The following is a 72,089-nucleotide window of genomic DNA, read 5'->3' as shown; positions in this document are numbered from 1 at the left end:
TATATTGTAAAAAATCTTTTACTTTATCAACTTTGTCACTTAACAAACTTGAGTGGGATCCCCATTTAAACTATTAAACACCTATAATACCTTCAATTCTTTTAATCATGTACCCATTATACTGAGAGCATTATAATTATTTAATTTGTTTTAAAATATTTAAACACCTATAATACTTTCAGTTCTTTTAATCACATTCCCATCATTCTGAGGGTATTTAGGTATTTAATTGTTTTAAAATGTGGGTCACATTTCGATGTTTTTGTTAAGAAAGAAAAACATATTTCCCTATCTACTAAGGTAGCAGGAAAGTTTCCACATCAATTGTTAGGATCCAAAAACATGATCTAATGTCACAAGGTTGAAAATAATTTAAAAAAAAAAATTTAATTTTTACCATTGGATTTCAATTTTAAATATAAAAGTTTGGTAGCCATACACATCATGGATCAAACTCAAAAAATGTTGTTTTTTTTATAATAATTATAATAATAAATGTTGGTTTGAATGAGTTTTTCTATAAAATCTAGAAGGTTGTGTCATTGTATTACCAATTTGATAATCTGTATGGACCAAATAACCCTTAGAAGATTACTAGGCTAATCTGTTTTTTTAGAAAGAAAGATTTGTTGAGTAAGAAACTTGGTAAAGGGATTTTTTGTAATAGAATGCAACAGATAGGTTTGCCTGGCAAATCTCTCTAGTATTTATGTTGAATTCTGAGATGATATATGGGTGTGGGACACCATGAACTATGCAGGTCGCTAGCCCGCTAATGTCTGAATCAGAGGCAGAGCTACATAGGGCCCAGTGGGGGTTATAGCCCCTAACAACTTAAAAAAATTAATTTCATTATTTTGATTGATATTAAAATTTCAAACTGAGTGCAGAGTCGCATAGGTACAGAATGGCCATAATTAAAAGCACTTCCTTATTAATTAAGCACGGGTTGATCGCTTATTAAGGGTCTTTGAGCTTAAATAGATTATCACATTGACAATCCAACACCACAACACTCTAGATTGCATGAGAAAGATAAGATTAAAAAAAAAAAAAAAAAAAATTTCTTTTTTCGGGCTTGATCGAAGGTTAAAATGGATGGCTACTAATCTTCTGTAGAGCTCTCAAATTTAAAATTATACTTTAACGGTAAAAAATACATTTTTTTCAAATAAGCCCATATAATATTTTCCTCTACAACCTTGTGGCAACGGATCATGCTTTTGGTTGCCACAAGGTGAAATCAAAGACCCTTAGTAAGATTTTAGTTAATGTTTGTGATTTAGCTCCCGCACCCGCCCCCGCCCACTTTCTCTCTCTCTCTCTCTCTCTCTCTCTCTCTCTCTCTCTCTCTCTCTCTCTCTCTCTCTCTCTCTCTCTCTCTCAATTTTGATCGATATTAGAGATACCCTTGAGGTTTTCAAACCGACGTCTTGTATACTGGAGGTTCCATTTTGAAGCCCCTAGCCCACTTAAAATTTTTGAAGAAACCCTCTTTACGTATAAGTAGTGGTCTTTTGTTTTTAAAATAATGATATACCCCTCAAGTTTTTTTTAGTATTTGAGATACCTCTCTATTTTCTCCAAACTAATTGACATGCCTCTTGACTATGGTGTTTTCCTATAAAATAATGAAAAATGACCTCCAATGCCCTCGTCACTATCATTATATGGCCCTCATTACTATGACAACTATCGTCACTTTTACCATCACCTTTATCATCAATATCTCATAATCGCCATCATTACTTGTTGCAAATAACCAATTTTGATGTCAAAGATTCCAAAGTTTTGTTCTTTTTTCTTTGGTTGATAAGTGAAGACTGAGGTCGAGGGGCATGTCAAGAAAGTGAAAAATAAAAGGATATCTGAAAAATTCACCAAAATTTAGAGTGAACACGCTTCATTTGAGGACAAAACGTTGAAGACGTAAAATTAAAGACTATGTTGAATAGGTTAAAATAGTTTATCCTGTAATAACAACTTTATTGTTGAGGTTATTTGTCAACCATGATCTGTAGTGATAAGCCCGACATTGGCATAAAAGAAAATCAAGTTATGAGTCGATGTTGGCACTTTGCCCCCACTGACCAAAAATCCTGGCTTTGCGCCCCGTCCTAATGATACATGACTGTGATAGGGGACTAATTGAGAGTTGATAGATATAAAGTATCCATAGTAGAGGGTTAAGGGAGAGATCATGAAAGCAATGAGAATTTTTTGGTGACAAGTGTGGTTAATGGTGAATGGTGATTGTATGGTCCCAACAAATAACATAGCCATAGGGGTCATTCTCGGAAAGTAAGGATATGTAATTGCAATCATGTTATAGTTATCGAATAGGAAGGGTAATAGAAGGCTTCTTGTGTCAGTCAGTCAGCCAGTCATACTCAAAGGCAGTTGCGTGACTTAATTTCAGTCTTTTAATGGACTGATTAAATCTATTATGATATGATAGGATGCGTTATAGTTCAAAAAACTTGAAATATGAACCCCAAAAGATCGTCCAGTGGCGAAAGCCGGGTTTTGAAAACCTCCTCTGGAAGAGTAGGTCAAGAGTTCGAAAGCCCACGAAACAATGAATTCCTTGGGGCCACCCTCCAAAGTGAGTTTGACCCTCTACTCTTCTTGAGTTCGAAAGCCCACGAAGCAATGAATTCCTTTGGGCCACCCTCCAAAGTGATGTTGACCCTCGACTCAATCAGTTGCATGTAGGACTTCTCAAGGACCGGTGCATGTGACCATAGGACTAGTCTCACCCAGTGGGTGGGGATACCCACAATAACATCATGCATTATAACATGATAAGCTAAAAAAAGATGCATTATAACATTCTTGAAGGTTTAGATAGCATTAAATTAGGATTTTAATTGATTGTTGGACCTGCTTAGAGCAACTCTAACAGGCTCTTTAAAGGAAAGATGCTCTTGATTATTAAGAGCCGAACTTTAAAATAAATAAAAAACAGTCCAAGAGACTCTTTATTATTCCAAGTTAAAATACCAAACCCTACTTCACTCGTAAGATGTAGTGATGATGCTTTGACATGTCATTAATATATATATATATATATATATATATATATGGGTCCCGTTCGGCACCCTAAGTTTTACCACACACTTTAACAAACGCGTTTTGTCTTACATGGGTTAGAAGTTTCGGAATGAGCTGATTTTTGGTGAGGATGATCTCTATGGTGAGGAGATCTTCCTCACCAAAAATCAGCTCGTTCCAAAACTTCTAACCCCATCAAAATTGATTTACAAAAAATGGACGGTCCACGATTTTTCAACGTGTAAACATGGGGCTAAACATTTCAGAATGGGCTGATTTTTGGGGAGGATGATCTTCTAATCATAGAGATCATCCTCACCAAAAATCAGCTCATTCCAAAACTTCTAACCCATGTAGGACAAAAAACGTTTGTTAAAGTGTGTGGTAAAACTTAGGGTGCTGAACATTTCCCTATATATATATGGGACGGTTCAGAAGCCCTAAAGTTTGCCAAGTTTGGTGCCAAACATTTTTCAAAATATGAGTTAGAAGCTTTGGAATGAGCTGATTTTTTGTGAGGATGATCTCTATGATGAGGAGATCATCCTCATAAAAAATCAGCCTATTCCAAAACTTTTAACCCCATCAAAAGTGATTTACAAAAATTGGACGGTCCACGATTCTTCAACTTGTAAACTAAGGTTAGAAGTTTCAAAATGAGCTGATGTTTTGTGAGGATGATCTCTTCACTGTAGAGATCATCCTCACAAAAAATCAGCCTATTCCAAAACTTCTAACCCCATCAAAAGTGATTTACAAAAAATGTTTGGCACCAAACTTGGCAAACTTTAGGGCTGCCGAACCGCTCCCATATATATATATATATATATATATTATTTATTTAGTAAGATTTAAGGTAAAATTAAAACCAAGAAAAAAAACATTTTCCTTACTAATTAAGATTTCAAATCTTACTAAGTGTCATTGGGTCCACATGAACTATCACATTGGCAATCAAACACAACATGCACAACAAACTCTACAGAAAATAGTTTGTTGTGAAAAACTTAAATTTATCGGTGTTTGAGAGCAAAATAAAATAAAATAAAAGTGGAGCTCATATATGCCCCCACTTTTACGTTTAAAATTTAAACTTAATTAATTAAGATCATTTTGATCAAAAATCAATAAAATTGTAACCCACAATTGTTTGTTTTCAAACTACAAAAATATCTTTTTTATTATGTCATCTTCAAAAAAAAAAAAAACTTTAATCATTATTTTAAATTATAAATAAATTCCTTTTGACATTTTTACCACGTTCTATTTTAATGAGAGAGAGATGCTTTTCTTAGTAAGTAAGATTGCAAATCTTACTAAGGGCCATTGAGCTCAAATGATTACTAAAATGGCAATCAAACACCACAACCCTCTAGATTTGATGAAAAAACTTATATTCAAAAAAATAATTTTTTAGACTTGATTCAAGATTTTGAAAAAGGACAACTATTAAACTCCCATCGAACTCTCAAATTTAAATTTAATGGTAAAAAATAACCTTTTTAAAGTTCATGAAATTTTGTCTTTGCATCTTGTAGGCATCGAATCATGTTTTTCGATGCCACAAGGATAGTTCAACAACTCTTACTAAGATTTGAAATCTTATTAAGTTAGCATGGCTAGACTTCCCAAAAAAAAAAGATAGAAAAATAGAAAAAATAGAAAAACATATACACACAATTTAAATGATAGAATACAAAGAGATTTTCCGTGTGATTTTCCACAAGTACTCAAACAGCAGAAAAGGATTTATTTGTACATCATTTGCCTGGTAAATATTTTCCCTGCAATCAAACATGCTCTTACTTTATTTATGTATACTTGCACAATTACACTACCTTTTACTTCATAACACCCTCTTCAGAACCATATGTATTAGTCATACCCACCTCAGCAGTGTTAACAACTTTCCTTCTCAATAACCAAACCCCAAAAACCACTCCTATTAAAATAGCAAATCCAACACCCAAAGCCCAGCCTACTTTCTCCTTAAGACCCACACATCCATCATTCTCATCTTCATCATAACTAACCACCATATCTAACCCACTATTGGAATCTACTCTCCATGAGAAAAAACTGTAACTTTCAAATCTAACCATGCAATTCCCAGCATCAACCACCACCCTTCCTCCCTCTTTACCACCACAACACTCATGAAGCCTCATTATACCCTCCCCTACACAAACCTCACAATCCTTCAGTGACACCGATCGAAGACACTCAGCAACACCGTAAATTCTACTACTATTGTTTCCATAGACAATCTCCCCATGAGAAAATCCCCGATGCGAGGCCAAACTCACATCTGCTTGAAGACGTAAAAGTAAAGTGTTAAGAGCCAAGTCGAATTGGACCCGGTCCACGACATGGCTTCTGTTTGATTGGACTGACTCGGGTACTTGAATTGCGTGAGAGAATTTGTGATGATTGTAGTAATGGATGTAACAACCGTCAAACCAAGCCGATACAGCCTCAGAGTTGGGACAAAGAGTCAAGATTGTGTGTTCAGCAATTTGGACACAAATGGTGCATTGGGTTAGGGAGAGATCGAGCCGACACTGCACAAGGACGTTGATGCGGTCCGGTTCTTGACCAATAATTAAGGTTGCAAAATGGGTTCCGCTGGCTTTGACGGTTAGATAATTATCGAGGAGGATTTTGATAGATTGGAGTGGTGGTGTTGATGGTGGTGGTGGTGGGGTGCAATTGTGAGTTAGTAGAGAAGGAGAGAGCAGGGATGCTGTGATGGAGTAGATGTAGAAGAAGAGAAAAAGCAGGAGAGGTTGAAGGGAGAGAATGATTGAAGCCATTGGTAACTTTTGCGAAGAAAAGTGGTTGTTACTTATTGTTTTGTTTAATTCAAGTATATATCCCCGCCTCCCCCATGGACGTGGTTGCAACCACGTCGTAATCATCGAATGGGAAATATGGTGCGAGCTTCTTGCGTCAAGTCAGTCGTACTAAATGTAGTTGGGTGGCTAAATTTTTTTGGTCTTTTTATGGAAGATACCACACCTACGCCTCCTAATGATTTAAATAATATGCCGCTCCCCACTCACAAACACCCCCTGCCCAATGTGGAAAAGGTGCAAATTTAAGGGTCTCGGGGCTGTTAAATTTCATAAAATTCGAGGGACTAAGAGGTCGAATTTTTCATTATCAAATTTTTTTTTTTTTAAGATTCGAAACTGTCAAATTAATGAAAGATGGGAGAAATTCAATAGCTCTAAGCCATCATATCTGGGAACATTAAGAATTTCGACGATCTTAGACCATCAAAATTTAATTTTTAAAATTCGTGAGTCTTGACCCGTCAATTTTTTCTATCGAATTTTCCAATTTCAATGTAGTGCTACATCCCATCATATAACCATGGAAATTGTTGAAATGACAAAAAGTATTTACTGCGATTCTCACACATCTAACGTGTGATGTGCACATAACCATAGATGTGTTTCCTTGTTATACGAGTAAAAATCATCTACGATTATGTGTGCATGTCCACGTCAGAATTGAAAGAATCACAATAAATTTTGTGTCACCCCAGCGCAACTTTATAATCATAGATCAAATGCTTTGGGATACCCAAGAAAAAGATTTATGACTCAATGCATCCCAAGGCAAATGATCTATGATTCTATGATGGGGGCGATTGTTAGAAGAGGGTGTCATATTATCACGACTCTTTAGAAAAGATTCTTAATAATATGACACTTCCATGTGGCATATTCAATCGACTCCCTGATGTGACAAGTTTGGAATCATAGATCTATACGTCTCGGGATACACAACTGCATTTTCCCATAAAAATGTATCCCAAAGGAATCATATATCCTGAGACATACATATCTACGATTCTCGAACTTGTCACATCAAGGAGTCAATTGAGTATGCCACCTAATGGGTGTCATATTATCACAACTCTTTAAAAAACTCTCCTCCCCCCCCCCCAAAAAAAAAAAAAAACCCTTAGTTCCAAGTTTGGATTCAGTAATTTTGAAATTCATCCATATTGTATGCACCTAGGTGAAGAATTTTTATTATTATTGTGTAATGATTTTCTAACTAAACCCTGACAAAATAACCCAAAAACTCATTAATATGACATTTGCAAGAACCGTAGATTTTTCCTTTAGGATACACAACTGGACATATTTATGGGGATGTGCAGTTGTGTGTAGGGGTGTCAATGGGTCGGTTCCGGGTCAGTTCCTAAGGAACTCAGAATCATAACCATTAATATTTGTTTGGTTCGGGGTCCAGTTTCAAAAAAAATGGAATCGGAATCAAAACCGCCAAAATCCCTATTACCCATTGGTTCCGATTTTCAAGAATCGAATGAACATATTATCAAATGAGAAAAAAATATCTTAAATCATTATAACAAAAAATTTCTTTTCAAAAAATTAACATATTATCAACAAAAATTATTAACTTAGTTATAATTTGTTATACTAAAGATACAAATTAATGATTTTTTTCAAAAGTAAAATTTTTTTCTTTGTTAAAAGTAATAAATTTTTAAAAGAATAACTCATTTTAAGCTTCAATTGATAATTTATACGAAAAATTGAAGAATTGTATATGACATGCATTTATTTTGAAATATAAAAATACCTTAAATCTTCTATAGTATGGAAATAAATGACAAAATAAATCGGTTACGGGTACCAGCGGTTCGGTTCTGATTCCATTTATTTTGGAACCTAACGGTTCCGGTTTCTATCGGTTTGGTTCCATTTTAGATCCGTCTCTAATCAGTTTCAATAAAAAGGGATCCAGAACAGGGGTTATGGTTCCCGTTCCTATTCGGTTTCAGTTAAATGGGTACCCATTGATACCTCTAATTGTGTATCCTAAGGGAAAAATTACAATTCTTGCACATGCCACGTCAGTGAGTTTTTGAGTTATTCTGTTATATTGAGTTAGAAAATCAGCACTCTTTATTTTTTACGTTGACGTTTTCCTCACAAGATCCAGATCGATAAATCACATGAGCCCGCATGTATTGAATGGCATCCATAATTTACAAAACTACCCTAATTAGGCTTTAAGTGTCAAGCAGTGGAAAGCCTATGAAATCTGTGAGCAAAATCTCTCATGAGTGAAGGGATGAAATCCTCTTGCCACACCACAAACCATGACATATAATCAATGGTCAATTTGATATTTTTTTTAAATGTGGAGTGGTATGTATAAAATTACCTGGAAATTTAGATAGGTGCCTTCACAAACCCAAACCTAATGAACCAGATGAATCAATTGATATTTTGTTTTAAATGATTTTTTTCCATTCCGATCCAAATGACCAATCCAATCCGATTTTTAAAACATTGATTTATAGAGTCGATTCTTGTTCTAAGGGTTTCATATTCAAAATCTAAACCAATAAGATCCGGAATCATTTTTTTATTTAGTTTTCAGTTATGTATATTATGTAGAACCGAGACCCCTAATTTAAAAGACCAAAATATCCTCCCCAAAAGTGCAATTATATAAATTTTAGGGAAAAATACTTAAAGGAGCATGGCAGAGAAACTTTTTTCTAAATACTTCATAAGTTTTGTACGGTCTCTTAATAGTTCATTTAGTAAATTTTTCCTTTCTTAACAATCCTTGGACCTTATTTCCCACATTTCTCACAATTAATGCCTTAATCGTTTGAATTCTTCATTTTCATCCAAAAAAATTAGATTTTTGACTTCTCAATCGAGTTTTGGAGACTCCATTCCGTTGGAAAGGATTTAAGAAAAAGTAATTTTCAATGGAGGGTTTCAAACATTTAAAACATGTCTATTAAAAACCACTACAGTTTTTTCACATTTTTCTTAAATTTCATATGAAAATTGATCAAAAATGATTCTTTTGGGTTGAAATTATCTAAATAAGTCATTATCTAAAAATTTTAATAGATTTTTCTATGTATTTTAGTCGAAAAACTTGAAAATCGAAAATGGGTGGGTTTTACCAGTGGTGAACTCGACAATAAAAATAAAGCTTTGAGTTAAACAATCAATAAAAGCGGTGAGTTCGACAACAATAAATAGTGAGTTTGACAATAAATAAAAAGGCGTTGAATTCAACAATAAATACAAAGTGATGAATTTGATAATAAATAAAAAAGCGGTGAGTTCACCAATAATGAGGGACCGTTAAGAAATAAAAAATTTACTAGGTAGTGTTTGTTTGCAGCGCTTATTGTTGGAAAAAAATTCAGCAATTTTTATCAAAATAGCGCATTTGTTTACTCCATATTTTCGACACTTATTGTTGAAAATAAGTGTTGGAACGGTAAGCACTTCCCTTTTTTCGGCACAAACCAGTATGCCCTTATATTTAAAAGGATATTACCTCTTATATCCCATGGATAAGTATATAAGCACCCCACAAATTAATAAACCCACACCATGACCAAATTGTTTTGTCTTATATGGGTTAAAAGTTTTAGAATAAGTTGATTTTTTGTAAGGATGATCTCCTCATTGTAGAGATAATCCTCATCAAAAATCAACACATCCTGAAACTTCTAACCCCATCAAAACAAGTTCAAGAATCATAAATCGTCTATTTTTTTTAAAAATCATTTGTGACATGGTTATAAGTTTCGGAATGGGCTGATTTTAGGAGAAAATGATCTCTAAACCATATAGATCATCTTCACCAAAAAAATTCTCATTCCAAAACTTTAACCCATATAAGAAAAAACAATTGGCTGTGGTGTGGGTTGCCCTTATTAATTCGTGGGGTGCTTTTATAATTACTCATCCTTCATTTCCATCGAAAATTATTCATCCCAAATTAAGTTTTTTCAATGTTGATTTCAAATTCTGGTGACTTGTATAATATCATTATTTTTAATTTGAAATTTATGGGCTTTTACAAATAAAAATTATTGTTTATAAATTGAAAATTTAAGTATTATTTATAAGAAATAATATATTTTATTGTGTTTGATAAGCAATGGGTATTTTAAACATGCAAATAATGTATAATATGATTGTAAGGGTAAAAAAGATAATTTACCAATTTTAGCAATGTGGCAATGTGTAACAAACATGATTTTGCATCTAAACAAACAACTTTTTTAGCACTTAATGATATTCAACACTTATTTTTTCAATTTACCAAGCAACACTTAAATGTTCTATCAAGTTACCATCGAAGACTTAGGACTATTTAGAAATAAATCCCACCACCAAGGTCCTTTAAGTAATTTTTCCTAAATTTAATCAGGGTGGAAGAGAAGGAAATAAGATCACACTCCATAACTATAAATAGAAACATTAGTGTCCATGTCCATGGAAGGTTGAGATGGGAGAATATTCGTTAGAGGTAGGACTGGCAACAAATCGGTTCGGTGCCGGATCAATGTCACTCCGATCCAATCCAAATTTTTTTAAAGATGTACCCAATCTGACCCGAATGGATTAATAAATATGTGAATTGAATCTGATCCATTTCATTTCATCCTTAATCCGAAACCGATCTTATCCGAACACATTCCTTATTTTCAAATTATCAATGTTTAAAAATTATAAAATTTTAAAAAATCTACTACAAATATGGAGGAAAATTAAAAAGACTAAAACATTTTATCTATATGTATTTATATGAAATTATTGAAATATATTCATATCAGATTTTTTTGGATCAAATTGGGATAAATCCAATCCCAAATTATTTTAAATCTAAGATTTCAATCCAAATCCGATTCAAAAATCCAATTTTTCAATTTTTTTTTATCGAACCGATTTGACCATCAATCAGACATTGGGTATATTTGGGATGATTGGCAGCCCTGGTTAGAGGGAACTCTTCACGTGAATTCACATCTCAGTGTTCGTTGAACGCTAGAAAAGTCCAAATAATAAATATGACAGAAAACCTCAGAAAGAGATACCTCAAAATACAAATAAAGACATAAATATGGCAAGTAAGAATCCCACGCTGAGTCCTGTCCTGTCAACCTTTCTGATTTGATTTTAAAACGAATTCCAAGTCCCAACATATCCAGCCTCATAAACCGATCCTGTATATATCTATGTTAGTCACGAGAGGGCAATTTGTGTGTCACGAATATGGTTTTAAAAGCTCTTTTTCACGTCTCGTGTAGTCCACCAACGAGATCGAGTTGTCTCAGAAAAGTTTTTAAATATGTTTGTGTCTCGTTTAACAATGAGAAAAATGAATCATGATTTTAAATCTCATTCAAGACGTTTGACTTGTCTATCCTTCTCGTTCGTGAACAATACCAAGATATATCAGACAAGTTATCTTGATCTATAACGAGATTAAAAACAGCGTCACAAACCATAGAATCATAGATTTTTCTCTTGGGATATAACTGCACAAATTTATGAGGATGTGCCATTGTGTATCCTGAGGAAAAAAATCTATGATTCTATGCATATACCGTGTCAAGAGTACAGAGGCAGAGTATGTCAAGAGGGAGTTGGGTTATCATTATTCTTTACCAAACATGACCCTTCTTAGGACTTATTAAAGGGCAAGAATGCAAATGAAAATTTAGTACTGTGTGTGTGTATGTGTGCGTGTGTGTGTGTGACAGAGAGAGAGAGAGAGAGAGAAAGAGAGAAAGCGAGAGAGAGGTGGTGTTGGCAGATGCTACTCTTGGACAACTTGTTTGAAGACAAGTTCAACCCAATTGACAAATTGTGAAATGAGAGTTGTATAAAATAGAAAAACTAAAATGATTCACCTCAATCTTTGATGTTTATTTAAATCAACCTTTTTAAGCAATACTTTTTACTATTATTATTATTATTGGTAGGCTTGTTTTTATCGAGTTTGTGTTATTTAAACTAGGACATTACCCAAAGACTTTATCAACTAAGTTAGTTGGCACCAGCATTTTAAGCAATACTTGTCAAACCTAAGTTACCAATTTCATGGGTTCACAAAGTTTGAATTCTTTACTCTTTTTTTTAATTATTTGTAAAGCCTATTTTTCTTCGGGTTTGTGATTTACCAACCTTTAACAAATAAGGTTAGACGGAGATAACACATTTATTAGTTTCATTAGTTTCACTTGATGGGAATGTTAACGTCGAAGACCTCATAGAGATATTATTCTCCACAACTTTGAATTTTCAAAAATACCCTCACCATTTTTTTTCTCGTAGTACGAAAGGTAAAGGCGTTTTGATTCTAACTCAATGGTATTCTTCAAAAGGCATTTACTACACAAGAACCAAAATACCATTGAAAATCTCTATATTTACAAAAATACTATCCAACAAGCAACAAAATACCTTTACTTTTTTGTACTAAAAGACAAAAATGTCAATGACACTTTTAAAAATCAAAATTTGGAGAGAATGCTAACATTCTCATGAGGTCTTGGACGGGTAAAAAAGAATCTAGTAACATTGATAATTCTGTGACACAACCTAATGCAGTGATTCTTGAGAATTCATCATAGACTCCCTAATGGCATGGGACAACAATTTCATTAATCTAAGAAACAAGTGCATCTCGCTTGTACCGCCTGACATGTATTAGATAAAGTGCAAATAATTAGAGGAATAAAATCTTATTAAGTAGAAATCTTAGTGTAAGAATCAACGTTTAAACGTTAAGTTGGCATAACAGATATGACCATTACATAAGTATAATTATTATGGTACATGATTAAAAATTAGAAAACAATTTTAATGAAATGCACATTAAAATTGGTCGGTTTCACATGTATTGGGTCCTTCTCCGTAAGTTTTCCCCCCTGGTAGTTGAATGGGTTAGTAATGACTTCCATTCCAGAAAAAGATAACTATGGGATATGTTTCCCTCGGCTATTACTTGGGGGGTCTGGAACGACAGAAACAACAGGGTGTTCAATAGTAAGAGTAAAAACTCGCATGCAGGTTTTTTGAAGATCTTGGGCTATCTGTACCTTTGGTCAAAACAATCTAAAGAGTTTGCAGGATTTTCCTTCGATGATTTTGTCTTTAGATGGAATGATCTTTGTAATCATTGATGCTTTATTTTCCTTCTTATTATTTGTGAGGCTTCCTTAGCCTCCTTGTATTTGTTTTTTTTTTTCCTTTCTCAATATATTATACTTTTCTATAAATAAAAAAATGCACATTGTTCTTTGAATCATGGTAACATGTTCTGATCAAATATGTAGATGAATGCAACTCAAGTAACTTAGATTCTAAAATGAGATAAAATTACTAGGAGAAAAAGATGAGTGGAAGAAAACGAGGGGGGACCATGATGCATAGGAACTTAACTGCTATAAATGGCAAATAACGATCAAAGTCTGCACGTGTCACCACTAGTGTCAAGTTTTAACTACAATTGAAGCACATGATATACATATCATGTTTAGCTGAGAAAGGAATTGAATTAAATTTAGAAGAGTATGCACACCTTAGTTACCATATATTTGTTATGCTGTATGATCCACCTCTACTCCCACATGTCATGTGCTCAGGTATCATGTTCCAGTTCGACCCATGATGTCTTCTCCATCAAATCAGTCTTTTGGGGTAAATGGTTTGTCAACTTGGTATTAGAGTGCTAGGTTAGTATAGGTCATGGGTTCAAGTTTGCCCGAAGGAATTTTCCATACTTACGGATGAGGAGTGTTGAGTGTTGTGTTATCCACCTCCGCTCCCGGGTGTCACGTGTTCACGTATCGTACCCCAATTCAACCCGTGACCCTCTTAATATATTCATGGTTGCACCTTTCCCATCAGATCGAGCTTTGGGGATAAATGGTTTGTCAGCAATATTGCCTTTAATCTTTGGTGGGGTTGCAAGAGTGCAAGCCCCACACCACTCTCAAAGTCCAAGTTTGATGGAAGCTTTCTATCCAAGTAACGAAGTAGGTGTAGGCTTTATTATGGATCATTCTCTACTCCACTCTTTAAAGAACATGATAAGATCAAACGGATAGTCATTCATGAGGATTGTATTTAAACTCGGGACCTCTCTTAGGTGATATTGCATAAATAATGGGTCCAGTGATATTGCATAAATAATAGATCCAGCCATTTCACTTGGATCTCTGCGTACAACACAGTTTGGTGGACAATCAAATATCATTTTCGATAATAATAATTAGTTCGTAATTGAAATTGGATACCTACATATTTGTACTGCCCTTTGTCACAACTGTCAACTCTGGTAATGAAAAAAATGTCGATCTATTCGAGCCCTCCCTATAAAGTAAAATAATTTCATAAAGTACAACAAACATCCCCTTCAATGGATTACTAGCAAGAATATCCGAGACATGTAAAACATAGTAGTATAAAATTGACTCTTTCGCATAAAGGTTTTCGTAATTGCTCTTGAATAATCTACATAATACAAATTAAATCACCTCAGAAGAAAAAAAGGATCAAAACCTTCCCAAGAGGAATCTCCTCCTGATTTGGGGTGTAAAGGATCCATAACACCACCACCAAGCATTCTCTCATGTAATTGAATCACCAACAAGTAGAGGTTAGAAATTAAAGGGTTCCTAAGATAAGGTTTGATTATTCCTCCAAGTTCAACCAAGTCCAATAATTGGGGCATATGAACCTCTGTTTCTCTGCTGAGGCATTGTGAAAGGGTATAAAGGCCCATCAAATTTACATATAATGATCTAAACACATCCTTATGGTTACCTGCACCACCAATCCAATCAACTCCACCCTCTGTCCTGAGATGATCCTTGGCAACCGACGTCAACTGATTGTAAAATCGTGTTCTCCATTTCTGTAAGAAAATCACAATCTCTTGCTTGCCGGATAATCCAACTGCCCAAGACATTGACATTGGAAGCTTCTCCAAATGAAAGCAACAAAGTTGACAAATCAACAACTTTTCTTCGTGGTGATTATCGATCTCCTTGTCAAAGACTCGTCTAACGAGATTCCCTTGAGATACCGAGTAGGTTGCAGTGTTGAGAACATATCTTGTAAGATAATCGAAGTACGCGAGCCAATGACCGAAGATTGATGAAAGAAACTCGAAACTCATTTCTATCACTTTCTCCACTTGGGTAGGGACCACACCAGTCTGATGACTTCTACCAGAACCTTTGGAAGTAAAACACCTTTGAACATCATTAGCGAGCCTTTCTCTAAGCCCATCGTCCTCATCCTCCAATAGCTTAATACATGTGAACCAGAGGTCTAGTATTCCATGAGCATACATGTTAGCAGCTTCAGAAGGCCTGAAAGAAGAAATTTGTTCTTCAGATGGGATTTGGGTATTGGACACAAAAGAACCGATACGCTCAGCTTCTTCAAGCAATCCCGAGGCTATCATGGAATCTGCAGCCGCCTTACGCATGACCACGGTCTCGGATGAGGCACTATGTTGCTTAATTAAATTTATGAAAGAACCGATGCATCCATAGATGTGGGCCCATTTTTCTGATCGATCAAGTTCACAACAATTAACTGTTTTATTTCCTCCTGTATCAAGAAGAATGGAGTTTCTAAATAAACCTGCAAACTGCTTAACACATATACCCATGCAGCAGATGAGTGCTTCTTGAATCTTTGTATGCTTCGAGACCTCTTTCAACGAAATCAACTTAACCCAAAACTGTAACACAGAATCGTAATCCATCCCACCAACATAAATCGTCTCCGTGGATCGCTGATCGTTCGAATTCTGGAACTGCATCAAGTTCCAGGCAAAAAGAATCCTTAAGATGTAACAAATACATTTAGGGTTGTTCTCCGTGGCTAAAAGCTTCATAAGAGTTAGCTGGAGATTAGTCTTAGCCCACTGGTGAATAATCTTAATGTCACTGCTAGATCGATTGTTGGTCCCACCAGGTCCTGTTGATTTCAGAAACCGAAGAAGCCATTTTAGTGTGGCAAGTCGAACTTCATAAGATGCATCCGATATTGAGAGGATTAGCCTTTGCTGAAGTCCAAGAACTGCACCCTCAGTTTCGGGTACATTTAACAAATCCAATGCTAGTGGACTACAATGCCTCTGTGGCATCTGGAAGACTTCTTCTGCTGCTTCAGTAGATGGTTGAAACACGCAATTGAAATAGGAAACTGTGGCCAGCCTTTGGAGTTCAGCCTTAGTTGGATCATAAAATGCCAGCTTAGGAGAAACTTCTCTGCCTAAGCATTCCGAAGATGACTCAAGAAGGAGGCTCCGGATGACACCAACATACGTGCTAATCCTGCATGTTCTCACAATACCAAGAATGCAATCTAGTAATTGTACATACGAGCCATTGAGGACCGGACAAGGACATAATCTAGGGCTGCCAATCCATGAAGACGTATTAAGCACCTCGATCAAGTTACCGAGGATATGATCTTTTTTCGAGACATCGGCCAAGTTTCTGCAATTTACATCCAGAAGAGAACTTAACTGCAATAGCATCCCATGAATGGAATTGAAGGAAGGAAGGTGCATCCCATTGCTTTGGTTCCTGATACAAGGCAACCCAGAGGTAATATTGAGTAGGACACCTGGCAGCTTCTCATTGGATACCAAGCCCGTTAAAGCTCTTGATGCAAGGACACGGACACGAAAATTGCTTTGAGTTGAACACCTCATGATGAATGGCATGAATAGGAAGGGATCAAGAGCATCTTCAGTTCCACAACTGATTGTAGAAGGCTTGAGTCTGGATAAAAGAATGAGCACAGGGCACAAACTTGGATGCACTACCTTCGCTATGTTGGATTCCAAATGTTTTGAGGATCCATCCCCAAGTAACTCAGTTGCAATTTTCAATTCATTGAACAAGAATGGGTGCAATGCAGGGTACCTTCAGGCAGCAAAGTTATATGATTACTTGCAAAGTCTATCTCAGGGAAAATAATTAAATCAGAAAAGGGCATCATTGGAGATTTTCTCTTAAACAACGTGATTCTATAACATAGGCACACAATGCAGGAATATTCATGTCTCAGCCTCAAAGACACAGACAAGGTGTCAGACAGCACTGCCTTACACAGATCCAAATACAATCATATTAAGAAATATTATAGTACACATGGTGGACCATATAGTGTAAGCTATCGAATAGCAAAAAAGAACTAGACTAGAAATATATGTAAGAAAGAGAAATAAACCAAGTCAAGCGTGTTGGTGACAACACAAACTCAAGTTGAACATATGGATTAGTTTTCTTCAAACCACTAATCCAACCTTCAAACCACTAATCCAACCTGACGCACCCCATTTTTAATGTATTTTGTATGTTTTACCATGTTAGGACTGAATGTGAGTTGACTCAATTGATCCGAATTAATCATGAAGACATGTTTGGATCAGATCCTACCAGCCCTGTCAGGTCATTATCCATCCCCTCCTTGATATATAGACAACCATTTTTCATCGCATGAAGTTAAACCATATGTTGAATAGGTACATTACCAAGGTTAAAAATACTTCATGAAAGTAGTAAGAATAAAAAAGTGCATCCATTTAAACAGAAAGTACAAGAGAAACTAGAAACACAAGAAATGAAAGATATTGAGACATACAAGACTCGAATCACAGGCAAATCTATATGGTCAAATAGTTATTTTGATAGAGAGATACGACTATATTAATATTATTAGTTCAGAAAAAGAATTGAGTAACAATTATTTAAAAAAAGTGTAACTGGAGGTATACTAAGCTGTGAAACAGCAATATTTAATGAATTTTTGTTTTAGGTTGTGGTACATGGGAGCTTATAAAACTATTGAAACAGGATTACATTCTCTGAAAAGGGAAAAAATCATAGGGTAACTAGTCCTTTCTCAATTATTAGATAACCATGTATGGGAAGTTTCCTTTTTGACACAAGAATCATTTCCAAGAAATGAAGAATTCTTGTTTTAGATAGGGACACCTAGAGGAAATGCTTACAAATGTATAGCATACTCAGAAATAGGAAATAGGATTTCAGGTGGCAAGTAGTCCTTAGAAATTACAAGACATCATATAGAGGAAATTTCTTTTTCAATAGCTAATTGAGGCATTATATATATGGGGGAGGATCAAGAGCCAACATATCGTCCTTATATTGTTAGAAGTTCTGGAATGGGCAGATTTTTTGTGAGGATGATCTCATCACCATAGAGATCATCCTCACAAAAAATCAGCCCATTCCGAAACTTCTAACATATATAGGACGATACGTTGGCTCCCAATGTTGGCCTCTTGATCCTACCCCATATATATCACCATAGAGATCATCCTCACAAAAAATCAGCCCATTCTGAAACTTCTAAAGTGGTTTACAAGTTGAAGAATCATGGACCCTCCATTTTTACTGTTAACTAGTAGACTAATTTTGATGAGAAAGTTTTAGAATGGGCTGATTTTTTGTGAGGATGATCTCTATGGTGACGAAATCATCCTCACAAAAAAATCAGCCCATTCCGAAACTTCTAATCCAACATTGGCCATTTCATTGGCTCCCTTCATTGGCTCTTGATCCTGCTCATATATATTCACCCGTGCCATTTGGGTTAACAGAGGTAAAATCGGAAAAATAATAAAGTTGGAGAGGTATTATTAAAAACAAAATTGGGATTAAGGGTGTTAAAGAGAAAAAAATAATAAAGCTGGAGAAGTATTAGTAAGAAAGTGGGGAAAGGGGAACAGGCATCCTCTTTGGAGTTAAAGGGTAAAAGAGGAAAGATAAAAAAGTTAGAAAGGTGGCTACGATTGAAAAAGGGAGTAAAGGAGGAAAGATAGTAAAATTGGAGTACTATTGAAAAATGGGGAAAGGGAGGAGAGGAAAGATAGTAAAGTTGAAGGGGTGAAGGGGTGAAGAAGAAAGGAGAGTAGTGCAGACCCCTCTCCACTGTAGCTGGAGGGGATGTTTATCCCCCATAACTGTAACTGGAGTTGGGTCCACATATATATACATAAAGAGAGAGAGAGAGAGAGATACATACTTATATATATATATATATATGTAATAGAAAGATAAAGGAATTTGGCAGATTATTTTAAAGGCCTGCATTAATTTGCAATAAGTTATTCACTCTCTCTTTTTATAGGATACTTACACAAAATCTTGTTCAAAGAAGAAAAAGAATAAATGAGAATAGGGAATGGGAACGAACTGGGAACACAAGCATACCTATGGAAAAATTCGAGGGCAGTTAATGCACGCCGTGCAGATTCACGTTTCTGTACATTAAGGAATCCAATCATACGACGAACCAAGGCAGTGTAAGCAAGGCAAGCACTATTTCGCACCTCCCAGTACGATGAAGAGAACGAACGAATAGAGATGATCAAGGCCTCCGCACAGAAACCCGATGTATCTGTTGCTAAGTTGGTATCATTAAAAGCAGCTCTTAGGACATTGAATGCGTGTACAGTGGGAATGACGCCTTCATCTCGTTCTTTTGACATTTTAGTTGTATTCATCTCTGTTGGCGGAGCATACTCAAGTGCTTGCTTTGGCTTTATCGATAAATCCATGCCAGGATCAATATTCTGGTGATTAGCTTCTGTTGGATTAGGCTGAGACATATTAGCGATGTCTATTAGCCATCGTAGTGCCCGTGGAAGGAGTTTCTTTGGTGCGCCCTCTGGCTCCGACAGAAAAAGAGCAATGAATGCAGCAGGAATCCCAGCACTTCTCCGTAACAAATCATCCACTGTTTGTCCCTTGGAAACTGTTCTTTCCATAAGTTGTTCCATCCAAGACTCCGTCATTTTACAAAGTCTGAAAAGGAAGAAAATTATAGAGCACTAAAAAACAGATAATGTAATATTGCCAAACATTTTCATTAATCATGTTGCAACCCCGATATTTGGGATAAGGCGCAGGTGATGATGGTGGGGGTGACGATGATGATGTCGTAACATGTTCCATACAAAATGAGTATGATAACAACACGTGTGATTTTTTGTACAAGACACCTCACATGCAAAAAGTAGAAAAAATTTGTGAAATGTTACATTAAGTTGGCTCATTTGATTATATATGTGTGTGTGTATGTGTGTGTGTGTGTGTGTGTGTGTGTGTTTTGCTTATCGTGGGTATCCCACCCTTCGGGTGGGACTAATCCCACAGTCACAAGCACCTCCCCCTCGGAAAGTCCTACATGCAACTGGTGGAGTCGAGACACTGAACTCCATTTCCTAAAATATAGACAGACACTGAAGGATATCCCATCCAATATGTTGATAACTTGCTCTAACTTTAGTTTGTTGTAAGTTTATATTTTACTATCATGTGCTATGCACGACTAAAGTATTGTTCCATCCAGGAATGTCACAAAAAAGGCATCTCATTCTTGAGGTGACCAAAACAATACTTAGTTTCACTATTGTCTCAGTTTGAATCATATCATTCCCTAACTACTATAGTGTAGGGCTTCTTTCTATTACTAGCTTTGGACCAGAAACTGAAGATTCGATCAAGCTGAATCTGACGGATTGGGTTCTGAAAATTCATAAAAGATATTATCATAGTTCCATAATTCAGTTAGACGTGAAAACTAGAAACTCCATTTTTATGGATGTAGAAAAGGGTGTTTTTGTTAGAATCCTTTCACTTCAACAAATTGGTTAATAATCTAATACCAGTAATATTTGATGAAAGAAAAATATTCTTGAGGCAACCTTCAAAGGAGATTACAACACAGTGCAGAATGAGGGTGAATGGGCATGAATGTCAGGCATGAAGAATTTATCAAGCTCAAGTTGCTGCAGCCTATTCATGGGTTCTACACCTTAGTACCCAATAGGTACCAAAACACAATTTTTTGTTGTTGGCAGTGGTGTTTTTTTTTGTTTTTTTTTGTGTGTGTGTGCATATGTGTGCAAATACACTTGTACATCATTCAAACAGAATTTCTTCATATACCTTTAGTCTTCCTCTATGAACATACTCTCTGACTAAAATACAATAAAAGACTATCTTGAAAACATAAACCCATCTTGGGATATTAAATTAAGGCACATATATTCAGCCTTATTCTTGCTACAGACAGAATAGTTATTTCCCCGGTGCTCTCATCAATCTCCATAATTGTTTCCCTTTCAAGGCCACATGGGCTTTGGTTATGGATAAAGATGATCTTCAGGTCCAAAGAAGAACAATGCCTTTTGTCTAAAGCATAGGCAAACCCAAACAGAAACCAAAATGCCATTTTTCTAAACATAGGCAAAGTTTATCATTGTCTCCCCCCTACCTTTGAATCAGTTGCAGCAACATTACTGTGGTTCTCTTTTTTCTATATTTCTAGTTTTTCCATTGTTTTTTTTTTTTCATTTTCCCATTTCTAACAACTATATTATAATGGTTGAACTGTGTAAAGTTGATGCATGACACTGGTTAACAGACAGAGAACTCAAGATAAATGTCATGTTTACATTATGAAGTTCAATAAAGGAGTCCAACCCAAGGCATGAAAAGAAATGTTGATGCTAACCAAATACAGTAATCAATGTTACCTAGGCATGTGGCATGAGTGCCAAGTGTCAAGGTGTCAACAGCTGTTTGGAACATCAACTTCTAAACATTCAAATACAGAGATACGGTCATACAAAAAAAAATATTATAAAATAAAATTTGGATGAATACAATACAAAACTATTCAGAGATCCTGCATACACAAGCACCTATTACTCCCTTAAGATCGAGAAAGCATGATGTCAAAAATACAAAAACAATATGATGCACAAATTGTTTGACATGTTCAGAATGTATAATTAAATAAAACTACATGAAAATCTTTAGAGAGTTGATTGGAAAACCTACTTGACGAAAAGATGAAAAGATAAATTATGCACATCAGCACATGACATAAACTACTTGATTTCTAAGAAGTATTTTTATTTCATTTTACTTTATTGTATTATAGACATAAGGATCTATTAAGAGGAAAATCAGAAGTAATTTTTAAGAACCAAATCATTTTTATTTATAAGTTGCAATACTTTATAGAATATTTCATGTTACTGTGCCCAAATAAGCACCACCTTGATGATATCATACAATGTTTTTTCGCACATGTCCAGAATTGGCAGGCCATGTTGAGGAGTGTTTATAAGTGGAAACAAGTGAACAGAGTGGAAACAAGTACATGGAAAAAATTCAAAAAGCAAAATTTTCAAGGTAGCAATAATGGTAATTTTCAAAGAGAATCATACCTCGGATCATTCGAACAAAGTAGACGGTTGCAAAGAGCCGTAAATCCAGCCCTTGTTTTATCGATGGCACCATTATGCTTCATTTTCAGTAGGACTTCAAGGAAATGCTTCCCTATTGCCTCTAGTTGTTTCAAATCAAGTATTTCATCGGATATCATCGCTGGCAATACATCAGCAGACTCAGAAAAGGAATCTCCAGGCTTATTAGTATCTAAGGAAGTGCAACTTGGCAGAGGAATTTTCCTTGTGATGGTTCCCAGAAGAAGACTCACCTGAAGATGAAAACATTATTCTAACAAATAATATTCCATGTTCATTAAGATGAATCTAGAATTCTAACTTTCCAATGTATGTTCAAATACTATATATGATTTTCTTCTTTGGTTCTTCAGAATCTTAGTGTTTGAACATTGAAGCATAAGCCAGAAAGTATTTCACCAACTCCATGAGCAATGCATAGAAGTGATTGTCAGCACATGGAAATACCGAAATGATGACGAAATGAAATACTATTAGATACTAGAAGGTGGCGTGTGCAAATGCACATGTCTTTAAAGGGCTTATTTGTAGTTTAAAATACTAATTAAAGGATGGTTTTGAAGATTAAATAGTTAAAAGGATGTATTTTTGTAATTTTGAAAACGAACCCCACACCCTACCCTTTTTCAATAATACCAACCTAACTTTACTATCTTTCCTATCTTACCCCTTCAATCCTAAAATTTAATAATTTCCCTCTAATCTTATTATTTTTCCTCTTTTACCCCCTAAACAGCCAAAGAGGATACCCGTGTTGTAGGCACAAGCGAACCGTAGTATATAATAAAACACAACGGTAAGTCCCACCGATGCTACAGTTTTGTAGGGGGATAAACGTCCCATCCAACTAGATAGAGTGGAATCCACACTACCCTCCTTTCATCTTCACCCCTTCAACTTTATTATCTTTCCTCTCCTCACCTCCCCCTCTTTCAATGATATCCCTCCAAGTTTACTATCTTTCCTCTTTCAGCCCCTTTTTCAATAGTACCTCCTTTAACTTTACTATCGATGATGTTTGTGCCCCTTTACCCAGTTTCTTAATAATACCTCTCTAACTTTATTATTTTTTTCTTTTTTACCCCCTTAACCACAAATTTTTTTATAATACCCCTCTAACTTTATTAATTTTGCATTTTTACCCCCCCCCCTCCCTTTAACCCCAAAGAGATGCCCGTACTGTTACAGCACGGGAGAACTCTACTATATATATGTAATCCAAATTTTAGTGCCGAACTACTTCTCCACCTTCTCTCATTATAATAGTAAAGATAAACACATTCAGTTATTGAAAAATCCATTGCAAAAGAACAAAAGCAACTAGACATAGAAATTAGTTGCATACCTCTTTCATTGCAAGCCAGCAACCAACCATGACAACTTGTTCATCTGGCCTTACATTGTCCACAGGTTTCAAAATTTTACCCTGAAGTTCAGATGAAGATTCAGGCACATCCACCTCAACGGGTACATCCGAGACAAAATTATCATCATGGAACATATCATCCATGTCCTCAGGAAGATACCATGCATCTGCTGAAACCACCCAAAGTGCCAAAGATGTTACTCGCATTACCAGCTCTAAGAGCGTCCCTAGTGCATTCCTCATCTCAGACCTACTCAACAAAACTATATCAGAATTCCAATCCAACTCCTCGAAAGTGTACCGAAGCGTAAGCAATACACCATGAACAAAGCTGTTCTTGCACGCTTCAGAAAGATCCTTCTCTCCCTCATCCACAGCAATACGCAACCAATCGATCAGTGATAGAATATATTCTATGACCGGAAACCTAGATTTAGGAAATTGGGTAGTATCCCCATTAAGCATCTCAGACTTTGAAAGGAAACAAACAACATTAATCGAAGCTCCAACAATCCATCCAAGCTCCAAGACGTACTTTCGGAATATAAGCCGTAAAGTTAAGGCCCCAGCGTCACTCTCTCTAACACGCGTACTGCATACCAACTTTTTAGCCCACTTAATTACTTCTCTGACGCTCTCTGGACTGGAAATTCCAGGAAGTGGAGTGGGAAAGTGTAGAAGTATGCGGAAAGAACTCTCTCTCAATCTGTCCCAACTATCAATAATTGATCCAACCAATAACAATGTTGAATCGGGTAAGGTGAATCCTTCGCTGTAAGGATGGAGGCAACTTGGAGAAGAAATTGAACTACAATTAGATTGAGAAGGTGGAACGATAGGCCAGATATTGTTCATTATCAGAATGAGTTCCATGGCCATGATTTTCCTTTCGTATGGAGCAGAAGGGTAACATGAAAAAAAGAGAAAGCAACTAAACCACTTCATATAATGAAAAAGATCCTCCGCTCTGTGGGCTATAGTATCTTTGTTGGAAACCAACGGTTGCCAGCCACCTTGCTTAAGCTGTCTCTCCAATGCTGTCCGGACCCGAGAAAAAAACTTTCTAAACAAGCTGGTCCACTTCATCTGAAAAGCTGTTGAGGAACACCGCATGTTCAAGGGCACTGCTTCTTTTAACAAAATGAGTTCCAAATGAGAAGGCAAACTAGAAGTCTTGGGGTTCAAGAAAAGTGTCTCCGCGGCATCAATACGGAGTGTTTCGTCAACATGAGTGAGAGCCAGTACAAGCCACTTCACAAACACTTTAACATTGATCCCTTTTACGCATACAAGGGCAAAAAGGTCAAAAGATTCTGTTTTCAGACTATACTCTCCTTGAAGCAATGAAGAATCACTCTGCCAATTGATGTCCCCTTCAATCAAAGCAAGCAAACGAGATACCTTGAGCAATGAGACCAAAGCAGCCACCTGTTGGTCAACTGTTAAGGCTCTTTTGGCCTCAGCGAGCTCAGGGTAAACAGGTTCTGTATCTTCTCTGTCTTGTCCCACTGAGATAAAACTAAGCATGGGAAATATACTATCGATGTCCACTTCTAGCACTACTGCTAAAGCATATGTGTTCAAGTTGGACCGAAGCTTTGAAACTCCGGAAACAAGACCATACAAAATAGGAGGCAAGCAATGCCCTCTGAAAGTAACATACCCACTCTCAATACCATCGCTGCTCCAACACTCATCACGCAAGCACTCAAGGAAACATTTCAAGAACGATGTAGCAGCACAACACACATCGTCATCGATGTAAGAATAAACAGTTTCAAAAATTAGGTTCGGGTTCATGTCCAAAACAGTCTTTGCACCCAATCTCTTTGTGAGAGAAGCTAAAGGAACATATCTTCCCTTACAACGTGGCCCTAAATGGAGAAGATCAGACGTTGTTTTCCTTAGGAGCAACTTAATTTTCTCACTATCCTCTGTTGACCGAAGGGTGGACTGAATATCTAAGAAGAGGTCAAATATGAGATGGACTTGTTTGACTGTCTGATTCAGCGGGTCTTCTAAGTTATTCCATATTATTCTCAATATTCGAGCCCCCATGTCTTCCGGGAGGGGATCATAAATGTCTGATAGATTTGCAAGGTCAGCCAATACTGATGTTTTAATCTGTTGCAAACAAATCTGTGTCACTGTCAAAACATGGAAGTTAAAATGGCTGTCAATGGGATTTTCGCAGTAGTTACATAGTTCGGGCAGAATCCCATCAAAGAGTATAGTCCAAACTGAGTTGCCACTAGACCCATTAACATTGAAACCATTTGTGCCACTCTTAGATAAATCAAAGTGGATATTAAGGACCGTTCTTGGAACCGCCGTAAGAATTCCTCTAAGCAAGCAAATCCTACTCAAAACCGAAAAATTCCCGATTTCTGAATACAAATCCCCCTTATATGGCACTTTTTTATCCAAATCCCTGTATTCGCAACTTGTATGAGCAAAAAAGCATTTAACTATGAAGCAAGCAAGTTCTTCAGGGCTCATACACACTTGAACAGCCGCACAAAAGCTCACACCTGCGGCTACCAAACAATCCCTTGAAAATGCCGACAACTTCAAAATGCTTAAAATTGCCCCAACAACAATCTCAAAAATAGTTGAATCTTCGGGAATTAAACTATTCCGACAACCCTTTGAATCAATAAACTTCGAAGGAAAACGTTGAAGCAAGTAATATAAACAAGATAACGCCTCTTGGCATTGTTCCATCACAAAGGGTGAAGGCCTAGACCCATCATTAACCTCTGAAACCACTCCATTCAAACCAAAAACTACGTCCAGAGAAACTGAAATCGAGCATTCCTCCACAATTTCCACCAAAAACCCTAATTTAGGACAACTCATCATCGACAACGCCACACGAGATACAGAAAATCTCTTTCCTTTTCCACCCAAAACACCATACTCATCACACAACGATCTGAAACAACTAGCGATTATAGCATGAAAATTACGACTCTTTGCCAGAACGGAAACTAGTGTTCGATGTAATGGGAGAGAACTCTCAAGAAACAGAATCTCTAAATAAAACCGAGCCGCCCCGGAGACCACGGCTTCTTTGCCGTTGCCGAGTAGTTCTCCAAATGCCGAAGCGACCTTTTTTACATGATTAACTTGTGAATATGTTGAATGTAAAGAGATCAATTCCTTTAATTCATTGAAGAAATTCAGAGAAGAAATATGTGAAGGCAAACGATTTAAAGCTTCGATGTAAGACTGAGGGAAAAGAACAGCAGAGTATGTGTAACGATGACGGTGTTGCAGAGCTCGCCATTTAGCAGACATTTTTACTTCTATGAACTATTAAAAAGATAGACAAATCTCGAAATTCAAACTAAAAGATTAGTTTTTTATGAGTAAATCATGTAGTAATTTTGGGGTTTTTGTTGGAGTTTGTGTTTGAATATTGCTATCGAGTAGCGGAGGAAAGAGAGAGGGGGGAAAAAAAACTGAGATTGAAAATTTGAAATTTCACCTGGAAGAATCTGATTCTTGTTCTGAATATTAGAGTTTCTTACTCTTAAAGCTTGCTCGGCACCATTAATGGTGGATTTGTTTCTCTTCCTCTACTTCCAGAAAGGAAGTTGAGAAGAGAAGAGAAGCGAAGCGAAGTAAAAAATGAACAAAAACGGGGGCGTATTGTATCTGTCCAAATACATATGTTAGGGCATTTTTGGTCCTTTTGAATGACAGAAATAACCTTGTTGTTAAGGGCATGTTTGCCTACGAAGTACGAATATAGATTATAGAACAGATGTTAGATATTATAACCCGTTTTACTTTAGGGAGGAGATCCGATGGAAAGCTAAGAGCACTTTCAACGCAAATAGGCATTTTATTGTGAAGAGTCATTTTGCCTAGAATAATGATTGGATCTCACATCGCACACCCTAACGTGAAAGTGTATGGGAATCATAGATATTTTTCTCGAGATACGAGTGAAATAGTATTTATGGTTCCTATCCACTTTGACATCAAGATGTGCGATATGAGGTACACTCTTGAGGTCACTCCAACACGACTTTTGTGCCTATTCAAGTGGTCTTCACTCCAATTGTACTAGTCAAAATGACTCTCTACAAATTGAGCTATGGTGAAATGTTTCGTAACTATCATCGATTATTATTGCCATCAGGTAGAGAGAACAAAACTCGCTCTCTTTTTTTGTTTTTCCCACTTTCTCTCTTCAAAATATTTCAAAGTAAAGAACCCTAGCCCAGAGTGTTTTGAAAGGATTCTGATTCTGTAAAATAATAGTTGGGAGAGGATTACGAGCCAGAGTGCATTGAAGTTACTCTAATAGTGTCACATTAAACATTGAAAATTAAGAAATTATTTGGTATAATCATTATATTATTGATTATAAAATCAATAATAAACTATGGGTCTCATTTTTTTTCTTTTTATGTTTGGTAATGTATACATAATCAATTATTTGATAATCATAGAATAAATTTTCAATTTTTTTTAAGTATTTATATTCATTTCCCCTCTCCTTCTCCCACCAACTTTCATCCTAAGTTATTAATTTATTTTGCTTATTGTGGTTATCTCACCCTTCAAGTGAGACGAATCTCACGGTCACACACACTGCCCCCTTAGAAAGTCCTAAGTGTAGCTGGTTAAGTTGAGGGTCAATCAGACCCTGGAGGGTATCCCCAAGGAATTCAATACTTTTTGAGGTTTTGAACACTTGACCTATCCTTCCTGAGGAGTTTATCAAGGCTCGACTTGCCATTAAGCCAACCTCTTGGAGTTGACTTTGATCCTAATATGAAGGACCATCAATGAATCATATCATACTTAAATCCTAGTCTCCATGTACTGTTTTAGTGCCTCGACCAGTAGGCTTGTAGTACTTATGGTTATGCTTACTTGAAAATTATAATCAAATTTTTTTTTTTTTTTTTTTAAGTGTTCATGGGACTTTAATTACTAAACTTTAGAAAGTTGGGATGCTTCATCTTTTTATATTGGTTGCACGATTTAATAGTGTTCCTATTTATTTTCCAGTTAATAACATTATGTTTCCTTATTGTCGGGCGAAAATATTTGGCTTCTACAACCAGTTTTAGAGGTTGACAAGTAAGACCGCCAAGTCCATCCTTCCAAGTGAGGAAAAGGTAACAAATCTCAAGGATTTATTGTACAAATCTCAAGGTCTTTTTGACGGTGGATAAGACTTAGTAAGGTCTCTTTTCCTCATTATCTTAATAAGGAAAGGGTTTCTCTTTCCAAAATAATTGGCACTTTTAGTTAAAATTGAATGCCTAAATCGTAATCACTTAAAAATAACATGGATATTCTTAAAAACCACTGAAATCGATTGGAACCATTCTTAAAAACCATTTACTATGATCGATTAGCTCAAACTCATTTGATCCCGTTCTGATTTAGCCAAGTCCAATCGAGTTCCACCAAGTTTGGAAACCATGGTTAAACAAGTTCTTTAGTAATTTTTGAGAACAATTAGAGATTCCTAACAATATGTAGCAATTTCTTCCTATTTATGTAAAATAAGGTAGCATTTGGAAAGGAATTTCGGAGCCTACTTCTTTCTTCTTAGAGTAACTCCAACGCAAATAGCCATACTGATGACTAGGCATAATTGGTAGGCATTTTTTTATGGAGGGTTATTTTGCTTATTCAGGGTTTTTGCATTTCAACCATACTAGCCAAAACGGTTGTCCACAAATATTTTAATATTTTTTTTAATTCTACACAATTCATCTATGGTAAAATGGTTCTTGACTATCATTGTTTTTTACTGCCAATAGGTAGAGAGAGAGACAATCTCACTCTCTTATTTTACCTCTTCCTCTTTCTCTCTCTCCAAAAAATTTCAATAGGGCTCTCTAGATACAAAATGCGTTGGAATCCCTTCTTGAGGCTCTGGATCTGCAAAACGACAGTTGGGAAGGGATGCCTAGCCTGAATGTGTTGGAGTTGCTCTTAGTATTCAAAAGCATATTCCGTCTCAATTTATTGTTTGACAAATGCTTTGTTTCCTTATTTTATAATCATGATTCCCCCTCTTTCTATAAAAGAGTGATGTAGCGGTGCGTGAGATAAATCACGATAATGAAAGAGGAAGAAGATCATCGTCTTCAACCAGTAAGATTACTAGAATGCACAAGAGAAAAATGTCTAAAACCTTTTTTAAAAAATTAAAATTTATTTATTGATGATTGTTCTAGTCATCCTAGTACACTCTTCCAAAGAAAAAATAAAGAAATCCTACTACAATTAGAAATACTACCAAAACTAATAAAGAACTACTACTAGAATTATTAGTACTACTAAAACTAGAAATACTACTATTCATGGCAGTAGACTCCTAAAACAAATTTAAATCCTACAACTACTGAAATTCTTATTGTAATTAAACTTTAATCCTTATTCTAATCAAACTCTAATTTGTATTATAATAAAAAATCTTCCTTTGACTTGCATAAATGTTCTACATTAGTGAGAAGTGAAAAATGGACAAAAGAGACAAGTGGTTAAAACCTAGTTTTGGTTTTTCTGTTTTACCCCTTCTTTAAAAATAAAATATAAATAAAGGATTTTTCAAAAAAGGCTAAGTTGAGGATGAAAATGATGGATTAAAGATAACACGAATAAATAAAAAGAAATTTCCAGGTAAAAGTACTTGAAAACAACATATTTTGAAAGAATAAAACAAGGGTTTTTTTTTCTTCTTTTGTTAGAGATTGAAGATGAGGATATTTAGTTCATTTAGCACTAGTCTATATGTTAATTAGTACACATAAACACAAAAAAGTGCATTCATAAAAATTGTTTGGGTTCTTGTCCAAACAAAAAACCATGAAGCAACTATCAAAATTGCTCTTTAGCCGTGTATTATTGTAACATTCACGGCAACGCAACTAAACAAAGCAATTAGACAAATCACACCACCATTTTCATGCATCTCATTTACCAATTACGCACCAACTATCTGAGTCATCAAAATAAAATTGATCACTTATCATACTTACATTTACACTTTGTTCGGGTTGAGAGAAATGGAGAGAAGAGAAGCACATCTCTCCACCATGTTTGGAATGACAATAGAGAATTTGGGATGACTTCAAAATTTTAAAATGTCTTAAAAGAGATTTAAGGACAGCGTTGGAATTATAAAATATTTCAAAAGAATTTCTCTCCAAATCTCTCCAGTTTTGGAAAGAAAGAAAACTACCATTTTTTCTCCTCGTCTCGTCAATTCTTTTATCTTCTCTCCCCACTTGACAATCCAAGCCCTTGTTAGCAATTTGGAATACATATCTAACTCGATAAGTGAAAAAACCAAGTTCTATTCAATTTTAGATTTCAAATATCCGATCTAAAATTCAGTCAAAAATTCGATAAATGGAAAATATGCGACATATACTTCATATGAGTATTATCCGTTATATTTCAAAATTTTGAAAACCAAAAATCCAAACATATGATAGTGATGTTAATAGTGGTGATGATGATGAACTCGGTGTGATGTTAATGGTGATGCTGGTGATAATAAGGACATTAAGGTTATTGTTTCATTAATTTTTAAAAGAAGACAAAAATCAATGGACAAATCATCAATTTGAAAAATTAAGATGTAATCTCAAATAAATATAGAGGGTCATGTCATTATTTTTTTTAAGATAAAAGGGATATTTGCCGTGTAAAAATGTGAATTCTTCCAAAATTTTGAAGCATGACCAATTCAAATTCGACTTGTTTCACACATCACAACTTACAAGTTTACACTTTGCAACATATAAGAAGTTATAATAGCATTTTTTTTTTTTCCACTGAAATTTCTAAAAAGTCGTAAAATTTGTAAAAATCGTGTTTTACTCTTTTCAAACTTACAATCCATGAATTATTCAGAATAGTTCAATAATCCGGCGAATTATACTTTCATTGAAAAAAATGAAAAATTCGCAAATTTTTCACGAATTAACAAGAGATTGCTAACAAGGATCCAAACACGAGAAAAGGAGAAAAACTCATTTATTTTCTCTTCTCTTCCCTCCATTTCTCTCAATCCAAACATGGAGTTAAAGAGATTGCTCTAGCTGAAGATCATCAAGTAGATTGACTGAGCCAACACAGTCAGTCTAAATAGTATTCTTTTGAATAGATAAAACAAAAATTCAAGGGAAGAGAATGATCACAATCCATTGTCAGAAAATTTTGTATGATGTGTTAAGCAGGAAAAAAGGGTGCCTTGCACCATCAGATGCTATTCATTTTACAAGTTCAATACGTAGGGCCTGCATCACATGACACCATCAACTCTACTTGGCACATTGGCAAGGTAGAAAAATATAGAGAAGGTAGAAAAATGGCGGAAAGAATAAAGGTGAATTGTGTAACTCTTTTAGGGCTACTTTGTGTCCTTTTATATCAATTTTAGAATCAAAGGTCTTCATGTTGTTTACATGTTCAGTGTTTTAAGATGGAAACTGTTGTGTGGAAGCATAACAAAAGTAAAGTAAAGAAGAAAAACGAAAACACAAGAACACAATATTTACATGGTTCAGCAAATTGCCTACGTCCACGGAAGAGAGGGAGAAAAATCCACTATCAATAATAAAGATTACAGACTCTCTGTCCTCTGCCGCAAGGAACCTCACAAAGCAAATTACTAATAGGGGATTAATGGGGGTGACACTTTGAAGTGTGTCATCCCCAACCCTCTCCTATTCAAACAACAACTGAATAAAGATCATAACATTCTAAGGTAGCAAAATGACACGAAGAAGGATGGAACTTGTGCTAGAGAACAACCTCCAGTAGCATTGGTCGTAGATTGCAGAAGAAGGGCTGAAGGAAGTCAAGACTTGGGTCTTCCTTTGTCTCTTTTAGGAGCTTCAACTTGACTATTTTTTCTAACTAGGGTTATAATCGACTTTTGTTGAACAAGCACAAACCATCTCAGCCTACTTTCTCTTAGTTTGGTGATGGTGATGACAATAACAATATTAGGAAAAAACAGTACAGTTTGCAGGATCCTAAACATTTAAATGAATTAAAAATTATAGCAATGGAGTTGGGACTTCTAGAAAAACAAAAAAGTGAACTTCAATAAGATGTCCCGTCACTGAACATGTTTCATATGGAAAATGCTTAACATCCAAGGAACATGGAAAAAAATAAATAAACTAGGCATAAAAAGAGCAAAGATAAAACTCCTAAGGAAATAAGTGAGGTAAACTACAACATGTAGTCTGGATAATTGACATATTTTATATTGCAAATTCTTAGATCTAAGGAACACAGCAAAGAATAAATAAACTAGGATAATGACATGAAGACCAGAAGGCCAAACAAATCGTTTTATGGTGACAGGCACCAGACAAGAAAGATGGAATAGAGATTTCAGTGTCCAAGAGGTATAGTCCTTAGAACTTCAAGACCTGAAGAGGGTTATAAATTCCAAGCAAATAACAATGTTGAGAGCATTCCAGAATGAAGAAAAGTAAAGAAACGGCGAACCAAGAACAATCCCAGCCCCAATGATGTAGGTAATGAAATTTTTGACCAATCAAACCTTCTTAGAAGTAGGAAGACCAATGCATAAAATAGAAAATGTGGATACACAATCAACCACCATACACTGATATACAAGTAACTGTATAAAACAGCAATAATGCAGCAGAAGCAGCAGTTGACCCATAACTTGTGCCCATGGCATTTAGTACACTAGTTAGTTGGACGAGTAAATCTATCTTGGCATTTTTGTTCTTCTAGTGTAAGGTGTCTAAAGAGTTTAGGAGAGTGTTTTTTTATGATTCTTGTGAGGAGGTGGGAATGGGTTTGTAATATTTTTTTTTGCTAGGCAAGCAAGGGTTAGTGGTTAGGAAGAAGGTGGGATCAACGAGTTCTGAACCTAGGCAGGGGCGGAGCCAGGATTTTCTTGTAGTGGGGGCAAACTATAGTTAATGGTAATTTGGAGAGAAAATTCAAAAGTTTTATATTAGAGGTTGAAGAAAAGGGTATTAAGGTCATTTCCAATTAGACTATAAGAGAAGGCCCAATTAAAGGGGCAATATCATCTTCAAAAATTTGTGCGTTTGTGTGTGTTGCGCCGGGGGGGGGGGGGGGGGGGGGGGGGGGGGAGGTGCAGGCAAAAAACAGGGGTATCTCAAATTAAAGGAACAAAACTAGGGAAACAAAAAAAATGTGTGGGTCAATTGCCACCAATGGCTCCTTACTAGCTCCCCTCTGAACCTAGGTCGTGGGATCAACACTTCACACACGTTTGTAATATCGCTTTGCCTTGCTATAGTGTGTTTTTAGTATTTTCATGTCTTTTGTAATTCTGTTGGGTAGATCAGCTCAATTGCCCATTTTTTTCTTTTAATATATCTTTATCTTTTTACCGATCAAAAATAAATAAATCAATGTACAAGCATAAAATAATCCACATAATTTTGCCCATTACAAATCTCAACACATTTACTCATTAAATTGTAAACCAATTCAAGAACTTTCAAGCATCCCTTAAAGCTTCAACTCAAACAAATGTCTAAACATCATAATTAATATACAAAAGGTTCTATAATAGATGAAATGATGAGACTCTTTATTTAGAAAGTAAGACTATCCATCATATCAAAATCAGAAAAATATTCCTTCTTAAATAAACAAGCAGAGCACAGTTTTAACCACACAATCTAGTTTAAAAACACAGAAACCAAACCTCCAAATCAGAAAATAATATCCTCATCCTTCTTTGCCGCCTCTGACAACAAGTCATGAGCCGCATTTATCGAAATTCCTTTCTGCAACGAAACTTTCTCTGCAACCTGATCCTCTGCAAACCCCTGAGCCGCTGCAAGCTGTCTCTCCAGTTCCCTCTTTTTGTACCCTTGTATCTTCTTCAACCTAAAAAAATCCTCTCTTTCAAGCTCATCCAACTCCGCCTTAATATAACTAAGAGTATTCTCCAACCTCGGCTTCACAACATTCTCCAAAGCATTAACCCTACGATTTGTAGTCTTTATCGCCTCGTCTAGAGTCAAGAACGACGTCTGAAGTGAAGCAAGCTCTACAAGAACTTCAATTGCTTTCACATAAGCCGCACGACAGAGTTGGACCTGTTGACCTCCTCGAGCCAATCCTGTAAGGGAATTCTTAGTATCACCTTCAGTGAAGTAATCAAACTTGGGGAGCTTTACACCTGCAACGTTCTCTGTGCGTGATCGAACTCTTAGAGAAGCGGTTTGGACATTTTCGAGGACAATGTGCTTGATGTTCTCGCCAGCTACGTACTTAGCTTCGGTTAGAGCAAAGGAGGAATTTTTCATGATCTCACCCATCGATTCCTTCGTAGCAACGATCTTCTTCAGAATCTGACGAAATTGAGAAGTTAAAGCGTCACTTTTCTTCTTGAGGAGAGCGTGACCTCGAGTTGCGCCAACCAGTCGAGCTTTCACGACCGCAAGCGTCGTAACGGTGGGAACCACATTTAAGCGCTGAGTTTGACCAGACATCTTGATCTAAATTCCCAAAAAAATTATCTTTTTTGCTGAAGATCTGATTAAAGATGAGAAGTTTATTAAATTATTGATTATAAAGCTAATTTCTGGAAATTTTAATGGATTCAACAAATGTGTTATAGAAATTTTACAAAATTTACAAAGATCAGAACCCTAGAAAGCTAAAAAGCTAGGGTTGAATGAGATCTGAAACGCTACAGTCATCGATGCTGTAAAATCTAGATCTTAAAGAGATTGGTGGAAGATTGAGACTGAAAGATCAGAGAAACTTACAGATTATAGAAGTATCGATCGCATCAGAGGACGAAGTACTCTCGAAATCGAATGGGTTTTCGCCTGAAAATAGAAGAGAAAAAGCTGCGTGAAGATCCAAAGAAATTGGTCAGAAGCGTATAATGCACTCGTGAGATTTGCTCTTGTTAGGTCCATTGATCGATTGGGAGCAAGCCAGCGCATGATGCGAGTCATCTCGGTCTCGGATTGTAGAGGTGGTTAATGTGATTGATTCACCCGAGATCCGAAGTGACTCGGACGAGTAGACCAATTTTGCTTCTATTTGTTTTTTCATTGACTTAAAAATAGGGCTTAAAATAAATCGATTTTGTGTTTTTTTTTTTTTTAATTTAAAATTTTCCATTAATGTAAAAGTAGGGCTTAAAATGTCAGATTTTATTCGAAATCCGAGTGATCCGAATTTAGAGGGTATGATTCTTTTAATTATATATGAATTAAGAAATGGGTCGGATATGAGTTGATGTACCTTGACCCTAGTTAAATTTGGGTTAGATACGGATTCATCCTTATATCTGCCTAGATCTAAATGATACATCACTTTGTAAGTTATATTTTACATTTTTCAAAGTATTTTTTTACAAGTAATGTATTAGGCACAGTGGCTAAGGCCTCTCTCAATAAATGAAGAGATCTTGAGTCACATCTTTAATGATTTTTATTGAAATAATCTTGAACAATTCGAAATTATTTAATTGGACCGACCCAAATCAATTAATTTGGTCATGAAGGGTCAGATCCAAATATGGGCTTGGTAAAAAGAATAGATCGAATGTGATTTTAGCTAGTCAGATCCAAATATGGATATGCTCATATCCATCCTAAACCCGACTAATTTTAAGCCTACATAAAAGTAAGGTATAAAAACAAAATTTTGTAACGAAGCATCTACAAAAACACCTTATAATAAGAAGACTAATGATAAATTGACATATGCTAAAATGTACGAGCTGATGACACGGTTGACGTGGCAAGTGCATAGAATCATAAATATTTTTTTCCTTGTGTATCCCAAAGAAAAAATCTATGGTTCTGTGCACTTGCCACGTCAACCACATACAGATCGCATATGTTTTAACATGTCAATTTATCACAATTCTAATAAGAAAGGAAATTAGTAAAATCCCTATAGAAATTGAATCGATCAAAATAAGATGACTCAAATTATGTGGGTGAGGGGAAACTAAGGCTGTGTTTGGATTGAGAGAAGTGGGGATAAGAGAAACTCATTAAGAGAAGATAAGAAAAATTCAATTTCTTTCTACGATGTTTGGATTGACAAGAAAGAACTTAAGACAACTTTGGAATTTTAAAATTTGGAATTTTAAAATACCTAAAAAAGAAATCTAGGGGTAAAGTTGGAATTAGAAAATATTTTAAAAAGGGTTTCTCTCCCATTTCTCTCCCTTTCTGTCCACTTTTGAAGAGAAAGAAAACTCATATATTTTTCTCTCCAATTCTTTTCTCTTCTCTCTCCACTTTACAATCCAAAAAAGAGAAATGGAGAGAAACTCATTTATTTTCTCTTCTCTTCTCTCCATTTCTCTCAATCCAAACACAGCCTAAGGCAAGCTGAGTCTCGAACGAGGTAATTTCTTTTTATCCTTGTGCAATAAATGTTTTCTAAGAATGCTATTGAGATTTAAATATTGACAAAAATATAATCCTATAAATATATGTAGATATGAAATGTTCATTATTGAACCTCAATAATACGTGGTTTAGAGTCGCCACCATTCTTTTTTAAAAATGAATGTGAATGGACATTCGAATTATTTTTTTAAGAAAATAATTTTTCATAGCATTATAGTAACTCATGTTCATAAAAAAAATATGGTCTACCTAAAATCTAGGTAAGGGGACTTGGTTAGAAAATGGGGAAAATGTTAAGCCCCTCATTCTCTTTACTTAGGGTGATTATCTTTTTAAGCTTAATCATTTTGAATATTTAACAAAACAACAAAAATTAATGAGATGCATAAAATGGGTGTATATACATGGTGGATATGTACCTCTTTGAAAGAAGATTGAATGTTAGTGTTGACATGGGGAATATCCTATGTAAGAAGATATTCCATGGAGTCATCACCTTTTACATGAATTGGAATATTAGTTTAAGATTTTAGAGAGATTACATAGATGAAATTCTCTTAGATCCACAATCTTGATGCATGCTTGACTAGAAACTTAATGTTTCAACCCTACCAAGAGAGTTATACACTTTTTCATCATAACAAAGCATGTGTGATGTGTGTGTGTATAGTGTACATTATGATGCATGAGAGATAAGTAGGTTAAAAAGGCTTCAACCTATATCATTTCGGCCAAACCTCATTAAATATTTCATGCCCAAGGTTGAGGTTCAACCTATTCGAGATGAAGGACGATTCTCCATTATATCTTAAGGGTTTTCTAAAAAGAAAAACAAATAGGGATAAAAGAAAAAAATGCAAATACTTAAAATAAAACTAATCTTAACTTACCTTGTCCTTTGATAGTCTTGAATGAGATTTTACTGAGTAGAAGAACTTGAAATTAAGAGCTTTAACTAAGAATTGGAGGTAAAAAATGAGTGATGATTTTTGTTTAAAAGCTTGAAGGTTGAGAGATGTGGGTTTGAGTTGAGTAGGAATTTTTATAGAATTTAGGATTGAGAGATAGGGACTTGAGAGCATGGATTACTCATAGGAAATGAGATTATCTATAGAGTTTTTGAAGAACTTTTGAAGATAAAGTAGTCCAACCCTCAAAATAAAGAGAATGAACATAAGATTTTGGTTATTTCTTTTAAAAAATTTCATCTTTGAGAATAAAAGTGGAATTTATGAGATAATCCTAAAAATATTTTTGGTCTTTGATTTTTTTATTTTTACCAAAGACCAAAGTTTAACCTCACTTTTTGAGGAGAATATTCTTGGATTTTCTCTAAGAGAGTTGACTCTCCAATTAGATTAGAGTATTGGGCATTGGAACTTATGAGAGACCACCATGTGTCCTCTTTTAGGGGGAGGTATAAAATAATGGGCTTCACATTGGTTTTGGACTTAGAATGAGTTTGGCTTTGGATTTTGGTTTTGAGTTTAGGTTATAAGTTTAAGTTGGTTTAGATTTGGATATTTAGACTAAGTTTGAATGTAAACTTGGTATTTGGTTAGGATATGAATAATGAATTATTTAATAGAGAGTGAGTTTGAATTAGACAATGGATATGAAATTGGATCGATTCACAGGTTTAAAGGCCTGGGTTAGGGACATGGATAAGAAATTGGATTGAATTAGAGATAAGGCTTGGGCATGCAAAATAATATAAGATGATGCATATATGTATATATGCATGAAGAAGTATGTCGAATGGCAATTAGGATTTTAGACCTTTTATTGAAATCAACGTGAGATTTTTATAAATTCCCAATGGGTTCATACAATTTAGAGTGTCTATAATATCAAAATACTATTTTAAGGTGTGTTTGATTGTACATATAAAGTATGGTGGAAAATGTCATTTTTCATATGTTTGATTTTTGACATGGAAAATAATTTTTCACCCTCTCTAAAGAATCCTAAAAAGTGTAAATTTCATTTTTCCTACTTATACTCATGGGAAAAATGAAATTCATCTCTAATTTTCATCCCAAATCAAAACATTAATGTCCTTTCTTTTTCTTCTTCACCACCATCACGATAGTCATAATCAACACCTTTCCCGTCACCGACCATCTCTCTCTCTTCTTCTTCTTCTTCTTCTTCTTCTTCTTCTTTCCTCTGCCTCTACCACTGTCGTTGTTGCCTCTTCTTTTTCTTCTTCTTCTCTCCCCTCCCTGCTTCGTCTCCCGCCCCTCTCCACCCCATCTTTTTCTCTCTTCTTCTTCTACCTCAAAAATTTTTTTCAAATTTTCTCCAAACGCAATCAAACAATGAAAATTGATTTTTCAATCCTACCCATTTTCCACCACCATTTTTCCATTAATTTGTATCTTAAAAGACAAAATAATAAGGAATTTAAAATAAAAAAAATTCAAAGTTGTAGGGGATGGTAAGATGCAAGCATCCTCGCGAGGTTTTGGATGTTAACATTCTCATATATAAGGATTAGGTGACTCATGAAAAAAATACACGATCTCAATTTTAAACACGAAATCCACTGTCAAGATCCACATATATCTTGATAACATACAAATAATATTGATCATTGGATTTCATATTTTAACCATCGGGATCGTGTGCTTTTCCAAAATGAGATAATCTTGCCCATTGCTTAGTTACTTTTCAATCCACTCGTAGGCAACAGCTAGGTTAATCCTTTCTCTCCTACTTGCCATACCTCTTAATAACAAGCATTGATATATCTTTCTTGATTTTTTTTTTGATAAACTTCTCTGACTATTACTACTACTTATTTTTGCTGCTATCACACCAGCATTGCCACCTTGTAATAATAATCACTTTCTCATTGCAATAATTTCTGTTTAGGGACATTTTTTTCTTTTCAGACTTTCTGTTTAGATGGGAAAATGTTATTTGAGAGTACTTCCTATCTTTGTTTTCTTTGAGGACTCCTTGTTCTCTTATTTATAAAATTCACTTATAAAAGAACTAAATATATAAATAAGCACCTAAAGAATCAATGGCCAATTAGAATTAGGTCTAAGAGCATTCAAAAAACAAATTTTTTGAGAGGGGAGAAATTTTAGAACCATTGAAGAATCATTTTGGCAAAATATAGGGAGAATTTTTCTCAAAATGATGGGTAAGTAGTGGACGATAATTAAACCAAATGAAAGATAATTATATTACAGGATAACACATTCATACTTAAACCTGTAAGTCGACCTACCTAATCAACCTGACCTAATCCGATACAATCTAAATCGGGCAACCATGGTTTTACCAGAAAAGAGATGATTGAAGTCTAGCATGTAAAGTAGGAAAAAAAAAAAAACGACAAATCAAACAGAACATAAATGGCTGATTAATCAAATATTCACTGAAGCCCATCATGGCTGACAGTAATCAAGAAGGATAAACTTCCCACTTACCTAATGAAGGATACAAACAAAAGCTGTTTTTTTTTTTTTTTAATCTCAGGCGAGATATCGGTATAATTTTCTGTCGACTTTGTCCCTCTCCAAGAACTCCCGTTCAATAAGTGATTCGATCCGTTTTTTAATTACAACAGGGTTGGGCAAGAACCGTGACTGCAATTGCTTCGTCACTTCTGTTACAATGTTGTTGTGATCCAAGACTCGCCTTGACTTCATGATCCTCACGATCGCCGCCTCAATCTGGGGCTTTCTATCCTCCTCAACTCTCTGCCGAGTCTCCTGCTTCTCTGGCTCTGATTCCTTCTGTGCAACCACAGTCCCTATCTTCACCTTGTAAAACTTGCTCGTAAACTTTTCATTGAAGAAAAAGAAATCATCTTCCCCGATGTCCTTACTCATGGGTTCTTTCCGAAGAACATTCTTACCCTTCACACACGCCAAGGACTGCAGACACCTTTTTAAGTCCGAGGAGGGTATTTCCGTAGCTTGCTCAATCTCTCTATAGCTCAACCGATCAGCGTTGTTGAACAGCATTAGTATACACATCTGGTAAGTCGATACATTCAGTTCGTGCCTCTGACCCATCCCAAAGGTGACTTTTAGGTCAGCTGTGCCCATGTTTGTTTGCCAAGACAATCTCCTCCCAGTGTGAGTCCCAAGATAGTATGCTCGGAACTTCTCACATACACCGATGATCTCAGCAGGTAAATTGCAAGGTGCGCTTGGCTGAGTCGGCCAAGACCCCGTCGTAAGAACCTGGACAGCCAGGGTGGGACCGTCCCCAGTTTCGGTAACTTGGTTCGTGTAAAACCCTTGCATTGTATCCTGAGAAGTCTTCATGTCGGTGAACATGCCTTCCAATTTGGAAGTAAACTGATACCCGCATTCCGTCTTGAGTTTAACTATTAGACTTCTCTCCGCATCCTCAGAGACGGTTTTGCCAGATAAGAGCCGTTTTGCTAAATGTTGCTTGTAGTATTTCTCAAACACGTCCTTCTCTTGAAGGTAACGGAACAGCATCATTACCTTATCCAGGACAATCTCTACATCTTCCTCGCTCACCCCTTTCAGGCCCTTACGGAGCTTGTCATCCACAAACAATGAAATAAATTCGGGAGACCGAGGGTTCAAATTAATGAAATACTCAAAAGAGGAATTTAAAGCATTCTGGAACGTCTTGTCATTGTTAAACGCCAAGCAAATTATCTTATCATGTTTATCCCTTTCGTCCAAGAGCCGCTGCACAAAGTCCACAGGATCCCTTAACTTCTCGGGATCGGTGACTAATTGTTTACCAGTTTCGCGAATGTGAGAAGTCATCACATCTCTTATCATCAAGAGACCATCCGGGATACGACGGAACAAACTGTAAATCCTTCCCAAATCCTCATACTTGTCATCGACAAGCATGTTCACCAAACCCGAGTTCTCCATATGGACTAATCTCTGCATATGGTTCGCAATCATCTCTTTCTCCACCACGTTAGTTATCTTAGCTTCACTTTTGGAATCCAAGTAGTGGGAGACCCTTTCCATCTCTTCATTAAGTCGTCTCTCGGCCTTCTTCAGGTAATCCCCACAATCACAGCACTCAATGAACTGTTGAGACTCAACACTATAGAAATTGGCCGAGACTTCAAGGAAGGATTTCTCAAAGTCTTCTTGATAGACAGAAGAACCCAAATCCATTAACATCTTTATTATATTTCTCATCAAACCTCGGTTAATAACTTCTCCAGTACGTTCTCTGTAAACTAGTTCAAGGAGTGTATTTAGGAGCCTTGTCTGGATTTTGGTTGAGTGAATGATGTTGTCCCTCCAAAGATTCAGCCCAAGCTCATGAACAGGGGTTTTGTGAGTACTAGGAATGAAAGTCCTGTCCATGTACATCAATATGTCTCGGATCATTTGCAATGCCTTGTTATGGTCTGCCCATTTTCTGTTCAGCTCTTCTAGAAATAAACCTCCTTGAGCGTCCTCTATCGACTTCGATATTTCTTTCAGATGCGTTGTCATTGTTGTTACAAGTCCTGTGTACAGTTTGTCTCCAAATTTGTGCAGCACCATGTTATAAGCATTCCTGAATCCAAACCAAAAGCTTAAACATCAGAAACACAAATCTACTTAAGTATGAATTAAAAATTTAAATCTTCCATTAAGATAACAAAACTCGCAAAATAATGCGCAAGTCAAACCACAAACACTGCAAGAAATGCAAATATATATTAACATTAACTAGTAAAGATCATGAATGAGTGATAACAGAACCAAAGGCAGCAAAAACCACAACCAAGCACTCAAAACATCATATTGTTCAAAACTTCAAATGGTATTATTGTAAAAATGAATATATAACAGAATCAAAGATATTAACAAAAGAACAAAATAGCATCAAGTCAATGGCCTGATGAAGCATAAACACAATCCAACTTAGTTTTAAGAGTGAGAAAGAAAAATTCAATTCACAGTTACAAACAAAAGAATTTGAGAAGAATAATTGTCAAGTCTCTTTGTGAGAGTTTAGCAGGAATTTATATTAATAAAATAGTAAAAAGACAAAAGTGTCCTTACAAATCAGAAATAAATAAAAACTATATCTAAATAACAATTAGAGCTAAAATAACTAGATTATTTCCAATACTCCCCCTTAAGATGGAGCAAATATATCAACTAAACCCAACTTGACAAGATGAGAATTAGTGATAGACAGACCACCAAACTTCATAAGCATATCAGCAAACTGATTTGAAGAAGGTACGAAAACTGTCTAAAGATCACCAGATCAAACTTTCTTTCTGAGAAAGTGAATATCAACCTTAATATGCTTAGTTTTTTCATGAATAACCGAGTCAGAAGCCAGCATAATAACTGACTTGTTATCACTGAACAAAATAGAAAAACCAGAGACAGGAAATCCCAACTCTACCAGTAAAAAACGAAGCCAAGTTAGCTCACATATGCTAAGAGTCAAAGCACGAAACTCAGCTTCAACAAAAGAGCGAGAACCACATTTGTTTCTTACTTTTCCATGAGATAAGATTATCACTATAAAAAATACAGAAACCAGAGGTAGATCTCCTATTTGTGAGAGAACCAGCATAATCAGCATTTGTAAAATAAGACAAATGTGACTGAGCAGAGGAAGAGTAGAAAAGTCCAAGACCAGGATACGACTTCAGGTAGCAAAGGATACGATAAATGGCATAAAGGTGAGAAGTGCGCGGAATATGCATGAACTGACTGACCACACTAATTGTAAAAAACAAGTCCAATCTAGTATTAGTCAGATAAATCAGACGACCTACAAGTCTCTGATAAGAAGAAGGATCCAATAAAAGATCACCAGAGTCAACATTAAGACAATAATTCTAATCCATAGGTGAGGAAGCAAGACGACAACCAAGCATCCTAGTGTCCTGAAGAAGATCCAATGTGTAAATATTTATACTGAGATAGTAAAATATCACGGCGAGAATGAACCATTTCTATCCCCAAGAAATACTTGAGTGGACCCAAATCCTTAACCCCAAAAACACGATCCAATAGCGTCTTAACTTTGTCAATCCATTGTGCATCATCTCCAGTCACAATAATATCATCCACATAGACCAAAATAATGGTGCAACAATCATCCACTTATCGACGAACAAAACAAGTATGATCTAAGTGATATCTAGAAAACTCCATAAATAAAATAACCTCCAAAAATCGATGAAACCAGACTTACGGGAACTGTTTCACGTCATACAGAGATATAAGAAGGTTTCATACCTTACCAGAATACTCTCCCTGAAGACAAAATCCTGGAGAATCCATAAAAATAACCACAGTCAAATTACCATTCAGAAAAGCGTTCTTCACATCAAGTTGGTGAAATGACTAGGAGTTACACGCAACTAGAGAGATAAGAAATCGAATAGTAGAGAGTTTGACGACATAAACAAACGTGACACCAAAATTTTTCTTTGGAGTTTGTGTAAATCCCTTAACAACTAGGCGTGCCTTATACCGATCAACAATACCATCTGCAAGGTATTTCACTATGAAAACCCATTTACAACCAATGGTTCGATAAAAGAGTGACTAGCTCCCAAGTATTATTTTTCTACAAAATATACATCTAAATAGTCATAGCTTTAGTTCACTGAGAGTCTTGCAAAGCCTCTAATACAGACCAAGAAACTCGAATAGAATCAGTGACTACAAGGTAGCCCTGATAAGAGGGAAAGAAATCCTGATAAGAAACAAATTGAGCAATAGGATAATCAGTAACATACCCCCACTTACCTTTGCAGAAGCAATAGGTAAGTGAGAACCAGAAACAGACGGGATAAAAATAAGTATGTGAGGAGGTAGGAGATGATAAACCTGAATCCAAGGAAGAGGTTAGCAAGGATGTAGGGGGTGAGGCGACGAGAGTAAACCTTAAGCGTCGATAAAAATAGATAAAAAATAGGAGATAACAGCACTATAAAAGATGGGTCCTACAAAATAAGAGTACTGCAAAGTGGAAAACACATCAACTGACTTTTTCATCCAATTTTGTACGATTGGATATCTTGTCCTGAACAAAGCACATGCACATAAAGACTCGAGGTATAATAGGAAAAAGTATACTATCAGGTTGAAGGACATGAAGAGGCACTTGTCCCTCTAAGATACGACTAAGGACACGGTTAATAAGATAAGTCGTAGTGAGGACTGTCATATTCCAATATGCCTTAGAAACTTGCATTCCTCGGAGAAGACATCGAACAATGTTCATGAGATTGCAATTCTTATATTCCGCCACACTGTTCTGCTCAGGAGTATAAGGACAAGTCAACTGGTGAAGCATACTATACTCATGAAATTTGAAGCGAATCCCATCGGATATATATCCCCCCCCCCTCCATTATCAAATCGAAGAGATTTAACAATAATATTATACTGAGTTTGAATCATTTTAAGAAAATTAACAAAAATAGGAAATACCTCAGAACGAAAACGCATCAGATAAACTCAAGTACAACGAGAATAGTCATCAATAAATGTAACATAATATCTATGACCATTAAAAACAGTAATAAAAAAAGGCCCTCACACATCAGAATGAACTAAATCAAATATTTCACTAACTCGATGCATACTAGAAATATAAGAAGCACGTGTGTTTAGAAAGTTCACACAGAGCATTGAAATTTGGGCTCACTACATGCAATTTTTAAAGTAGGAAATAAATTATATAAGTGCTGAAAATTGGCATGTCCTAAACAAGCATGCAACAAATCTAGAGTCTAAAAAGAAAACGTGTGACTCCCAAAGGAAGGAAGCACAAAAGCCTGAACAGTAGTGGACTGAGATCCAAACAAGTACAACCTATCCCTCTCATACCCCTTGCCAAAAATCTTCGTTGAAGTCAGGTCCAAAATGCAATGAGTAAGGAAAAATGTAACTGAGCAATTTAGTGATCTACTACTCAGACATAAGATTAAGAGATAGATGAGGGACATGAAGTACAAAGTCTAATGAAATCTTAGAAGATAAAAGAATGGTGCCCTTGTTGTGGATAAGTGTAAGAGATCTACCAGCAAAGCGAACCTCCTTATTTATAAGTGGTAGAAAAAGTAGAAAAAATAAAATGACTAGATTCACCGATCATGTGATCAGACACCAGAATCAATAACACATGTCAGTGGAGCAGAACCAGACTAAGTGACATGGAAAGCAAATGATGTACCTAGAAACGTAGTAACTGAGGCCACTATTGAGGAGGAGTGAGTGTAAGCATGGATCTGATCACAAACAATAGTGGCAATCTGAGTCTGTAACTATTACAAATCAATTATATCAAATGAGGAAGGATGACCAATGAGAGGAATGGATGATGACTCCACTGTAACGACACGAGGACCAGACTATCCCAAAGATGAAGTGAATGAAAATCATGGTATTAGATGCGGATAGAGCTGAAGACAATGGACCTTCTCATGACCAGTCTTTCCACAATGACTGCAAGTAAGGTCATTCCCTTTATCACGACCATGACTCTCTGATCTCGAGATCTGAAAGTTGACGAAACTTGAGTTGACTGCTAGAGTCATCTGATTTGTAGCGGGAGCATAGAGAATACTAGGTGTCTAAGTTTGAGATGGAACAATACGACGACGCTGCTCATCACACTGTAAATGATAACAAATACCTCAAATAAAAGAAGTAAAGGAATAGTATTAAGGATCTGGGTCCGAAGAACTTCAAACTCAAGATGTAAACACATGAGAAACCGACATGCCTGCTGTTGAGAATCCTCTTAACAACAAACCTGGTTGTTTCTGCAGATAGTCCAACCATATACTCATAATGAGAGAGTTCCTCCCAATGGCACTAGAGAAACCCAAAATAATCAGCTACACTCTGTGCTCCTTAGGTAGTCTGGAAAATATCTCGATAAAGCTCATAAATCCTCGAGTCATTCCTAGCATGAGCATATGTCTGAGTGAAGACTAACCACAAAGATGGAACAATTTCATGATACATACATTGTATAGATCCGCTCCTCCATTGAATTAAATAGCCATCCAAGAATAATGCAGTTATCGATCTCCTATTGTTTAAATTTGGGATCAGTGAGGTGGTTTAGTAATGGTGCTCAAAAGCCATCATAATTTACCTCTATTACCCAAATAAAGTCACACAAACCGAGACCAAGAGTGAAAATTCAAACCATCTAATAGGGCATTAGTTATACACAAGACTGAGGAATTTGCCCCAAAATTTTGGATCGAAGGGAGATCTTTTGTAATAGTACTGTCGAGTAGCAGAAACAAGGACAAAAGAAACAATGACAACATATATGTTGCTGTCGTATATCACCAAAGAACCACCTAGCTACTGTCGCAAGGGTATCACAACCCCAACAAATCACCTAGTTGCTGTTGACAACAACAAACACAACCCCAAACTCTATCACAGGTCACAAGTAGGCCCCAAACATTGTTGACAACACTAGACACAGCTTCCACACTCTATCGCAGGTCATACAAGAGCCCCAAACTCACCAAACACAGTAACTACTACTAGGAGTTGTCGTGGGGAAGAAATCCACCAAACACAGCAACTACTGCTATTGTGGGGCAAAAATCTGATTACAGGAATTGTCGTGGGGCAAAAAGCCACCAAACAAAGCAACTGCTGTTGTCATGGGGCACAAATCTACTAATAGGGACTGTCAGCAACATAGAAATCTATCCAATTAAATTAACAAACCCTAGCGTATGTATAGTCACCAAGTCGGGCTTCAGGAATAAGTCGGCAAGGGAAAAAGTCGAAAAAACTAAAAAATCGGGAGAAAATCGGCAAAAAATCGAAATAGTGTTAAGATAATATTTTTTTTTTCTACTAAGTGATGTTATCATTTATATCATCAAGTCCTATTTTAAACTTAAGAATAATTAGTTTTTGAAAAAACCCTTTTAAAATAGCTTGTTCAAAAAAAAACAATCACATTTTTTGTTTAAATCGCGACTTTTTCAAAAAGTCATGATTAAATCGCGACTTTTTCAAGAAGTCGTGATTTAATCACCAGTCTTTAAAATCTCAATTTAAAAATGGTTTTTTTGAAAAAGTAGACGACTTTGGTGACTATGAGCGTAGGGTAGTATCACAACGCAGAAAAGTTATCACATCATGTGATTAAATTCTTATCGCAATATGCGATAAATGGAATAAGAAAAAGATAAATAAAAGACCACAGAAGGAGAAAAGGTCTAAGAAAGCCGCTCGAGGTTAGGGTTTAGTGAATAAAGAGAAGAAGAAGAGAGAAGGGAAACCAAGGAGGAGGACGAAGTTCCTTGGCTCTAATACCAAGAAGAATTTGAGAAGAATAATTGTCAAGTCTCTTTGTAAAAGCTTGGTAGGAATTTAAATTAATAAAATTGTAAAAACACAAGTGCCCTTACAAATCAGAAATAAATAAAAGTTAAATAAATGTTATATTTAAATAACAACTATAGCTAAAATAACTAGATTGTTTCCAATACAGACAACATATAAACAGAAGATGATGTCCTTGAATGAATGTGTGGGTCCCCAATACTTCAAAATGACCACCACATGGACACAGAGAATAAGGGAGACCATAGAAGTGAATGGAATTATCATAATCCCACAACATCCTCAGTAAACGAATATGCGAGATGAGGAAATCAAAGAAGCCCTACTTTGTATGGATGAAACAAAGGCTCCAAGCCACATGGCTTCAATGCCTCTTTCTTCCCGTAGACATGGAACATCATTATAGAGGACGTTCTAAAAGTTACAAAACACTTCTTTAGAAGGAGCAGAATTCAAAGGGAGATCAATACCTTAGCTATTACACTTGTTCCCAAGGTGGAGATGCCCAAGGATCACGGGGACTTCCCCCCAATTGCTTTTGCAATGTCGTCTATAAGATCATAGGAAAGGTATTAGCCAACAAGCTCAAACAAGTAGTCCACAAGGTGGTATCGTTCAATCAATCAGCATTTATCAAAGGGAGAAGGATAGGAGACAACATTATACTAGCCCATGAGCTTGTCAAGAATTACCATAGAAAAGAAGGGGGCTCCAAGAGGTGATCTGAAGGTGGACCTAAGCTTTAGGGGATTTTTTTTTTTTTGTGGTCAAAATGCCTCATCAACAAACACGTTGGAACTTGGGAGACCGAATGCCAATGAGTCGAAATCACTTCAATGGGTGGTCCATCACCAAGAATATCAAACAAGCAGCCTTTTGTTCATTCATTTACCATATGGCGGGAAAGAAGCTCGAGGATCTTCCCATTAGATTTCAGCCCAATGGATGTTGTCTTGCATAGAGTTAGTACCAACATTAAGATGAAATTCAAAGACAAACTTTCAGGTCGAGGATTCGAGTTACAATAAGGCCTTCTTGGACTCTTGGAGCATCGTATCTAGATCCCCCCATCCTGACCTATCGACTGCAGATGGATTACACCTGAAACAGGCCCTTGGATAATAAATGCAGATGGATCATTATCAGAAGATAGAGTTTGGAGCCATAATCCATGACTCAGAAGGGAATGTAGTTTCTTGTGTGGTCAGTTCTTTTTCTCCAGCTTCATTCCTTCACCATGAGCTGCAAAGCATCCAAGAAGGTTTGAAGGTAGCCCTCAGAACAGGATGTAACCACATCAAGGTAACGGCTGACTCCAAAACAGCTATCCATAGCATCCAAGGCGAATGGGCCTCCTTATGGGAGGAATGGAAAAATATCTTATAAATTAGGAGAATGCTTTGCAGTTTTTCATCTATTTCTTTTGTTCATGTGTACAGGGAAATAAATAGGGTAGCTTACAGGTTAGCCGCCAGGCCTAGTGTGGTAGGATTCAAAGAAATTCCCTTTCAGGATTTGTCTTCTGAATTTTGTAGAATCCTTGAGGAGGATAAAGAGGGCATTTTGCACCAAAGATTTTAGTTTCTGGTTGGGGTCATGCCTTAACCAATTAAATCTTCCCAAAAAAAAAACTAGCTCATACAGCCCTTGGATACTTTACCATCACTACAAGCATCTCAATAAACCAAATATTAGGCTATCTTCAACCATTAACTTATAAACTAGGTTCCATTGTTATTTACTTGTCTAAATAACAATAGATGGGAAAAGGTGCTCCATCTTTCCTAAGAGCTTTATATATTTCACAAGGGAAAAAAATCTTGAGCTGTTACCACAAACTTTCACTCTATTAAGACAGAGTTTTCCTTCCATGTAGAAATCCGAACCATCCATAGGACAGATGATGCTCTGGATTGACCATGTGCATAGAGCCCTTGATAGCCAGGAATTTTTAAATTAAAGAAAAAAAATAGAAAAAAAGTGAATTAAGATTCAATCTTATTGCCATGGCAGATGGCAATCTAATTCCTATTTGGTGAAGATACGGCTGACCATCCAAAACACCTAAATAGAGTTGAGAGGTTCATGTCTCTTAAAAGCAATCATCTCTCTTTAGTCAAGATCTGCCTTAAAGGGAGAACCAATGACCTTGATGTTTGACACTTAAACATAATTATAATACAATGGAAGAGGAACAAAAGTTTATGATTCACATATTGAGAGAACAGGTGATCATTCATCTGAAACACTTCACAATTTTATCTACCGTTATTTTCTTCTGCAAACAGATTACAAACCAGTCAGGAAAGAAAAATTTTCACTGAATCTTCCACAAGTTCAAAAGATTTGCCCCTACTCCAACCCAAACAATAGGAGACCAAATCACTAGGCAAGGTTTTATGGAATATATATAGTGATTGATTCTAGTACAATATCCTTATTGTTAAAGATCCAGCTGCCCATCCAAAGCACCCATATAGAATAGAGATTCATGACTCTTTGAACAAAAGCAATCATCTCTCTACAGTCAAACATACTCCTTAACGGAAGTAACAACCTCAGTCAACAGTTCATAATTCAAACAAATTGAAACAGGAACGAAAGTTTATGATTAATTTATTAGGAGAAGGGTGATTATTATCTGAAAGACTTCACAACTTTATCTCCTATTACTTTCTACACCAAACAGAACAAAAAACAGTCGGGAGAGATACGGATTGCTCCCCTTATCATCCACAAATTCAACAAATATGTCCTCCAACCCCAGCCCAAACAATGGGAGATCAAATCATTGGGGCAAGGTTTACAGAATTCATTCCCACTAAGCCCAACTAGAGAACCGTTACACGACCAAGCTTTAGCTTCAGCATCCATGTCAAGCCATTTGATACAAAGGCATTAGGAGAAAAAAAAACTACAAGTATATGCAAAACCAAATATTGAGGAAAAACAAATCCCCCAAAATGATCTATATTTCAGAAGCACTTCCAAATAGTTTCAAACTCCTCCCAAAACCAACTTATACAATTGCAAATGAACATGCATGGATCCACTGAAAATCAAGAGGTTAAGACTAACAGCTGCAATACCTCAAAGGATGAATATGGCCATGAAAATTGATTCCCAAGCAGTCACAAAATTCTCCAAATTTTTTCGAAAATTCATAAAATTCTTCGAATAGCCAATTAATCAGTGGATCGGCAATTCATTAACTAATCACTGAATATAGTAAAAAATTTACCCTTATATACAATTTTTTTTTCTTCAACATTCAAATCTTAGGGGTAAGATAGGGCTTTAAGGGAGGTTGAATATGATGGGTATTGGGAAGAAACCCAAAAACATCACTTGTAAAATCCCCGGATTTTTTATGAAACTTTGAGAAACTTAACCGAATTAACCAGATTGAACCCCTATCAATGAATTCAAGCAATCCAATAAAAACCTAATCCACTTATCATTAAAAAAATAAATTAAAACAATAATCATATAATCAAAAACATGCAACTGAAGATCTAACCAAATTATGTAATTTCTATCCCAAACAATAATAAACAACAACAACAACAACAACAACAAACATAAATCTACAAACAAGAAAATATACCTATAAAGTTCTTCGAAACTAAGACCGCTCGCATTATGATTGTAAATCTCATGGATTGCGTGCTCCAATATCTTCCATGTCTTATCTGCATATTTCGGATCGACAACAACGCGGTGCTTAAACGCCTCTATCTGAAAATTCCTCTTTTTCTGAGCACTCATCTTTCTCTTCTTCTGCAACAAATCAAACTACCCTAAAAACTACTAATATTCTAACAAATTTGATAGATAATTCCACTAATCAAAACTTGAATCGAAGAAATACTTTAAACCTCAAATCAAAACCACCAAAATTAGCTTGAATCTTAGAAACAAAACCTAAAACGGGATAAAAATCTTAACTTAACAACCAAAATAACAGCTTTTCGTCCCAAATCAGACGATCGAACGGGTCTAGATCGTAAAACAGATGTTGATGAAGAAACCACCTTGTTTCCTAGAATCAAAGAAGGAAAACCGCCTTAGATGATTTAAAGGTGACAAAAAGCGGTTTCAAAGGTGACGAAAAGTGGTTTTTGAGGTTGCAAAACCATAGATTTGGGTTTGTAGGTTGGTTTGAGGGAGAGGAAAAGCAGAGATCCTTAGACAGACGAAGGCCCTCAAATGTTGAATTTACGATTTCGGCAAAAAAGGAAAGTAAAATGAAAATTTCCATTTGATGGCACATTTGCAAATGTTCCCGGTAGGGATTTGGACCATAGATCGTCCCTCAACGAGATCAAAATGAGTGGTCAACTATATGTGGTCACCCAATCCAAAAAATAAAAATAAAAAAACTATATGTGGTCCAAAACGGTGTCAATAGTTTAGAGTATGTCTAGCGTTACTACCTTAGTAAGGTTTGAAATCTTACTAAGGATCCTTATAGCTCACCTTGTGGAATTTAAAAACATGACCCCATGCCACAAGACCGTTAGATTTTAATTTTAAATTTGGGAGAGGGATGGGAGTTTAGTAGTCGTCTATTTTCAAAATTTTGGATCAAGCACAAAAAATAAAAATAAAAAATTAACTTTATTTTCTTTTTATTTATGTTTTCTGTGAAATCTAGAGGGTTGAGGTGTTAGATTGTCAATTCGGTAATCTATTTGAGCTCAACTACCCTGAGTAGGATGTAAAATCGTACTAAATGAGTGAGGTAAGTATTTCTCTATAATTTACATTACTTTCTAATTTTCATTTATTGTCTGTCGATGTAATGGTCGATGCCACTAGACTTATCTCAGGGTGCCGATGGGTCTTTTTTGGCTTGGTTCCTAAGAAATTAGAACCATAAACATTGCATATTTTCTATTTCAATTTTAATTTTAAAATAAGGTGGAATCGAAATCATCAAGAATCCAAGGTATCTGTCGGTGTTGATTCTCAAGAATCGATGGAAAAATATTATTTTAAAATCATTATAAAAAAAATTCCTTCTAAAAATGTCATATTGTGTACAAAGTATCAACTTATTAATAATCCCACTAAAATTATGATTTAATGATTTTTTTTTTTTTAGAGACGTCCCATTTTAAGTTCTTGTATTTAGTTTATATGAAAAATTGAAGAATTTTATATGATATATGTTAATTTTAAAATATAGGAAAATATTGAATCGTGCATAACATAAAAATAAATCGGTTTGGGGTATCCACGAGTACCCATCAGATAAAACCTAATGGCTCGGGTTCCTTTCGATTTGGTCCCATATTAGACTCAATTCTAATCGATTCCAATAAAAAGATAATCGAAATCAAGATTTTCGATTTCAGTTATGGTTCGATTCCAGGTAAATGGGTACCCACTGACACCCTTAGATTTATCCATTTAATCCCTAAATGATAATTATGTTATAATTTATTTATTTTTTAAATATTATCAAATAAGTGAAATTATTTAATTCACCTTTTTTGTGGTAATAAGGCATATTTGCAAGGATTAATCCCACCTCCAATGGGGTGGGGAGACCCTATCGTATTAAAAAATATTTTTCTCCACTTTTGTTGATCCAGTTAAACAGTTAATAAATAAGTTAGTCTCTTATCAGAGATAGTACTATATCCAAAATACCCTCATGTCTTGAAATTATGAAAATTTCCTTGCATTTAAACAACCTAAATGTGTACGATTTAATCACTCTAAACACGAGAGTCATGAAAACCTTAATCGTTCTCAACCCTATTTTTCATCGGTCTAAATCTAAAAATTGTTGTTTTGAAGTTAAATGTCATCATTTTCAAGTATTTTTCATCATTATCAACCAAATTTCGTACTCTTCAACTAAATTTCATTTTGTTCATCTCAATCTTATCGTTTTCATCTCAACTCAAAGGCATTCTTTAACACCCAATGCTTGAAATCTTCACATAGAAAATATTGGGAAAAAATCTAGAGAAAAAAAATGAAATAATGAAGAAAATGAAAAAAAAAATGAATTTAGTAATATACTGGTCCCCTCCTCCTGTAAATACGAATATTAGTTGTTTTATCCTCCCCCCCCCCCCCCTCCCCTCGCCCCTCAAACGCACGTAGTAAAGAACAAAAATAGTTTTTGGCTTAATTTCATCAATAAAAACTTAAGTCTTGATGTTAAAAGAGCTCACCAGAGATCATATTAAAATATGGAGATTTTTCAAGGTTTTACCTCTCAATTGAACAATCTAAATGCATTCAATCCAATAGTGTCGATCATATTAGAATATGCAGATTTGTCAAGTAAACTAAGGGTTTTGATAATTTAAATGTTATAAAGGTAATTTTGACATTCATACTTTAGACCGTCAATTAAACAAACGTCATAAATAGTTTGACTAACTCAAAGAAGGTCAAGGTGGTGAGATTTAATCTTGCATTTCGTGCAAGAGAGGGGATAACACTAATTTTGCCAATTTTATAGGGGTAAAATTAAATTACCTTTTTTTAAATTTTTCGGACACTTGTTTCTTGCCAACAACAATGGTGAATTGTCAACCCATCCATTGATGATGCAAAGAAGAGTATGATGAGACAGAAGGTTAACCAATCTTCAATGATGATTTATGGTTTACGACTCATTAATCGAACACTGAGATGGTAGTATGATTCTTAGATTGGATTGATGTTGATATAGAATCGAACAAGTGAAAAGTGGATTGAATATGGGGCACGATTCGATACTAAATGGATTAAATCTATAATTTATTTGATATTTTATTGAATGGAGTTTGCTAAACATTTAGATCGAAGTTTGATTTGATAAGAATTGTAATTGATGAATTCAAGCCCTCCTCATTAGCCACCCACAGAGATTTATCCCTACTTTCCTGATAGGTGTGGTTTTTGGGGTATTGCATGTAACCGAGAAATTTGATTGACATATGATGCTTTAAGAGGCTATTTGTCTCACCCTTACTAGTCGAGCTTTCTTGCCATCAACCAAAAAAAAAGAAAAAAAGAGTTGCAATTGATATTTATCGATTATGATCGGATAAGATCAAATTGGATAAGTACCAGGAGGAAGTTGGCGGGAGATAGATGAAGAAGTATATTTATAACTATCATTATGTAAATAGATTTCATTTATTTTTTACTTTTATTTATCATTGTCAAATAATTGATTGTTCATGGTATTACAAAAAAAGTCATCATAAACAATAAGACCCTTAATTGATTGTCAATTTGATAATTAATTATGATAATGACTGCCTAGAACTACTCCATGACTTCTAATGAAAGCCATCAACTCGAGTGAAAAGATAAAAGTGCCCCCACATTTTTTTTCTTTGGAGAATGGCACGACGAATGAGTGGTCTTAACCAAGACATCCATGTGTCAGCCATGCTAATTATGTGGCAGGATCAAATTACTCGCATGAGCATAGTCTTCATTAAGGGGAAAATCATAAAAATAACGAGGGAATCCTTGCGAATCCTACCAGAAGATATCCTAAGATTTTAAGATTCTAATTATAGTCATATTCCCATATCAAATTAGAAAGTGATTATTATATTAGAAAGAAGTCTAATATAACTAGGGGTGTCAATGCGTACCCATTTAACTGAAACAAAAGCTCTAATTCTGATTCTCTTTTTACTGGAATCGATTAGAACTAAGTCTAGAATGAAATCTAATTGATAGGAGCCGGACCGGTTAAGTTCTATCCGATAGCGCTACCTGAGAGTACTTAGAACCTATTTATTTTGTCAAACTTTTTTATGGTATAGATGATTTAAGCCATTCTTTAATTTCAAAATTAATACACGTTATATAAAATTCTTTAATTTTTTTTTTGTAAACTATGAATTGGAGCTTAAAATAAGCTATCTCTTCTAAAAACTTAAAACTTTTAAAGAAGATAAATTTTTATTTAAAAAAATAATAATATTAACTAATATTTAGTATAGAAAATTATGACCAAGTTAATAATTTTGTAGATGATATGTTAATTTTTTTAAAGGAAAAAAAGTCTTAAAATTATTTAAAATACTTTTTTTTTTCATTCGATTCTTGAGAATCGGAATCGATGTGTACCCATGTTTTTTGACGGTTTTGATTTCGATTTCAGTTACTTTGGACCGAAACCAACAATAATTGGAACCGAAAAAAATATAATGATTATGGTTCTAAGTACCTTAAGAAACAAGTCGAAACCGGCCCATTATCACTCTTAAATACAAAATGTAACATAATAGATAAAATTACAACAAAAAAAAAAATCTTAATTCAAATAGGAGACTACAATATCTACAAGATTTTTACGAAGAAAGTTACAATAAAAGATGATCTCTTTGAATATGTAAGTATCAAATTCAACTTACAAGTAAATGACTTTAGACTCATTTTTTAACTGAGTTTTATGGTATCCTTGCCAACTTTATCGTCCGAGGATCTTGATCCAAGAAACCTTCCTAAATTTGAAACTTTTTTGTAAAAAAAAATAAGAAAAGATTTATATTGAGATACAAGTTTTGGACGAGGTAATTCTTTTTACTAATACATAAAGTGATTATATTTAACTGTTGTACACGTGTAAGGTGGTTGTCTGTTGGTACGTCCGGCCCGCCATAGCAAATATATATATATACATATATATATATTAGTGACAAATTCCAATCCTTTATAGGATACAAGCCTATGGATTTTATTTTGCTAATCTCCCAAATGAGAAAATGAGTTCGATTGATAAGAACGTGCAAAGGTCCATCAAAAGATCGATCTATCTATAGGATTAGTAGGTCTAAAAAAACATTAAATATCTAATTTTTGTGTATTTAAGAATACAAGAAATTCAAGACTCATGACATGCTAATCTAGCCATAAGCTTAGCTAGGGCATAAAATGGGTTCGAGTTCAAGCTACCCATATTCATATCCAGATTTTTAATTCGGGTCCAAATTCAAATCCTACTAGCTCTAATCAAATCTGATTTTTTTGTTTACTTTCATTAAACCCATATCCGAATTTGATTCAATTGAATTAATTAATTCGAGTCGGTTAGATCGAATAATTTCAAATCATTACAAAGTAATTTATTAAAAAATGTGGCTCAAATGTGATTTGAACTCAATATCTCTCTCCCCTTTTGAAAAGAAGGGGTGACCAGTGCACTTAACACTCATTTATATTGATGAAAATAGATTAAAAATATAAAAATATAACATACACATATAAAATAATATATCATTCAGATATAAAAATGGGTCTATATCCAACCCGTATCGGACTCAGGTCAAGGGACATCAACCCATATTTTAATTTGGATGTACTTGAAAAAATCAAATCTGTTAAAAAATAAATTCGGATCACTCAAATTTCAAATCAAATCCGACCATTTTAAGCCCTAAGCTTAGCATAGCCTTTTTATGGGTCACATCAAACTCAGATTCACGCCATGAGCTTGCGTTGGTTTGGCATGAAATGGATAAAGAGAAGCATATTCATTGGTGGGCCCACACGATTTGTTTGGATAAGTTCAGGTCCCATCAATTTTATTAGGTGAAAAATGATTTTCTCATCAAACAAACACACCCTAAATAAATTTTTCGTTTTTCAGATGTGAAAGATAAAGAACTGCTTTTGGACCGAAACCTATGAAACATGTGTATCACATGGTTAAGATTTAAGAAAACCTATTACACCAAAGTCTTGCTTGGTATGAAACAATTTTTCTTGCATTTAGAAATGATTTGCATTGCTAATAATTTTCAATGATATATTCATTATTGCTTTTTGACCACCAAAAAATCTCCAAAATTATTTCATGTGATTCCTCTTTTTCTCAACATAACGAATTTTGCAGTAATTTCTTGTTAACATTTATTGTGAATTTTATTTTTATTTTTTGATATCTTGGTATCCCCATAGATGGGGGGCTAGACTGTGACCAAGTTTTGCCCGACCCGTTCATCTGACACTCAACATATCTGATAGGACTAATCCAAGGTTATGTGCATCATTCCACATAGTACACAACTTTTTTATTCGAAGGGCGTGAAGAGACTCGAAGTTGGGACCTATGTATATGTCAACCTGTTTTTTTACCATCGCGACAAACCCCTCGTGGGTATTTATTGTGAATTTTTTATTTATCTTATTCAACCATCTTCAACCTCTCGATAATAATTCCTGATTTCTCTTGCCAAATACCCATCTAAACTTGTCCTATCTTGTTTAAAGGTTGAAAGAGATGGAATTTTGAGAATGACAATGAGAATAACACATTTAATCTAGAGAACGAAGATGGTTTAGAAAGAGAAAAAAGTCAATGATTTTGGCAAGAGGTTCAAAATGAGGGCATTTAGATCATTTTTCAAGAAAAGACTACGATCCAGGAGTGTATGTATGTGTGTGTGTGTGTGAGTATCCTCATCACTCAGGTAAGACTAATCCCACAGTCACACAAACCGCCCCCTTAAAAAGTCTTACGTGCAATTGATTGGATTGAGGGTCAAACAGACCCTAGAGGCCAATGGAGGGTGGCTCCAAGAAATTCATTGCTTCATGGGGTTTTGAACACTTGACCTACCCTTCTTGAGGAGTTTATCACGACTCTACTTGCCAATCCCTTGGGGTTATGCTCCTGGAGTATATATAAAAACCTAAAGCATTATGATGATTTTGTATTATATATATATTTAAAACCATTATCATCCTGGTTGTAATCATTTAGTTGATCTTCTTCAAATAATAATGTTTGCCAAAGGCACAATGCATATGTATTTATGAAAGAGAGATTTTATTGCCACACCATTTGTTGCTAATGCCACCCCAATTCAAAAGTAAATCACAAAGAATTAGCATACATCTGAGGTGGCATTAGCAAAAGTTTGTGTTGCAATAGAAGTTCTTTATAATAAAAAAAACTAATGAATTATGATGATTTTGTATATTTTTAATATTTAAAACCATTATCATCTTGGTTGTAATCATTTAATCCAACTTGACATTCACAAAAGGTGTACTGTAAACCATTCGCTAGAATTTCTTAAGAATTTTTGTGGTCTATATAAAAAAAATTTGCAAGACAAAAGCTTTTCGAAATGTCATCAAACACATATAAAATACTATTTCAGAGAAAAAAAAAATTATAGTTACAAATGATTTGAAATGTACCAAACAGGGTTTATGTGAAGAGTAAGTTTCACTTGAAAATTTATCCAAAGTTGGAAAGTAAGGACTTGATGATGTTTGTGTACCCTCTTCATTTATCTATGCTTGGGAGATGCCAAGTGAAATCCAAGCACTTTTAATTACTTAACCCATGTTCTCCCTACCCATGACGAACTATAATTATTGGTGCCTCCGAATTTTGATATAATCAACATGCTCCATTTTTTTTTATGAATTATTTTATTAAAGGTATATGCGTGAGACACAATCCACTAATTACTTGAATCTATTTCATTTCAGATACCGTACTATAATCATGATCTCATCTATTAGTATTTATAATACCTCAGGAGCTAATGATACTATTTTAGTAAAATTCAACTGTCTCAATTCCCGAGCGATCGCACCAAAAACTCGAGTTCCTTTTGGATTTCCTTCTTGATCAATGACAACTGCTGCATTGTCATCATATTGTATTATCATACCGTTGTCACGTTTGAGTTCTGAATGCAATTCAGATACCAAAAAGATCACCATATATAACACAAAATTTCTCCCCCGATTCCTTCTAGTCGAGCTTCTCGGTCTGTCATTATACCTCGAGAAGTAGAAAGAATTACAATCCCCATTCCCCCTAAAATCCTAGGAATTCGTTGATAGTTGGAATAGATTCGTAGACCGGGTCGGCTGATACGTTTTAAAATAGTTCTATATGGTCCTTTCCTATTCCTTCTATGTCGCAGAGTTGAAACCAAGAAATTTTTGTTGCTTTCTCGATGTTTTCTTACATTTTTTTAATATAGTCCTCTCATAGAAGTATTGTAACAATGGTTTCGATGATATTAGTAGATGTTATTCGAACCGTTTCTTTTTTATCCATGTTAGGACAAAAAGAAGGGAGTGTTTTAATTTCCTTTGTTTGTTGACTGAATCCTATCTTTCTCAGTACGTGCCGATATTTGGCCTTTGTTTTGGCTTTTCATTAGTCTAAAAGTGAAAAAGTAGGCCCAAACTGCTCCGCCTTTCCATTTATGACAAAACCTACCTTCAATTTGACTTAACGAAAGAACTGTTCATAATCCATCTAACCAATTACTCTACAATTGGCACCCCTACTTTACTTATTAAACCCAATTTCTTCAATTATTTATCACACCCCAATTAAAAATTAAAACCCATTATTGAAACATTACAAAGATTTGGCTTAAATTATTATCTCAACATTACAAAACATTATGTTACTTGTTCAAACAATTTCAGTAGCTGTTTACAATTATAATTAGGCTCATATAAAATCTTAAACCAGAAAAATAAAAATCTAACAAAAAAAAAAAAACGGGAGAAAACTGCTATTGGCATCTCAACCATTTACTTATTTTCTTTATTTTGAATTGGGGTGTAAGAAGTAAAAGTTGGGGTGTCAATAGAAGCTCTCTTCCTAATATACACTCGTCCTGAATTGTGTATGGTTGAGAGGGGAGGATATTCAAAGGAATTCTCCATATTAGGATCACTACACCCTTGATTTTTATTCCCACAACCAACCATCTTTAGCCTTCTGGATTACGTGTTTTTCCTTCATCTTCAACCTTAAGATTCATATCTACTTCAATTTTCAAATCGAAGAAAACGAGAGCTTAAGCTTAAAGTGAGGTTGAAAACGATGGATAGACCATGAGTTTCAATTGATTAAAACTAACTTACCATAGAGGTTGAAGAGTTCGATGGTGACAGATTTCTCGGGAAAAAAAAAAAAAAAAAAAAAGGAAAATCAAGGGATTTCGGTTATAGGTTAAGATGAGGCATTTGGCCCATTTTTACATATTAATAAGAAACCTTTGCATGTTCCATTGATAGACTTGAAAGCATTCACACTGGATTTAAACTTATAAAGGAATCAATATTTCTCTGAAATTACGACAGCAACTTGGCGGGCCAGACCCGAACCCAACCCCATGGGTCCAACCCGACCTTGGGTTGGGTTTGGGCACGATTAGGTAGGCTCCAGGCAAAAAAATATTGACCAAACGAAATCGGGTTGGGTTCAGGCATATACATCAAATAGCTTGAACCCGAACTTAATATATTTATAATTTAAAAGTATTTTTAAAATATCTTTGATTCTTTCCCATTTATAATTTTCAAACTTTAATTATTCATCATCGTCATCATCCTTTTTAGGACAAATAATTGTAAATTTATACATTTTTTTATATACCACTTATCTTTTTATAAGCAATTACTATAAATAAATCATCTAGTATCAATGAGGAATAAACCAACCCGACTTGGGTTGGGTTGGGTTTGGATTGAACATTTTTATGCTTAAAGCCGGGTTGGGCATGGGTCGGTGTTTATCAAGTGTAGGTTGGAAACAGTTGAACCCCAACCCGACCCAACCCGCCTAATAATAAGGTATCAAAATGAGAATGAGATTGAATTTGATGATTTTCATCAATTGATGTCCTAACGTCAATCCATGATTGTGATGCTTTTATATTTTTAACGATATAAACCTTTAATGTGCTCTGGACGTGATTACTTTTTGTCGATGTAAGGATGATGTCAATATGGAATTTGATTATTTGAATTCATGATTGAAATCTTTTTATAATTTGAACAATGCAAATCTTAAATATGTAATATCAAAATATTGGATTTGATGATTTATGATTGTAGTTTAATATGAGATTTGATGATATAATACAATAACACCATTGGAAGGTATCAACTTAGCTAAGTTGGTAAGGCTAGAGAAGGGTTGATCCCATGACCTAGGTTCAAATCCCAATGAACCCATGATCTAGGTTCAAATCTCGTCCGAGTCAACTGGGATTTTTTATATTTTATTTAAAAAATAATTTTTTTTAATTTACATATTTATTATCTAAATACAATATGATTTTATGACTAAACATCTTCTAAACTAACTTATTTTCAAAAACACACACATATATATTTATAATTATTTTCATACAAATATATAAGAATAAATAATTGTAGACCAAGTTAAATGGTTTATCTCATCCAAGATGAGATTACTCATTCGTCCGTAAATGAGACGACACATCAAACAGAGTTTTGAAACCATGGATGAAAACTAACACTTTCTTACCTAGCAAAAAGAAAAATAAGAACTTAGAAGAACACTTGCACAATTCTAACCCTAATCCGATTCTTATTTTTTCGATTTTTTCCCTCGTCAACTTATTCCTGAACCCCAACTTGGTGGCAATGGTAACAACTCCCCCTTCCATTTCAAAATCAAATAACCATTGATTTGCATAGGTTGACATGAAAACCTAAACTGATGTTAGACATTGAAAAGAAATGTGAGAAAGGGTCACCCTGTAAACCTCTGACACCTTCGACCATATGAAAATATCAGAAGACATAAATACTAGTTGATAAATATATAACTAAATTCGTATTTGAAGCTCCTTATATAGATAACTTCATCATAACAATTTAGAAACCTTATAAAATACTAAAAAGTAACTTTCCTAATCTATCTATAACATAATAACAACTTTCTAAACCTAATATAACTTAATTTGGATACTTACAAGTTCTTCTAATTATAGCCTAAGAATATAAACGAATTTATAAAGAAAAAAATAATAATAATAAATTAGAAACTATAACAAAGAATAATACTCTCAAAAGTAACTATGAAATAGAAATCCTACTAGAACTAAAAAATAGAAACAAATCCTACTAGAATTGAAGATGTCCCTCGTCAAGTAGATGTCCTACATCATAATTACATGTGTAAACACATCGAAGATGATTTCACAATAATGACAGCAGAAACAAAGTATACACAGAAATAACATGACCAAGAGGTGTTCTGCCTCACCTGAGGAACTGCTTGATGGAGAAAATATACACACAATTCATTACTCAATATCTCTAGACCTCGTCGTAACTCAGTTAATTCCTCCATAGCTATAGTACTCGTCATAGTTCGTATAATTGTTACTCTGTCTGGATCTGGACCTCGCTTCATTATTGGCCTGCAAAACAGAAGAAAAAAAAAATGTGAACTTGGTCCCCAAGCAAATCTCAGATTAACCATTGGTGCAGAAATTATTTTTTATTATTATTATTTTTTTTTTTTGGGGGGGGGGGGGGGGGGGGTGGGGGGGGGGGGGGTGGGGGGGGGGAAGTATCTATGGTTCCCATACACTTTCATGTCAGGGTATGCGATGTGAGATCCAATATTGAGGTCACTTCAGCATTATTCTTTAGAGAATACCCAATAATGGTAAATTAAAATCTACCTTTATTCAACTAGAAAAGATTGAAACAAAAACAAGTCACATTACCGGGTGAAAGAAATAAGAAATATCCCATTTTTATAAATCATTTTCAAAATTTTCCAAGGAGAACATCTGCAAGTTTTCGAATCGATTTCTAAAAGTCTAGACTTCAAAATTCGAATATTGTCACCGATCAAAAAAAAAAATTCAAATATTGTCACTGCAAAAAACATTTTGTAACAGCCTTGCAGATACCACAAAAACCCAAAAACAGAAATTAGCACAAAAAATAATGCTTAAGTTTGTGCAAAGTGTTTAGGCCAATCTTCAAATCAACTAAAGATGAAGCATTGTGTGGGACAACATCCACACGGATAATGGAGGGCCTAGATGAATCACTAGGTTTATGGGCTAATCCTAGGCCCTAGACGGGTCTTACAATTGTCTGAGCCATCGCAATGAAAAGGAAATACGGTGTGGACCATCAACCTAAACAAATGATAAGGCCTCACCCATTGACTACCAATGTGAGTGACCTCAATTCACTGGTATAGAGGTCCACGCACAAATCAGTTCCAACAGTATTAGGCTTAAAGTTTGAATGAAAAATAACATATAGTTACGTGCACTGACCCACCATGTATGGTGCAGCCTCCTCTCTATAACCTATGTCACCAACCAGTTTTTGCTTGTCGATTAGGGTTTGAACTGATGCACCTTTTAAAAAGAAATTCCAGTCATCAAATTTTCCAAGACCCAGCCCATTTGAGGCATCAAATGATACGTCGAGACCGATTGTGGGTAAACAGGCATGAACTTTCATTGACAGGGATGGGCCACCCAACCGATATTTGCTCTTAAATAAAAAATGGTTTTATAACTTCACATTTCATCATCATCATCAAAGCCTTGCTAACAATTGGGAGATGAAAATCACAAGATAGCTTATAACTGAAACAAATTCCAATGCACAATGCAAATGTAATCTTACAACATCAATGAATTATTAGAATTTTCAAAGCTTGAATGGTGCAAATGTAGGTTCTTTTCTCGATGCTATGTATTCATAACTTCACCATGGTCTTTGTTTTCTAAAATCATTTCTCTCTCTATAATAGAGTAAGGTGGAATGCCTAGCCTTCATTTGAGACAATTGTTTCATCAAACACTAAAAAAACTGGAGTTTCCAAATTACTGAGCATACCCTTATGAATAAATAAATACTGGGCATACCTTGCTAATGATATTCTCAAACGCGTCTGGCCCATTCTCTTGTATATATTTCTCTGCAGCTGTAAGAATGTCATCTGGCTTACTGAACGGGTCCTTCTTCCCCCATGGCACGTACCAGATGTTAATTGTTTGTCGGTTCACAAACATCGGTCTAACAAAATGTTCATAAACATATGCAGCCCCATTGAAGTAAGGTAAGACCAACCAGCAGGTCGCGATCAGCTTTGCGTAAGACCAGAAGGGGAGCCTACCGTAAAGATTAAAATATTCAAATCAAGGCTTAGTAACTTTTAGTTTTAGTTTTATCCAAATCATTGAAAACGGAAGGATATATTACTCAAATGGATTGCTACATTGGCAATCCAACACCACAGCCCTCTAGATTTCATGGAAAAACTCAGATCCAAGAAAAAAAATTCTAAAAACAACTTTTTTCTGGGCTTGATCCAAGGTTTAGAAAATGGACGGCTACTAAACTTCCATGGAACTCCCAAATTTAAAATTAAAATTCAATGGTGAAAAATTTTGAAAGAAAAAAAATTCAAAGTTCATAGAATTTGCCCTCTACAACCATGTGGCATCAGATCATGTTTTTGGACACCACAAGGTGAGCTCATCGAGCCTTAACAAGGGTGGAAATCTTACTAAGGCTAGTCAGACTCTTTCCCTTATCAAAAAAAGATTTATCAATCAGAAAAAGCAAAGCATTAAGTAGATCCCAAGAAATATCATCATAACAGACAGAAAGCCTCTCTTTTTTCAAGTAGGCAGACATCAAATAACCAAATGACAATTATTGGTAAAAAAATAAAGATAAGACCTTATTATTCTGAATAATCCATAAATTCAAGTTATTGTTTCATAGCTAGTTGGATCAAATGTCATAAAAATAAAGGAAGGGTCTTATTTTGATATAATCCACAAATACAAGTTAAGATTCTAGCTAGTCAGATTGTACATGTAAATTTAGGAGACTTACAAACATACTATAAAATATAACCCATTCATTTTTTTTGCTAGGACAGAATCAAGCAGAACCAGCTATGCCTTGAGTTGTCACAAAAAAAGAAATATTTGGGTTTCTGCATTCTTAGCATTTTCAATAAAAAAGGCCTTGAAATACTAAACACAGGTATCATCATTGTTGTATTCCTTGCATCACTGACCCACGGAATTATATTGGATGGCTTAAGTGCAAGCGAACTTATGAAGTATCATGTTCTTTTATCGGTATGGACTATCATGTTACATACCCATCAAACATTTTTTACAAGACAATAGTGAGACCAGCCATATTTTATAGAGCTCAATGTTGGCCAATTGAAATACATATTAAAAGAATGAAAACATCAAAGAAGAGGACATTTAGATGATAAGAGGTAAGAGTAAGAAAGAAAAATAAATTAATAATGAACAAATTCAAGGGGATTTTCAGAAGAATAGCCTCATATGGAGATAAAATGAAGAAAAGTCGATTGAGATGGTTTGGCCATGTACAACAAAGACTGGTGACGGCACAAGTGAGAAGGACAACTTTGATGCAAGTTGAATGCTACAAAAAGTTGAAAGAAAGACCAGAATTTGCATCCCTGGTGAATATATTCCTTACCTTTTTCATTATGATGTAAATTTATGAAACTTACTTTATAACCATGGCACTATGGTTAATATAGGTAGCTAACAAAAAAAAAAACAGAAATGGATTATGATTCCTAAAATACTTCAGAAATTGTCGGACTTTTCTTTAAAGAAATGCTAACACTGTGAGGCATGATTCAACTAATTTGGGGGTTGTCTAAAGGCTTTCAAGAGTTGGATTTGAATCCCTTAGATTTATCTTTACAATGATTCTATCTATTTGTGAAATAATTCCCTTAATAAGGAAATCAATTAATCTTTTATCAATCTTTTTTTTTAATAGCTTTAAGAATTTATTAAAAAATAGCAAAAATGAACAATTACAAGCAAACCCCAATGGTTGAGAAACCAAGGTTAAAGCCAGAAAAGAAGAACATACAAAAATCCAGGAGTTTAAATTCATAGGCATGTTCCATCTAAACATAGAATCTTCAAAGAAAACCCCTCTGCGTTAGTCAAAAACAATTGATCAATTAAACAGTAAGGCCTTTATTTTTAGAATGATGTTTAGAGCGACTTTTACAATCTTTTCAAAAGCTCAATGATTTATTCCTTCCAATACCTAGCATATGGCGAAGGGAAGCATCCTCCACAGGGTATGCCCTCTCAATGAAAAGGGCATAAATATGCTAGTTGCGACAAACCTAAAAAATATAGAGAGATTCTATTGCCACGCCAACTTTTGCTAATGCCACCCCAATATATATGCAAATCACCAAAGAATTGCACACATCTTGGTGTGGCGCTAGAAAAGGTTGGTGTGGCAATAGAAACTCTCAAAATAAAATTGGGTATATCCCAAACAACAACAAACTGAAGGAAAAAAAGGAACACCAAATAGAATGCCTCATAGGATAGAAAAATGGATGAAAGATTTGACATCTCTAAGGCAAATAGAACAAAACAGCAAGGGCACTAGGGAAAATTTGATAACTATTTATACAAAGTCAAACAAATGAAAAAAGCCGCATCTAACATAAGATTTTTTGTAATTTAATTTCTGAAAATTACAGTTATTCATGGCTTATTCAAGATCAAAGGAAAATCAAGACAATTCTCATAAAGAAACTGCAATTTATTTTTTCCCTTTTTTGGGGTGGGGGGACTTACCATTCAATGACCTTCGCAAAAGTTAGCTCAAAGAGGGTGATCATAGAATACAGAACCCAATATGTTAGCCATTGTTGATCATCAATAGGAGACTTAGTCTCAATTGCTTGGATTGAGGCATATCTGTCAAGAACCCAAACAATGAGAACCATAATTTCAATTTACCACCATATTACAACAAGAATGGACTTTTTAAAAATGTCTTCTAATACATCATCACATGATGTAGATCAGTTGAAAGAACAGAAAAGAATAAAATAAATTGAATTTTTGGCATATTTTTTACAAATTTCTATTTTATAGGACATCAAAATAAGTTAATTTAAATTTTAAGAAAAATAACAATTTCAAAACATGAGAATAAAATGAACCAGAAAAAAAAGAAGAAGGAATTTTTAGCACACCATTAGGGAATTTCAGTTTAATCTTACAATATTAAAATTTTGATACATCCAGTTCAAGCATCATATAGTAAAAACATGATATGCAAAAGGGGAAAAAAAGTAATTTTTTTGGCATATTATTACAGAATTTTAATTAATCTTACAATAGATGAAGAAAAATCAAGAACATAGCATCACATATTATATGCAAAATAAACAAATAAAAAAATTGAATTCTTAACCATCTAATCACCAAATCTAGGGTTAAAAAAACTACTTACAGGGGATAAGCTAGACTAACCACAGGCCTGCAAATCAACCAAATAAACAGAATCAAATGTAGATTAAAAAATGGACTGAACATAAACACAATTACAAGGCATTGATTCAACAAATTCCAACTTCTCTACAAAAACGAAAATAACACCCAAAAAAATTAAAGATCCATAAACAATTCAGCAAGAAAACATCCAGAAATTCATAAAAATTAGACATACCCAGCAAGAACATCGAAATTGGCAGCAACCACCTTGAGAAAACTCCCCAAACCCATCTTTCAAATTTCAATTTTTCTCAGTTGTTCTTGATCTGATATTCTGAAGCTCTGTTTCTTTTTAAAGGCTCTGAGAGACAGAGAGAGGACAAGTGTGGAAATCAGAGAAAGCAGTTACTTTAGACTCGTAAACTGGGAAGTGGGAACTGGGAACTGGGAACCTCGTTCTCTGAGACTGTGAGTGACTAGCATAGATCAAAGATGCCACTAATTGTTCAATAAATTACGGAATTGCCATCCTCTCTAGCAAGTTCTCAAGTTAACGGCCGTTAGAGTTCTACCGTCTGTTCGTATGAACCCACTCAAATGATGACACGTTTCCAGATTCCAATCCACCTGTCTTATTTAGAAAATAGAAACGCTGTGGAAAACTATTTCCACAAAATTTACTTTTCGAATTTTGGATGTTGGATAATTAATAGGAAATTAGAAAATAATTTGATTTTGGTGATTTAGACATGCCCTCCGCCCCTGACCGATTTGGTGAATATTAGACCCTATGTCTTGAAATTATGGCATAGCTCCCCTGACCTTAGAGAAAAAGACTTAAATACCCTCATCTTCAACCCTAAAACTCATTTGCTCCTTTAATTCTTTTTTTTTTTTTTTGGAATAATGTTGAAGTGACCTTAGACTGAACCTCATATCATCTTGATGAAAAGCATATATGATTTCTGTGAAGGTCAAATTTTTGGTTGATCTTGAGATCTAATTTTTAGTAAGATCATTCACCAATAAATCACATAAATAATGAAAAAAGAACGTAAAAGAGAAAGAACATAAAAATATTTTTTACGTGGTTCGACAAACGTACTTACGTTCATGAGTTCAGGGAGCCATTCCACTATAAATCTGATTTACATGACCTCCTCTTCTCGGTTCCTCGACTCCTTCCTCCCATCTACCTTTTCCTCCCCCCCCCCCCCCCCCCCACACACACACTTTTACAATGGCCTTAACACTCTTTAAATAGAAAACTCTAATCGTAATTCTAATTACATTGAAAATATCTTTTTTACCCCTATCAAATAAAATAATTATCTATTAGGAAATAATCCTCTCAAATTGGGATTCTCCCCTAATTACATAGAATCCTACCCAAATTATATCACATGCCTGCATTGAAATATACATTGATGGTGCCAATGAATGGTCCAGATAGGAGACAAATTTTTCCCTCCACAATAGCCCCCTCTCGAAGGTGGAGATTGATATATCGAGATCCACCTTCGAGAAATATTTCTGACCTAAATGAGCATCATCCCTGATTTTCGAGCTAGTAAGGTAATTAATCCCTCGAACTTATTTTCTTTCTTATTTTTTTTGCAAATCTGATCTTCAACTTGGTTGAATTCCATAATAAATAGATGCTTCAACAATAGAATTGACCACAAGTTAAACATGATTTTCTTAATGAGTCAAAACTTTGACAAATGATAGAAAAACTGACCGAAATCCTAGATCGGGTTTGAATCCCAGAACGATCCAAGATTTTGATAAATAATAGATGAACCAACCAAAATCCCAAATCGAACTTGGATCCTAGAACGATCCAAGACTTTGATAAATAATTGAAAAACCAACCGAAGTCTTAGATCAAACTTGGATCCCAAAACGATCCAAAACTTTGATAAATAATATAATGACCGTACGAAGTCCGAGATCGGATTTGGATCTCAAAACAATCCAAGACTTTGATAAATAATAGATAAATCGATCGAAATCCTAGATTGGACTTGAATCCCAGAGCGATCCAAGATTTTGATAAATAATAAAAGAAACAGTGCCTTTGCCTTATTGATTCGTTGAATCAAATAGTAAAATATGGTTCATTGAACAAACCCTACCCTCTACCTCCTCGAATCGTTGAATTTAAGGGTAAGGTCTACTTTGATGAACCGACCTTACCCTAACCTCCTAAATTTGTTGAATCGAAAGGTAAAGTTCTGGTTAATCGAACCAACCCTACCCTAACCTCTACTTTTTTTATATTTGTTGAATCAATCTTTTTCGAGATTTGTGAATCATGAAGAATAGAAATCTATTTATAATCTAAGGATGCCTCGATCATTGCCTTCATGATGTGTTCCTTTATAAATAAATCCTTGTTGATCGTGATTGTAGTGAAATTGATGATTTCGATGACGAGCAAAACACGTTGAAAAATAATGTGGATGAAGGTCTTAATGTAAGGGGTTGACTCGAGCCTTTGAGTCATGAAATTCCAATATTTGAGTCCAACTCAGAGTTTTGGTAAATGTGTCGTTTTCCATTCACATAATCTGTCCTTATGTGTTGTGGTTTGTACCAGAAACAAAACTCCAAGACTTTTATTGTGTTGGCCTGAACCTATCATCAAATGATGAAGGACATCATAGCAATATCAATTCCCTCCAATTTTAATTAAGTTTGTCAATATCTTAATGCATTCAATTATTTATTTATATATATACCTGGTTTTAGATAATAGTTCCTAGCGCTATCAGTGCCTTTCTTTTACATACTAGCACCAACCCCCACAACACATACCCTTTGCACAAGTGCTTACCTACACCAAGTCACATCACCTCATACGTGCTTACTTGTACGCCTTGTGCACATTTTCAACCCAACCTCATGTGTTGTTGTTGCCTCCCATAAACCTAGTTGTAACACACCACCCAGATTTTATCACAACCCATTATCGAATCTCACCAGCATGTCTTTATAATATGTAGGGGCTTAGGTCTTCTTTTTTTTATTGATCCAATCGTGCAATCCTTGCTTCATTGGATTGGTTTGCTGATCTTTCTCTTATAATCAAAAAAGTTGATCAGCGTCAATGATTCATCCTTTGGAAAATCCAAATCGAAAACCTAAGGGGTAGCCCGCATGTCACGTCCTCGATTTAGGATCTAGATTTTTCCAAATCTCAAGGGTGGAGCAAAATATAAAAAAATCTAAATGAAGATCTTTAAAGCTTAAATACGATATGGATTTCTTCCAAATAATTTCGACAGAATTTTCCTTAAAAATTGGGCTTATGAAAAATTTTTACCTGTACAAATTAAAATCCATATATCTACTACATTCCAACCACCATATCATAACAAATATATATTACTTTAAAAAAACACACTATAATTACAATCCAAAAGTATACATAAATCAACTACACATCTCGTATCGATCAACAATTGTCAATGTCATAAATATTAACTTTCACTCTCTTGACATATATATATACACAACCCACATGATGTTGATATAAACAAGGAAGTCCAAAACTACACAAAATAATTTCACTAAACTCAAATCTCAGCTCATATATAACAGAAATAATGTTCATCATCTTGATCTTGTGATCCCTCTATATGATATTTCTCATCAGTAATAGGCATCGCGGTAGTTGGGACATCTATAATGTTTTGTTGGTAGGGTGAGTAATAGGAAAGTTACTCAATAGTAA

The 72,089-nt window shown here is 35.1% G+C and overlaps 5 protein-coding genes across 6 annotated transcripts; all 5 read right to left on the bottom strand.

Annotated features, from left to right (window-relative positions):
• Window positions 1-4,895: 4,895 nt before the first annotated feature.
• LOC147405770 (antimicrobial ginkbilobin-2-like protein) lies at window positions 4,896-5,867 on the bottom strand. Its single transcript, XM_086436926.1, has one exon. The coding sequence runs from the start codon at window positions 5,865-5,867 to the stop codon at window positions 4,896-4,898; it is 972 nt and encodes a 323-aa protein (XP_086293052.1).
• An 8,402-nt stretch (window positions 5,868-14,269) lies between these two features.
• Window positions 14,270-27,242, bottom strand: LOC147405769 (thyroid adenoma-associated-like protein). Its single transcript, XM_086433612.1, has 4 exons — window positions 23,549-27,242; window positions 22,165-22,436; window positions 19,136-19,729; window positions 14,270-16,819 (listed from the first exon to the last, which is right to left on the bottom strand). The coding sequence occupies exons 1-4, from the start codon at window positions 26,867-26,869 to the stop codon at window positions 14,404-14,406; spliced, it is 6,603 nt and encodes a 2,200-aa protein (XP_086289738.1). The 5' UTR covers window positions 26,870-27,242; the 3' UTR covers window positions 14,270-14,403.
• Window positions 27,243-34,084: 6,842 nt separating this feature from the next.
• On the bottom strand, window positions 34,085-35,515 carry LOC147405768 (V-type proton ATPase subunit D-like). The gene is made up of 2 exons (XM_086433611.1): window positions 35,356-35,515; window positions 34,085-35,119 (listed from the first exon to the last, which is right to left on the bottom strand). The coding sequence occupies exon 2, from the start codon at window positions 35,074-35,076 to the stop codon at window positions 34,291-34,293; it is 786 nt and encodes a 261-aa protein (XP_086289737.1). The 5' UTR covers window positions 35,077-35,119; window positions 35,356-35,515; the 3' UTR covers window positions 34,085-34,290.
• Window positions 35,516-40,326: 4,811 nt separating this feature from the next.
• LOC147405767 (cullin-3A-like) lies at window positions 40,327-52,605 on the bottom strand. 2 transcript variants are annotated; one of them, XM_086433609.1, is made up of 2 exons: window positions 51,895-52,605; window positions 40,327-42,495 (listed from the first exon to the last, which is right to left on the bottom strand). In XM_086433609.1, the coding sequence occupies exons 1-2, from the start codon at window positions 52,053-52,055 to the stop codon at window positions 40,455-40,457; spliced, it is 2,202 nt and encodes a 733-aa protein (XP_086289735.1). In that variant the 5' UTR covers window positions 52,056-52,605; the 3' UTR covers window positions 40,327-40,454. The 2 variants fall into 2 exon arrangements, with proteins under 2 accessions (XP_086289735.1, XP_086289736.1); XM_086433610.1 differs by lacking the exon at window positions 51,895-52,605 and adding an exon at window positions 48,758-48,779.
• A 10,508-nt stretch (window positions 52,606-63,113) lies between these two features.
• Window positions 63,114-68,800, bottom strand: LOC147405766 (HVA22-like protein a). Its single transcript, XM_086433608.1, has 5 exons — window positions 68,586-68,800; window positions 68,370-68,396; window positions 67,706-67,828; window positions 64,958-65,204; window positions 63,114-63,478 (listed from the first exon to the last, which is right to left on the bottom strand). The coding sequence occupies exons 1-5, from the start codon at window positions 68,639-68,641 to the stop codon at window positions 63,392-63,394; spliced, it is 540 nt and encodes a 179-aa protein (XP_086289734.1). The 5' UTR covers window positions 68,642-68,800; the 3' UTR covers window positions 63,114-63,391.
• Between the last annotated feature and the right edge of the window lie 3,289 nt (window positions 68,801-72,089).

This window comes from Akebia trifoliata, chromosome 3 (assembly GCF_017979445.1).
Source record: "Akebia trifoliata isolate Shusen 1 chromosome 3, ASM1797944v1, whole genome shotgun sequence".
NCBI lineage: Eukaryota > Viridiplantae > Streptophyta > Magnoliopsida > Ranunculales > Lardizabalaceae > Akebia > Akebia trifoliata.
This window is presented reverse-complemented; position numbering and strand designations above follow the sequence as displayed.

What these genes read in the sequence shown, in the direction of transcription:
- LOC147405770 (XM_086436926.1), bottom strand. Translation starts at nt 5,867, where the DNA reads ATGGCTTCAATCATTCTCTCCCTTCAACCTCTCCTGCTTTTTCTCTTC.
- LOC147405767 (XM_086433609.1), bottom strand. Translation starts at nt 52,055, where the DNA reads ATGAGTGCTCAGAAAAAGAGGAATTTTCAGATAGAGGCGTTTAAGCAC. An exon ending in AGTTTCGAAGAACTTTATAG is followed by an intron (nt 42,496 to 51,894) that starts GTATATTTTCTT and finishes GTTTGGATTCAG; the next exon opens with GAATGCTTATAACATGGTGC.
- LOC147405769 (XM_086433612.1), bottom strand. Translation starts at nt 26,869, where the DNA reads ATGTCTGCTAAATGGCGAGCTCTGCAACACCGTCATCGTTACACATAC. An exon ending in GCTGGCTTGCAATGAAAGAG is followed by an intron (nt 22,437 to 23,548) that starts GTATGCAACTAA and finishes TTTCATCTTCAG; the next exon opens with GTGAGTCTTCTTCTGGGAAC. An exon ending in GCCCTCGAATTTTTCCATAG is followed by an intron (nt 16,820 to 19,135) that starts GTATGCTTGTGT and finishes TGCTGCCTGAAG; the next exon opens with GTACCCTGCATTGCACCCAT.
- LOC147405766 (XM_086433608.1), bottom strand. Translation starts at nt 68,641, where the DNA reads ATGGGTTTGGGGAGTTTTCTCAAGGTGGTTGCTGCCAATTTCGATGTT. An exon ending in GTTAGTCTAGCTTATCCCCT is followed by an intron (nt 67,829 to 68,369) that starts GTAAGTAGTTTT and finishes GGTTCTTGACAG; the next exon opens with ATATGCCTCAATCCAAGCAA. An exon ending in TTTGCGAAGGTCATTGAATG is followed by an intron (nt 65,205 to 67,705) that starts GTAAGTCCCCCC and finishes TCTTTACGGTAG; the next exon opens with GCTCCCCTTCTGGTCTTACG.
- LOC147405768 (XM_086433611.1), bottom strand. Translation starts at nt 35,076, where the DNA reads ATGTCTGGTCAAACTCAGCGCTTAAATGTGGTTCCCACCGTTACGACG.